Source organism: Prionailurus bengalensis, chromosome F2 (assembly GCF_016509475.1).
Source record: "Prionailurus bengalensis isolate Pbe53 chromosome F2, Fcat_Pben_1.1_paternal_pri, whole genome shotgun sequence".
Taxonomy (NCBI): Eukaryota; Metazoa; Chordata; class Mammalia; order Carnivora; family Felidae; genus Prionailurus; species Prionailurus bengalensis.
In genome coordinates, this window is record NC_057353.1 from 37,326,144 (window position 1) to 37,398,232 (window position 72,089).

Here is a 72,089-nt window from a genome sequence, read left to right on the forward strand (position 1 = left end):
TCCCCCTCCTCCCCCTTCTCCCCTCTTCCTCCCCGCTCCCTACTGCCGCGGCCAGTGCCAGCCCGGCCCCGCCCCTCCGGCCCCGCCCCCGCCCCCCCCCTCCTTCTTCCCTCTCCGGTCCGCCCCATCCCCGCCCCCGCTCCAGCGCGCCCCGGCCCCGCCCCAACACCGCCGGTCCGCCCGTCCTCCTCCCCTCTCCGGTCCGCCCCGCCCCCGTTTGGCCCCACCCCGGCCCCACCCCCTCCTCCCCGCTCCGGCCCTCCCCCCCCGCCCCCCTCACCCCGGTCGACCCCGTTCCCCGCTCCCGCCCTCCGGGGGGCCCTGCACTCTCCTCCTCCCCGCTGAATTCCGCCCCCAGTGCCCGGGGCCCTCCAGTCCCAATCCGGGAGGTCCAAGATGGCGACACTAGGCCGAGTCTTCCTTACTCGGGGCCCAGGTCCTCGGAGGGTAAGACGACGGAGCGAAGATCCAGACCCGGCATGCGGGGAGCGAGGACGGGGGGTTCCGGGGCGCGGAGAAACGCGGGAGCAGTGGGAGCCGGGAGGCGGGGTTGGAGTTAAGGGTCAAAGCCACATTTGCTATCTGAGAAAGTGTGTGAGGGTCATGCTGTGATTCGCAAAGTTTTCATGTCCCTAAGAAGTTTCAAAGTTGTGTGGAAATAGGTGGAAAGACTGGAGACATTGCACACGTTGGCCCTTTGCGGAGGGAGAGGGACTGGGTCGGGGGGGAGGGGTCCAGAGGGGGCATTGGCCTTATAAGAGACATTTAAGGGGAAGAGCCATTCATGTGTTGTGCAACTTAAACATTAATACAAGCATATTTACATAAAGCTTTTTATGAAAAGGGAGAAACCCCCAGCTATCTAGACTCCATTTCCCAGAGGTAAAGCTGGGAGAGAAGCATCTAAGGCTGGCTTTTATCTATATCTCCACCATGCTTTGGGAAAGACAACTTGTTTGCTGGTTTGTCAACTTATGTATATCCGTTGGACTCATAGTCCAAATAAAAAAAATGCGAGTGAAGGGGCGCCTGGGTGGCTTAGTCAGTTAAGTCTGACTTGGGCTCAGGTCATGATGTCAAGACTCCTGGGTTCCAGCCCAGCATTGGGCTCCACACTGACAGCAGGGAGCCTGGTTGGGATTCTTTCTCTGTCTCCCTCTCTTTCTCTCTCTCTCTCTCTGTCTCTCTCTGTCTCTCTCTCTCTTTCTGCCCCTCCCCCACTTGTGCTTGCTCTCTCAAAATAAATAAACTTGGGGGGGAGGAAATTCAAGTGAAGACAGGATAAGGAGGAGAAAGGAAGACGAAAACAAAGCAATAGTGGGGGTGCCTGGCTGCCTCAGCTGGTTGTGTCAGGCTCTTGGTTTTAGCTCAGATCATGATCTCAGGTTTGTGAGTTAGAGCCATGGTGAGTTCCAGCTTGCCACAGGCTGTGTACTGGCAGCTGCAGAGCCTGCTTGGGATTCTCTGTCTCCCTCTCTTAGTGTCCCTCCTGCTCATGCTCTCTTTCTCTCAAAATAAATAAATAAACAAACAAACAAACAAACAAACAAACAAACATTAAAAACAAAACAAAACACCAGTAGTATCCAAGACAGCCTCTTCCACAACCGAAGTCAAAAATCTTAATAAATTAAACCAAAAAGTTCAATTTCCTTAGCTAGGTTGAAAAATTATTTTGCCAGCTGTGAAAAAAACCTTTTTAAATCAAATAGAATGGGCAGTCATGGAAGTTTTTAAAATTTTATTTATTTGTTTGTTTATTAAACATTTAAATATATATACATATATATATATTTTTTTTTTTTTTTGAAAAAGAGAGCACAAGCGGGGGCGGGGCAGAGACAGAGAGGGAGACAAAGAATCTGAAGGGGACTCCAGGCTGTGAGCTGTCAGCACAGAGCCTGATGCGGGGCCTGAACTCTGGAAGGGTGAGATCATGACCTGAGTCATGACCTGAGTTGAAGTCGGATGCCCAACTGTCTGAGCCACGCAGGAACCCCTTTAATTTTTTTTTTTTTTTAAAGGAGAGACAGTAGTTTCAAATGTGAACACAAGGAAATAATAGTATGCTAAATCTCTCAAGTAAGAAAACTTTTCTTTTAAAAAGTGATACTTGTTCAACCCCAAAGTTTTGTTGATACTGTTTTCCTTTAAAGGTTTTGGATACAGATCATTGTAGAAGAAGCTTGTGTTTTCTGGACTCTTCTCAACTTTCTCTTCCTACAACTCCGCGAGGCAGAAAAGTCTCCAGAGATTTTTTTTTTCCCCACAAATCATTAGGCCTGTAGTAATAAGGTCACACAGACTGTATCCCAGCTCTTCTGACACCCTTAGACAATGAACTCATTTAAAAAGTAATTGTAATCTGACAATTTTGAAATTCTTTTGCTTAAGAAAAATAGAAGTTTTGAGGATTGGGGCTCAGGGCCCGGAGAAGCCTGTTCTGGTGTGGTTGGTTTTCTTGGCACAAGCAGGCTTGGGCTTAAATTCCTAGGAGAAGAGACTTTACATCTATGAAGCGGGTTGTTCCAGGGAACATCAGATTTTTGTTAGCAAATACCAGTTGTTACAATTAAAACCTAATTTGAGTAATTTTGTTACCAAGAACAAAGAGAAAAGTTTCATTTGTTGAGTTCTATTTATGAAGTGTTACCTTAAATTGTTCTGTTTAACTAGTAGGCCTAAGTTCAATGCAACAAACATTTACTGAGAACTGGCTCTGTGCCTGGCCCTGGGTTGGGAAGATAAAAAAAAAAATGACCTTTGCTCTCATGCCGATTTCAGTTCTACTCAGGAAAACAGTCACATGTTCAGCTGTTTATCAGGAAATGCTCATTAAGTGCCTATTAAGTGTTAGGCATTCTTTAGAGATAGTTGGTTGAAAAACTATCTGTACCATCATTAAGTTTCATGTATATTTTTCAAGCTAAGAGATAATCATGACTGGACATTGAAATCGGTTTTGTGGAACAAGATGAGTTTAAGAAAAATGAATTGAAATAGAATAGGAAATATCAGAATTCATCTCGGTTAGTAAGGTTAAGTTTACTTTGTGAAAAAAAATTTTTTTTAATTTTACCATTCTTCCTTTTATAGATTAATTCTTAGATCTCTGAGATGCACACTGCCAAGCTTCCTTTCTTTTTGTTGTGCTTAAAAAAATTTTTTTGTTTAAGTATATTTGTTAGTTTTAGACAGAGAAGAGCCAGTGGGGTAGGGGCGGAGAGAGAGAGAGAGAGAGAGAATCGCAAGCAGGCTCCGCACTACCAGCAAGGAACCTGATGTGGGGCTTGGACCCATGAACCGCGAAATCATGACCTCAGCCACAATCAAGAGTCAGATGATTGAGACTGAGCCACCCAGGTGTCCCCCTTTCCTTTTGTTTTTATCAAGAGCAATAACTTTAGGATCTTTAGGATCTAACTCTTGCTACTGCCTGAAAGAACTGTGGCACTCATTTCCTCACCTTTTTTAGGTCTTTGCTCAAATTCACCTCAGTGAGATCTCCACCCCTATTCTATGCCTTATTTTTTCCCATAGTATGTATTAGCTTATAATATACTATATATATTATTTAATTTACTTCTCCTCCTCCCTCCAAAAAGAAATCTCTCAAGGTAGAGTATTGTATCTGTTTTTGTTCACTGCTGTGTTAACATTTCCTAGAACAGTGCCTAGGGCATAGGAGATGCTCCATAAAAACTTGCTAAAAATAAGTAAATGAGTTAAATCTATACCAGCTCATAACATCATGTTTATCTCTAATATATTTTTTTCATATAAGCAAATTCCCATGTAAAAAACCTTTTGAAGAATCGGGGTTCTATTTTTTGTCCCCAAAAAAGATTGCCGAGATGTGTGGGTGGCTAAGTTGGTTAAGCATCTGACTTTTGATTTTGGCTCAGGTCATGATATCACTGTCGTAAGATGAAGCCCCATGTTGGGCTCTGTGCTGGGCTTGGAGCCTGCATAAGATTTTCTCTCTCCCTCTCCTTCGGCCCCTTCCCTGCTTGTGCACTGGAGCTTTCTCTCTCCTCTCTCTCTCTCTCTCTCTCTTTCAAGAAAAAGAAAGGAAAGAAAGAAAGAAAGAAAGAAAGAAAGAAAGAAAGAAAGAAAGAAAGAAAGAAAGAAAGAAAAAGAAAAGAAAGAAAGAAAAAGAAAGAAGTCAGGTAGTCATGTTAGTTTTGGCTAATGTGATGGGGATCAATGAGATTACTCAATGAGAGGTTAGCCAGAGTGAAGATCCCAGTTGAAAATATCAAATTGCCTGCTCATTTATCTCCTTGATTTCATCTCCCTTTATTGTGTGGTATTGGCGAAGCATCTGTTTCGTCCACATCTAACTGCCAACAGGTAAGAACCGTAATAAAAATGGGAAGCACACCCTGGAGCACACAGCAGCTACTTTTTCAAGGACTCATGTTCATTGCTATGAGATGTATCCTTACTTAAAAATGTAATTTCTGTCTTGCTACTGGCAACAACTACATAATTCAGCCTAGCCACTGTAGCTAGGAGTCCTAACTTTCTTTTATATTTGCTCAGCCTTACCTTCAAGTTGCTGTGGCAACGAGATCTGTGTTCTGCAGTTGCTTAGAAGAGCCTCTATGCAGTGCTCTGCTTTCAGTTAAGGAGAAGGTAGAGGTACTCAAGCAATCCACACACGCACAGAGCTCGAGAGTAACATGGCCTGTAGCAAGCCATGGGTATGGGTAGAGTTTGGGTTCTTCAATTCTTTTATGGTTTATAGGGTTGGTTTTGGATTAGTGGGTGGGACAATTCTTCATTCTGCAGGACTATCTGTTTGTACAGGAGCATCAAGTAGAGCATCCTGCCCAGTCTCCTCTTGTATTTCCAGATGTTTCCAGCTAAGAGCCATGTCCACTGTGCTTAAGTGGCAGTGGTCTGGACATTAAAAATAACGCATGCAAGGCACAGATATGTGCCCTCTAGCAACTGGACAAAATAGATGGGGAAGTAGTTACTGGAGGTTTAGCTGTGCACAGACTATTGAGTTGTGTTGGGAATGCAGAATTACGCATTTTTCAAAGCATCCTTTGAAAAATAAAATTGTCAGGTCTTTACCAAGCTGACATCTTAATGTGACAGTCAAGGCCCAGTCTGCAGAGCTCTTTTTTTGTGAATTTGGGTCAGGATCAATTTGTTTTTAAAAAAATATTCGTGTTGACCTAAATCAGCAGTACCTCATGTTGTACTTAGAAAATCCAAAAAAAAAAAATTAGGGTGATGTTTCATTGTCTTTATAACTCACACTTCAGTGTGGAATATACAGTACACTTTATTAAAAAAATTTTTTTTTCATGTTTATTTATTTTGAGAGAGGGAGAGAGCATGAGCAAGGGATGGGGCAGACAGAGAGGGAAAGAGAGAGTCCCAAGCTCCGTGCTGTCAGTGCAAAGCCCGATGCAGGAACTGTGAGATCATGACCTGAGACAAAATCGAGAGTCGGACACTTAACTGTGTACACTTTAAATAGCACTGATCGTATGCCAGTGTTCTTCTTGCTGACACTTTGTTTTCCTCTATACCCTTTTTATATTGTGTCTTTGCATATATGATCTGATATTATGTTAACCATTTCTAATCAAAAATTAATTTACGAACATACCAAACACTCAACAGTACAAAAGGATGCAATGACCATACAAACAGTCCCTCTCCAAGAGATTAATGCTGTGAATAGTTTCTTGTGAACTATTCTTCTTGCTGTGAATAGTTTCCAACAATTTTTGTTTATGTGTCAACATATATATGGAGATATTTTCATTAAAAGAAACCACACAAATGGGAGCATTTTATATATATTTCCCTACCTTGGATTTTTCCCTTAACACTTTTTTTTTTTTAATTTCAAAATCGATTTTATTGCAGCCAAAACAGTGGAATTAACTGTACATAATAAACTATTATATATATATACACATTTTAAGTTATAGGGAATAAAGTTTATTTTGGCAGATAGTGTTAAACAAAATTAAAGTTGCATACATTAGTAACATAACTCAACATCCTTAATTTGGTATAAGTGTGACACATTTTCCTGCTTTCCTGTGTTCTGCTAAATCACCATAACCTAAACTGCTTTATAAAACTGATATGTTGAAATTTAGCTTTACTGTTTTCGCTTACGCTCTGATTCCAAACAAAACTTTTCATAAGCTTCTTCTATCTCTGGGTCCATCTCATCGTCAATATCATCCAAGTATGATGCTTCATGTTGTTGGTACTCAATAAATTTGTTGAGCGATTGAATAACAACATATTGTTATTAGAATAGAATATATTCTATTAAAAGATATACAGTATTGTGTTATATGGATGTGCCCTAATTAATTGAGCATCCCTTTGGAAATGCAGATAGATTGTTTTTTGGTCTTTTTTGATTGCAAACAATGCTTTAGTAAATATGTTTGTTTGGCTCATCTGAGTGCCCTGTATTTCTGAGTCCCTAAGAGTGAATTTTGAGATATGCTTGTCAACTTTTGCAAAAAGCCACCTGGTGTTTTGATAGGAATTGCATTGAATCTGTAGATCAATTTGGGGAATACTGCCATCTTAACAAAATTAAGTTTTTCAGTCCATGAACACAGGATGTCTTTTTTATTTACTTAGGTCCTCTTTAATTTCTTAATGGTGTATAAAGTTTTTAATTTATAAATCTTGTACTTTTATTAAATTTATTAGTAAGCATTTTATTCTTTTTGATGTGATTGTAAATAGAATTGTTAAGTTCATTTTGATCTTCGTGCCTTTCTTTGAACATAGCTTCTTCCTCCCACCCAAAAGAGTGAGTTTATCTGTTGGATTAATTCCTAAATGTTGAGTTGCTGGGTCAAAGGATATGTGTAGTTTAGTCAACATTTTGATATGTGTTGCCAAATTGGCCTCCAAAGAAGTTGGCCCAGTTCATTTCAACAGATTGTAAGAGTGACTTTAATCAGATATTTTTTAGTATTCCCAATCTTTTGTGAGAAAAATGATACCTTCTTTGTCTAATTACATCACTTGGTTGAAAGTATGGTTGTATATATTTTTTGCATGTGGGCTATCTTTTAAGGTCTTTGCCCAGTTTTTCGATTTGCAAATGATCTGTTCATACTCATACATCAATAGATTTGGATTAATATTTAACATGGCATAATTTAGAGTCTTTGGAAGTGACTATTTCAACTTCATGAAACACGTGGCAGAGACCTGGGTTGTATCCATTGCTGCGTAAGATTCTACTTGTCTTCTCTCATGTACTTTGGATGGCATCTGACCCTGGCTGATCACCATTACAGAAAATAAAACAAGCATTTACTAAATGCCCAACTGGTGTTAGAAATCCTATTATAAAGGGGAGGCTGGCTGGCTCAGTTGGTTAAGTGTCTGACTCTTGGTTTCAGCTCCGGACATGATCTCATGGTTCCTGAGATGGAGCCCTGCATCAAGTAGGGCTCTGCCCTGACAGAGCAGAGCCTGCTTGGGATTGTCTTTGCCCCTCCCCCCTCACTCTCTCCCTCTCTCTCCCTCTCTCCCTCCCTCTCCCTCTCTCTCTCTCTGCCCCTCTCCTGCTGATGCCCTCCCTCCCTCCCCCCTCTCTCTCTCAAATAAATAAACACAAAAAAAAAATTATTCCTTAAAAAAACAAGACACCCTATTACAGTTATGAATGGAGACTGTTCTGTCTTCCTGGGTGCTCACAGTCTGGTGCGGAAGGCTAAGAAAGACTAAGATCCTGATGGAGGGAGGGATTCATTTGGCCCATTTTTAACAGACACACATGTTTAAAAGTGTCAACAGTTTTTGACACTTTGGCTTGGTTTTGAAGGCTGATCAAGAAAGAAAGTGGCTAGTTTAGGCAAGTGAGAAATCAGCAAAGACCCGAGCAAAGACCAGAAGGTGAAAGTTCTTGGCAAGTTTCAGGAATGCTGAGGGGTTGGTGAGCATAGAATAAACCTCTAAGTGGTGAAACTGATAAGTAGGTCTAGGAAGGTAGGTTGAGGCTGTATTGTCCAGCTTGAATGCCAGTAAAGAGTTTAATTTTTGTATTTTCAACTCTAGAGGACATCTGTGCTTTTGAGGTATGCAATTTTAATGTGGGAGCCCTGTCAATTAGTAATGGTGACAATGATAGTGAGATAACTAAGCTAAGAGCTATTTAAATATGACCTTTAGCCCACAACTTCTGTGTGAGTGTCTGTTATTATAGGATTTTTACAGATTTGGAACTGGATTTTCTTAATAGTATACCTCGATCATTAAACAATTACTTTTACAGAAAATTGTTTTATATGAAACTTCAGAAACTTTTCTGTGGTACAAAAAAGAACAAGAAAAAAGAGAAATCATATTCCCCTTTTCTATTTTGTATTAGTTTCTTGTGTTTTATCTAGATTAGGAGTCATGCACTCAAATGCCTCAAGTTCTGAGAGGCTCTATAAATGACAGTGATTGCCCACTGAAAAGAGTTTACTTTGCCTGCGTGAGTGAGGATTGGGCAGAGCTTAGGTCTTGTCTCAAGTGGGCATTAACTCAGCCTTATTGGAAGCTGGACCTCAGTGTCAGTAGAGCTTCTGATTTTTATCTGAATTCACTCAGTATCTAAATATTGGCTCAAAAGTTTTAAGACATTGGGGGTGCCTGGGTGGCTTAGTTGGTTGAGTGTCCAACTTCAGCTCAGGTCATGATCTCGCGGTTCATGAGTTCGAACCCCATGTAGGGCTCTATTCTGACAGCTCAGAGCCTGGAGCCCACTTTGCTTTGGATTCTGTCTCCCTCTCTCTGCCCCTCCCCCACTCATACTCTGTCTCTCTCTCTCTCTCTTAAAAAATAAATGAACTTAAAATTTTTTTTTTTTTAAACATTGGGCAGGCCTAATAAAACATTGGTCCTAGGATCACCAATCTGCCTTTATTGTAGGTGTTTATTCTAGACATTTGAGACTAGCCAAAATACTTAGGTAATTTAAGAATAAATCTCATTGCTATACAGTCCTCATTCTCCGGGGAGAAGACAGTCAAGACTCTTAAAGAATTGCCATTCTGAGGATTAAAAGTACAATCACTTTTCATGAGTTTAGATGATATTGTTTAGGACCACATGAAGGAGATAGATATTGTTTATATGATGTGGGGGAGTCGTGCGTATGGAGGCAGATGATAACTGATTTTCTTTTTCTGGGAGATTGTAGAACTTCTAATTCTAAAAGTGAATTTGTTTGCCAAAATGGAAGATGAGAGAGGGTTGTAAGAATTTTAGGGTTTAAAGATATCCAGAGAACTCAATCTTGATATGCAAGGTATTATTTCTATTTTCAAAAGACAACTAATTTCTAGAAAAAGCACAGAGCAAGATTTGAAAACTTAAAAGTCTATTTTGAATCTACTTTTTATGACTCAAAAAGAAATGGCAAGGGCACCTGGGTGGCTCAGTTGGTTAAGCATCCGACTTCGGCTCAGGTCATGATGGCATGGTTTATGAGTTTGAGCCTGGCATCGAGCTCTTTGTGGATAGCTCGGAGCCTGGAGCCTGCTTCAGATTCTGTTTCCCTTTCTCTCTGCACCCCCCCCCCCCCCCCGTCTCTCAAAAATAAATAAATAGTAAAACAATTAAAAAAAAAAACAAAAAGAAATAGCCAAAATGCTATTTCAGGTTGCTCAGAATTCTTTGTAGAAATAGGAGACCGAATACAACAAGATTCTATGAGGTCTGTTCACCTCAATGGGTCTTAATGTTGAAATGAACAAGTTGTTTGTAGACAAATAGATGGCTTGAATTTAATATTCAACAGCATATATGCTATGAATTATCAGACGGTAATGTGAATTAAAATAGCATATCAATTTCTTCACTTTTGGTTTGGTGGGAAAGATCAGTGTTGATTAGATCAAATAAAATACAACAGGTAAGCCTGTGCTAAGTAGTAACCTAATACGTTATAGACACTTATTAGGAACTGTTAATCAAACTGATTATTTTTACCTGTATATTCTTCTACCATTTGGGAGGTTGAGACAATGTTTTAGGATAAGTAAAAAAAGTTTATATGCAAATATTTTGCATAATTTATCTTTTGTAAAGCACCACATCACATTCCCTGTACAAAGCAACACTAAATAAATAAAAATTCATTTTAGAGTCTTTGGAAAATTGGAACACAGTTTTTTCATCATTAGTGAGTAATGACAGACTCCCTAAGCTACTTGTGCAAATTTCCTGTTCTATCATCTTAATGTAATATTCTCAGAGGCGGTGGCAGCCTTAGGTAAAACTGCTATTTATGTAGAGAAAGATTATTGTAGGTTGCTTGGATTATTCTGCTTTGGCAGAGGATACAAAAAGAAAATGCTTTGTCAACCCGAAGCCAAAGGATGTACAATGACCAGCCTGGAGCATAATCAGATTTACAAATTTATCTTCACCAATTATTTTATACATGCTTTCAGATTTTGTCTTTCAGTAACATGTTTTTCCTGATTGTAAAAGCAAGTCATACATATTGAAAAGATAAAAATGCTAAAACCCAACAAAAGGCAAAAGTAATCATCCATAATCTCATCACCTAGAGATAGTAATTGTGTAAGGAAGATATGGGTGGACTCTGAAGTCAGACACATCTTGGATTTGAATCAAGTCTTTTCTACTTATTATTTGTCTTTAAAAGTTAGTTACTGGGGCGCCTGGGTGGCTCAGTCGGTTGAGCATCCAACTTCGGCTCAGGTCATGATCTCGCGGTCCGTGAGTTCGAGCCCCGCGTCGGGGTCTGTGCTGACAGCTTGGAGCCTGGAGCCTGCTTCGGATTCTTTGTCTCCCTCTCTTTCTGTCCCTCCCCTGCTCATGCTCTGTCTCTGTCTCAAAAATAAATAAAACATTAAAAAATTTTTAAAAAAAAGTTTGTTACTTGATCTTCCTGTGTTTCACCTTTTTCATCTATAAATTGAGGATAGCAATAGAATTTACCTTATAGGATTGTTGTGAGATAATGCATTTAAAGTTTTTAGTAGACCTTGGCACATGATTAATGGTGAATCTACTACTTACTGTTATTTCATTAGTCTTTTTCCCAAGCATATATTTTTATTTACAGTTAACATATTGTATACTTCTTTTTTCACGTAACATCATATCATAAGCATTTTCTTGTGTAATTTCCAATTGATAAACAGCCTTATCCTAAATCATTGACCACATTTCCAATTATTTCCTTAGGAGAAATTTCTAGATACCCGAGACCAACTGATAGCAGCTCACTTATTCTAGCAGGAATGCAGGAATGCAGGAATATTCTAGCAGGAAATGATAATTTTGGAGTTGTAGTCTTGCAACCATGACCTGATGGGGAACATCACATGCCTTTTTGGTGTGATCATTAAGCTCTGTAGGAGTTCAGTGAGTAGAGAGAGGAAATATACAAGGTAATGATGAGGGAGGGCTTTGGAGCCTATCAGACCACATTTGAATCTTGGTTCTGGGACTTGGGCAATATATTTAAAATATATTTAACATAACTGTCCCCCCCCTCCCCCCCCACACCTCCACAGCACAGTGAGGTTAAAATAATACCTGTTTCATGGGCTGGTGAAGATATCGAGTCTTGACACATGATAAGCACTTAATGAAATTAGCTCCTTATTGTTATTATGTTCAACACTTAAAGTTTGTTTTTATAATTAAATGTGAGAAAATGGCAGTGATTTTCACAAGTAATGTGAGAGTATAAGTTGTAAGGGATAAGATAGGGCAATGCAAATGTTTTCAGTGTAAAATGTTTTAATTTTTCCCCTATTTTAAATATAACAAATAATTATCTGTTCTAAATTTATTATCCAGAAGACAACATGGGATGAGATATTTGATTTAATAAACTTATAAGGACTTGTAATAATTTTCTTCAGTGATTCAAAGATGGAATGTGATTTTTATCCAAGTTATTCTTATTGAAAGATGAATATGCTTTATGTCAGTTCTTTTTATATAAATTTAAGCAAAACCCCTGTAAATAATAATGCTAGCATTTATAGAACATTTAGTATATGCTAAACAATGTTCTAGGTATTTTACTTATGTTAATTCATGTAATGCTTACAATGTCTCAAGAGTAAGGTTCTTTTATTGTCTTCATTTATGGAAGAAACTGAGGCACAAAGAGGTTAAATCACTTGCTGAAGTTTATACAACTAAAGAGAAAATATGTCCTATGTGGTCTTTGTCCAAAGCCCATGCTTTTACCCATTCCACTGTGTTACTTAACATTCCAGTGGGGAAAAAAGTAATAATTGGTTAAATACAATACCAGTACGTTTACAGTGAGTTTGTTAATCCAAGAGTTTGATTAATAGTGAATTCAAGAGTAAGTGTTTTGAAATTCATCTATTTTGTGGAAATGCACGTGTGAAAATTTCAATTAATCTTTTTTCCCTTTCAGTTTTTCAGTTATGGAACAAAAATATTGTATCAAAACCTTGAAGCGTTTCAGTCTAAATTCTTCCCGCCCCTTCGAAAACCGATGCTACCACCTAATAGTTTTCAAGGAAAAGTGGCGTTTATTACCGGGGGAGGTACTGGCCTTGGTAAAGGAATGACAGCTCTTCTGTCCAGCCTAGGTGCTCAGTGTGTGATAGCCAGCCGGTAAGTCACGCTCACCAGTTGCCTGGCAAGAGTCTAGTATAAAACATTTCTGTGCCACAGTATTGAAAACACTATATGCCAGAGTTTTGTGATTTTCATCATCATTTTCTGTGAATATCCTTTAGATTATTTAAGTAAATCTCCTTGGAAAAATCAGTTATACTTGTAATGATAGAAATGCAGATGGGATCCTGATTTGCATTGGTTCAGTTTAGGATTTTTCGACTTTACAATGGTGTGAAAGTAATACACATTCAGTAGAAACTGTACTTGAAGTTTTGAATTTGGAACCTTTCCCAGGCTAATAATATGTGACGAGATACTCTGATGATGCTGGCAGTGAATTGTAGCTCTCAGTCAGCCACTCAGTCATGAGGGTAAATAACCGATACACTTCCGACCATCTTGTGCCCAGATAAACTTTCTGTTTTTCACTTTCAGTACAGTATACAGTAAGCTTCTGTGAGATATTCAACACTTTATGATAAAAAGGCTTTGCATCAGGTGATTTTGCCTAACTATAGGCTAATGCGTTTAAGGTAGGCTAGGTTAAGCTATGGTGTGCAGTAGGTTAGGTGTATTAAATGCATTTTCAACTTATGGTGTTTTGAATTTATGGTGGGTTTATTGGGTGTAACCACATCATTAACTTGAGGAAGATCAGTAATGATTGATAATGGATAAGTTAAAAACTACTGTATTGAGGCTGCTTTTTTTTTTTTTTTTTCAGTGAGAGTGATTATAGTTACTGCTTCAAAGGCTAGTTAGCCTTGTACCTGGGTAATGGATATAATCCTTCCATTTTCTATAAGATGGGTAGATATTTCAAAACATCTCTTGTAATAAATGTGGGAAGGATAAGGCCATGTAGATGGAATTTCTTATTTAGGCCCTATAACTATGACTATTTTTAGGACTCTATGCCTATGTAAGTGTAGAACTTTAAAGACTGGTTAAAAAATCTTCACCTTCCTCCTATTTTGAATAGTGTAAAATTTTTAGATAGGCTGAATAATAATCTGAATGACAAGTCACAATGTAGTTTACAAAGGGCCAAAGGAATCTCTTTCAGATGTTTCCTTTCATGCAAATTGGCCAGAACATTTTTTTATATTGTAACATTTTTGCAAGTATTAAAATCTTATTTTCTTTGTAACACTACATAATTTATGCTTATGGTTTATTTTTCATGTTTCTTTTGAGAGTATGAAACTAAATGCATATAATGCTTTTATAGCCATAAATTTGGTCTAAAATCTACTAACAAATTTTATACGTAACAGATTTCATATAGTATAATATAAGCTTACATTATATCATAAATGTATTTTCTTTCTAAAGCAGGCTTGGGCAAGGGAACAGAAATTATTGTAATTAAGAAAATTTATTTACTTTTTTTCATATTTTAAGTTTTTATTTAAATTTTAGTTAACATAGTATAATATTGGTTTCAAGAGTAGAATTTAGTGATTCATCACTTACATATAACACCAATGCTCATCACGAGGGCCCTTCTTAATATCCATCACCCAGCTAGCCCATCCCCCTGCCCACCTCCCCTCCAACAACCCTCTATTGGTTCTCTATTATTGTTAAGAGTCTTTTATTTGCCTCCCTCTTTTTTTTTTCCCCCCATTCTCTGTGTTTATCTGTTTGGGTTTTTAAATTTCACACGAGTGATATCACGTGGTATTTGTCTTTCTCTGATTCACTTATTTCACTTAGCATAATTTTCTCTAGCTCTATCCACATTGTTGCAGGTGGCAAGATTTCATTCTTTTTGATGCCTGGGTAATATTCCATTGTCCATTTTGTGTGTGTGTGTACACACACACACACACACACACACACATACACACACACACACCACATCTTCCTTATCCATTCATTAGTCGGTGGACATTTGACATTTGGGCTCTTTCCATAATTTGGCTATTGTTGATAATGCTGCTATAAATGTTAGGGTGCATGTACCCCTTTGAATCAGCATTTTTGTATTAAGGAAATAATTTTAAACTATGAGTAGATATAAAGCAACTAGTTTAAAAGTAAATAATTCAATAATTGAGTATCAAGTATACAAAAATTATACTAAATTAACTTGTGGAAAGTAAATTCATTCAAACTGATTTGTTTATAGATACAGCTTTTGTATTTTGTCAAAAATGCATGTGTTTAAGCTATAGATTCTCTTTGTTTTTAATTTATGGAATTCAGTTTATGGAATTAAAAAGAAAAATATAATATGAAGTCATTTCAGAATTCATGCAAAGTATCATATTTTTATTTCTAGAAAGATTGATGTTTTGAAAGATACGGCAGAACAAATTTCTTCTCAGACTGGAAATAAGGTACATTAAAAAGAGTTATTCGGATTTAGAAATAAAACATGCTTAAGTAACTTTTTCATGCTTTTGGTTTAAGAAGTCTGGAAATTGTTGGATTTCTTTTTCTCTGTGTTATTTTTCAGGTTCATGCAATTCAGTGTGATGTGAGGGATCCTGAAATGGTGCAAAACACTGTGTCGGAACTGATCAAAGTTGCGGGACATCCCGACGTAAGTTCAGTGCTGATAAGCCAGAACAGGATGTTGATAACACCCACAAGAGTACTAAGGATGCACTCAGGAAATAAAATATGTATGTGAGCAAGTGCTGTGTTGAGAAGCTATTTTCTTTCTTAAGGGAAGAGCCAGCTCTGCTCAGAGCAGGGAACAGTTTAGGTGAACTGCTAGACCATTTCCTTTCAGAAATACTTAAAAAATGCATTTATAGTCATATAGAACAAACTTGATTTCACTTTATTTAATAAGATTATGAAATAAGAGCAATTATCCAACAACACAATATCTAGTTTAAATGATTCATGCTCTTTGCTTTTCCTAATAACTTTTGATTATCTCCATCAGTAGAGGAGAATAATACAAGTAAAGAAATCAATAAAATACTCCAGGTTTTTCCTTTTAAGACCCGAGTTGTGTATGAGTATTTGGTTGTTGTTTGGTTCTCATATGGGCAAGAAGCAATTTCCTCCAGTAGTCTCAGAGAGCGCTCTTCTGAGTTAAAGATATTTTCAGACAGACCAGTAATATTGAGTCTGCTAATAGAGCTGGGTAGAATCTTTACTGATAGTGAAGAAACATGTTATCAAGCAAGAATTTCATTGGGTAAAGTAAGCCAAAATGTCACCAGAAATTAAAAGGCATTTTGAGATTCCTTGAAATACAGTGTAGATAAGTGGTAGACATGCTTAATCTGTATTTGTTTTCTTAATGATAGATTCTACCCTAATTTTGAGACAGGCAATAGGATTCTGAAATGTGGTAAATAACACAGGGGATTTTTACAGGCTCAAAAAAAGTAAAACTGAACCAAATCTTGTGGTTTTATTTCATAGCAGACTATCAATTTTACCTTAATGGTATTTGGATTAGTATGTTTTAGAAGTAAAAACTCTGGAGGGAAAATGTTCTTCCTTATCTAAAAATTTCTATAACTTGCCTTATTGCTTTATTAGATTGTGATAAACAATGCAGCAGGGAATTTTATTTCTCCCACTGAAAGACTCTCTCCTAATGCTTGGAAGACCATAACTGACATAGTTCTAAATGGTACTGCCTATGTGATTCTAGAAATTGGAAAGCAACTAATTAAAGCACAGAAAGGTATGTTTATTAATTCTTCATATATTGATTGAGTCCCTACTGCACACAGGTTCTGTGATAAGTCCTGGGATATTTACAGAAGTCAATAAGACATTGCTGGTATCTGTGCAACTCATAGGCTAATGGAGCAGAAAGATAACCTAAATAATTACTGGATGTTATGATATGAGCTGTAATAAATATACATTTCATGTATGTTGGAAACCCAGAGATAGGAATGACTAACTCTCCCTAGGATGATTGAAGATCATCCTAGGATAGGTTGAGGAACAAGACACAATTTGAGCTGAATTTTCCAAGATCCTGATGTGGAGAAGTTGGGGTGAAAGGAGGGTGGCAAGTAAATGAAAATGTCCCAGGAAAGAGACCTGATAGACGTTTAGGGATTGATGAGAAATTTGATGTGGTTAGAGATAAGGAGGCAGAATGGTGGGAAATGAGTGGGGATGTGGATTGGGTGTAATTGGGAAAGTTCTCAATATCGAAATAGAAAATTTGATGTTGGGGTACCTGAGGGCTCAGTCAGTTAAGTGTCTGACTCTTGGTTTTGGCTTGGGTCATGATCTCATGGTTTTGTGAGTTCGAGGCCCACATTGGGCTCTGCTCTGGCAGCAAGGAGCCTGCTTGGGATCCTCTTGTCTCCCTCTCTCTGTGCCCTTCTCCCACTTGCACTGTCTCTGTCTCTCTCAAAATAAATAAATAAACTTAAAAAAAAGAATAAAAAAAGAAAATTTGATGTTACTTGTGAAGGAAATGGGAGTTGTTTTCTTAGGGATATCTCTTGAAGGTGTCTCCTTCAAGTCATGTCTTGGACTTGATTGGAAAGGATACTGACAACAATGTGGGGGGTGGAAAAAATTAGGGAGACCATTCCGAAGGGTTTGTCTTTTCTTTTGGTATGTGGCCACATGACATGAGGGGTAAATTAGGAGACATTTAGCAGATAAAATCAATAGGCCTTACTGATTACATGAGAGAATTTGTGCTGGGTGAGTAGTTTGGATGATGATGACATCGCTGTGATTGAGAACACTGGGGAAAATAGATCTGCAGGGAAGTTACTAGAACATTTCTGTTTAGTACTATGAACAAACTCTATTCATGAAATATAAGTAGTAAATATATGTGTAATTTATGTATGTGTGTAACGTGTGTACATACTTATATGCCTAGAATCAGAGTATATTTGTTCATTTAATGGACACTTACTGATGACTTTTGTGTAACAGGTCCTGTACTATATGCACAAATGACAGAGGTGGATGAGACTCTGTCCCTGAACAAGGTGGGGGGAGGGTGCAGTGGGACTTGAAAGGGGTATTTCTTAGGGTAGAGAGCATTCTGAACAAGGAAAAGGGGGAAGAGTCCTTGAGGCTTGTGGGGAGAAGGGAAGGCATGGAGTTGGCCAGGTTCCTTCTGGTTCGGAAGCCTTTGCCTCATTAGATTCCATTTCTTCTGTACAGTGTGGATAATTCTCAAGCCAGCTTGAGAAAAAATGTAGGAACAGACAGAAGGATGCTGGAGAGGTGCTGCCTGTTTTTGTATGTGTACAACTGCCATCTTTTGTCCCTGAGCTCATTGAAATAGAAACTTCAGGTCACTTACGCCAGTTCCATTTGGAGCTTCCAAGATTTTTTTTTTTATCTTTTTCTTTCTCTGTCCTAGGATCCTTGACCTGTGTGCCTTTTGTCTCTCCTGTCTCCGGTTTTTTTCTCCTTATCTCTTACTCATTTCTCTATTTCTTTCTCTGTCTCTGTCAGTTCTTCATTCTTGGTTCCCTATTTTGTTCTTCATCTTGGTCTCTCTCACCTTTGTGTTTCTCTGCTCCATTGTCTCTTTTATTCCTTCCGCTGCCCATCTCTGTGACTCTTGATTTTTGTCTGACTCCCCCTTCTTTTCTCATTATTGTCGTTCATTTTAACAGACTATGATCTATTTTTACTCATCACATTGGATTAAAATTCTATGGGCTTCATTAAAAATATATGAGCTAAGACTTTTAAAAGATGGAAGCCAGTTTTTATTCTTCCAAGATTCCTGTCAGTTATTGATGCCATAACCTGACAGAGTTTGAAGGACTTGTACCACTGGGCTGTGGAGTACAGTGCACAGGGCCTATTCTGGTATTGGAGCGACAGTCAAGGAACTTAGGTGCTGATGATCTCTGAAGTGTGTCAAAGTGGAAGTCAGTTCAGAAGGCAGGCAGTCTTTGGTAATTTGTGGTCAGAAGTACGTTAGGTGGTCTGGAATCTAGGAAATTAGTTAAGGTTCTATATCCAGGGAACTCAGACTAGAGAAAGGAAGGGAACTTGAAGGCAGACATTGGCTGGCAGGAATTGGTGATGACATATGCCCTTGGAGAGGGGATAGCAGATGACTGAGGATCACGAGAGAGGTGACCTTAGCAGAGACAGAGAAGCTAGAACTAGGACATTATTAAAGTATGTTTCTAAGTAGCATTGAAGCAAAGTTAATAATTATGAACAAATAAAAGATTTAGGAAACTCCTGGGGTGTCCAGGTGGCTCAGTTGGTGGAGCGTCCGACTTCAGCTCAGGTCCTATCTCACGGTTCGTGAGTTCGAGCCCCGTGTTGGGCTCTGTGCTGACAGCTCAGAGCCTGGAGCCTGCTTTAGATTCTGTGTCTCCCTCTCTCTCTTTCCCTCCCCCACTTGTGCTCTGTCTCTGTCTCTCTCTCTCTCTCAAAAATAAATAATGAACATTAAAAAAAAAGATTTAGGGGCGCCTGGGTGGCGCAGTCGGTTAAGCGTCCGACTTCAGCCAGGTCACGATCTCGCGGTCCATGAGTTCGAGCGTCAGGCTCTGGGCTGATGGCTCGGAGCCTGGAGCCTGTTTCCGATTCTGTGTCTGCCTCTCTCTGTGCCCCTCCCCCGTTCATGCTCTGTCTCTCTCTGTCCCAAAAATAAATAAAAAATGTTGAAAAAAAAAAAAAAAGATTTAGGAAACTCCTAAAGACGTTAGCCCAATGTACTCTTATAACCACAAAGGTTGGTAAATACATAGCTGATCCTTATTGGGAAGAATATTGAAAATATTATGCTGAGATCCATTAGTCTCTAAGGTATCACGTATCAATGTAAAAATTAGTGAACAGTGTGGAAAAGGATACCTAATTTTATTAAAGAATTGAGAGAACTTGCAATGAAGAGAGACTAAAAAAGACACTAATAGAGGGTTTTATTTAAATGTAGTTGAGGAGACTACCTGTTGGGATGAGCACTGGGTGTTGTGTGGAAACCAATTTGACAATAAATTTCATACTAAAAAAACTAAATAAATGTAGTCACAAAGGACATGCATAGGATAAATACTGAATTTTTACATGAAACCCTAGATCACTAGAAACAAGAGATACCTCCTGAAACTCAAAAGAGGTGATTTAAGGACGTGTAAAAAGTATTTTATTGAGGTAACACTAATAATACTTTATACCACTGTGGTACTATTTAATTTACAATGTACTTTTATATATCAGTGTGGAAATAGAATGAAACCAAGACTATTATAAGCTTATTAAAAAAGAATAAATAAATGCAAAACATAACTCAAATGTATTAACTTTAGCTTGTTAAAATTGAGGTAAAATTTGTATATAGTGAGACCCACAGATTTTTTGTGTTCAAATTGAACTTTTAATAAGCTTATGCACTTAGGTAACCATCGCGCCAGGCAAGACATCTAACATTTTTACTGCTCCCAAGGGTTCCCTCTTCCATCTTCCACTTACTCCTCACTATCTTAGTTTTTAATATATTTTTATTTGGTTGTTTGTCTTTTCATTATTGATTTATAGAAATTCTTTGTTTAATCTGGACTGAGGACTTTGTCAGATATAGTATGTCTTTAGAATATTTTCTCCCAATCTGTCGCTTGTCTTTTCATTTCCTTATCAGTGTCTTTTGATGAGTTGAGGAAACTAAATTTTGATAGTAAGTCCACTGAACGGTTTTGCAAATTGGCTCTAGGAGGTTGCTTTCCCAACAGCAATTTATATGCATTTGTGCCACATTCTGGCCCACACTGGATTGGTTATATTACATTTTAGCCGTCCTCTATAGTTGTCCCTCATTTGTGGTGTTAACTTACATTTCGTGACTAATGAAGTTGTGCATCTTTTCCTGTGGTCTTTGCATATATTCTTTGATGAAGTGTCTGTTCTAATCTTTTGTCCGTTTATTTATTAGGTATTTGTCTTAGTATTGATTGAAAAGTTATTTTACATATTTTGAGTATAAATCTTTTATTAGATACATGCTTCGCAAATATTTTTTTCTCAGTCTGTGATCTGTCTTGTTCTTAACAATGTCTTCTGAAGATAAAAGGTTTTTAATTTTGATGTTGTTCAGTTTAATGAGGCTTTTCTTTTATGACTCATGCTTTTTGAGTTGTATCTAAGAGATCTTTCCTTCACCCAGGGTCACAATTAATTTCTCCATTGTTTTCTTCTGGAACTTTTATAATTTTCACTGTTACAATTAGGTCATGATCCATTTTGAGTTAATGTTTGCATGTGGTATGAGATAACAGGATTAATGTTTTGCATATATCTGTCCATCCTTTCCTCATTGAAATACTTTGGTACTTTGGTGGAAAATCAGTTGATATAAATGTAGGTCAATTTCTGACCTGTCTATTCTGTTCAGTTGATACATCTATCATTATTTGATTACTTAGCTTTATAATGTATACATATATATAGATTAGCTTTATATTAATTTGACATCAGGTATTGTGAGTCCTCCAACTTTATTCTTTTTTCAAAATTGTTTTCACTATTCTATGTCCTTAGCATTTTCATATAAATTTTAGAATTCAATAATTTTTACGAAAGAGTCTCCTGAAATTTTGACCAGGAGTCAAAATTTACAGTTTTATACATTATAGATTATAGATTTATAGATTATATTGAGGAGAAGTGATATTTTGACAATATCATCTTTCAGTCAGTCTGCATGCAGTATCTTTCTATTTGTTTAGGTCTTTAATCTCTGTCAGCAATGTTTTGCTCTTTTCAGTGTGTAGGTCTTATTTCTGCCAAAGAATTTTATATTTTTGGTGTTATGTTAAAGGATATTGTTTTCTAAATTTTATTTTATAATTGTTTGCTTCTAGTATTTAAAAATATGGTGGACTTGTTTTTGTACATCGACCTTTTTTCTGTGAGCTTGCTAAAATTAATTAATAGTTCTTACAGCTTTTTTGGTAGATTCCTTAGGATTTTCTATATTCTTGATAATTAAAAAAAATTTTTAATGTTTATTTATTTTTAGAGAGAGAGAGAGAGAGAGAGAGAGAGTGGGGGAGGGGCAGAGAGAGAGAAGGAGACACAGAATCTGAATCAGGCTCCAGTCTCTGAGCTGTCAGCACAGAGCCCAATGTGGGGCTCGCACCCACAAACTGTGAGATCATGACCTGAGCTAAAGTCAGATGCTTAACTGACTGAGCCACCCAGGCGCCCCTATTGATAATTGTTTGTGAAAAAAGTCAATCTTTATACCTTCCTTTCTAATCTGTATTTAGTTTCCTTGCCTTATTTTACCAGCTGGGACCTCCAGTACGATGTTGAGTAGCAGTGGTGAAAGTAAATGTTTTATCTTGATATCAGGAGGAAACCACTCAGTCATCATTAATTATGAGTTTACCTATAGGTTTCCCTAAGTGTTCCTTATCAGTTGAGGAAATTTGCTTCTGTATCTAGTTTGCTGATTTTTTTCTTTTAAATCATGAATAGGCATTTGTCAAATCTTCTATGTTTATTGACATGCCCAGCTTTAAAAACCTGTTAGTATGGTGAATTCCATTGATTAATTTCTTAATTTTTTTTTAAAATTTACATTCAAGTTAGTTATCATATAGTGCAACAATGATTTCAGGAATAGATTCCTTAATGCCCCTTACCCATTTAGCCCATCCCCCCTCCCACAACCCCTCCAGCAACCCTCTGTTTGTTCTCCATATTTAAGAGTCTCATGTTTTGTCCCCCTCCCTGTTTTTATATTATTTTTGCTTTGCTTCCCTTATGTTCATCTGTTTTGTCTCTTAAAGTCCTCATATGAGTGAAGTCATATGATATTTGTCTTTCTCTGACTAATTTCACGTAGCATAATACCCTCCGGTTCCATCCGCATAGTTGCAAATGGCAAGATGTCATTCTTTTTGATTGCCAAGTAATACTCCATTGTTTGTATGTATGTGTATGTATGTATATGTGTATATATACATATACACACACCACGTCTTCTTCATCCATTCATCCATCGATGGACATTTGTGCTCTTTCCATACTTTGGGTGTTGATAGTGCTGCTATAAACATTGGGGTGCATGTGCCCCTTTGAAACAGCACACCTGTATCCCTTGGATAAATACCTAGTAGTGCAATTGCTGGGTCATCGGGTAGTTCTATTTTTAACTTTTTGAGGAACCTCCATACTGTTTTCCAGAGTGGCTGCACCAGTTTGCATTCCCACCAGCAGTGCAAAAGAGACCCTCTTTCTCCACATCCTCACCAACATCTGCTGTTGACTGAGTTGTTAATGTTAGCCATTCTGACAGCTGTGAGGTGGTATCTCATTGTGGTTTTGATTTGTATTTCCCTGATGATGAGTGATGTTGAGCATTTTTTCATGTGTCAGTTGGCCATCTGGATGTCTTACCTGGAGAAGTGCCTATTCATGTCTTTTGTCTTTTCATTTCTTCACTGGATTATTTGTTTTTTAGGTGTTAAGTTGGTAAGTTCTTTATAGATTTTGGATACTAACCCTTTATCAGATATGTGGTTTGCAAATATCTTCTCCCATTCCATCGGTTACCTTTTAGTTTTGCTGATTGTTTCCTTCACTGTGCAGAAAGAAGCTTTTTATTTTGATGATGCCCAATAGTTCATTTTTACTTTTGTTTCCCTTGCCTCCAGAGATGTGTTGAGTAAGAAGTTGCTGTGGCCAAGGTCAAAGAGGTTTTCGCTTGCTTTCTCAAGGATTTTGATGGCTTCCTGTCTTACGTTTAGGTCTTTCATCCATTTTGAGTTTATTTTTGTGTATAGTGTAAGAAAGTGGTCCAGGTTCATATCTCTGCATGTCGTTGTCCATTTTTCCCAGCACCACTTGCTGAAGAGACTGTCTTTATTCCATTGGATATTCTTTCCTGCTTCATCAAAGATTAGTTGGCCATAGGTTTGTTGGTCCATTTCTGGGTTCTCTCTTCTGTCCCATTGATCTGAGTGTCTGTTTTTGTGCCAGTACCATGCTGTCGTGATGATTACAGCTTTGTAATACAGCTTGAAGTCCATAATTTTTGAATTTTTAAACCAACATTGCATTCTGAATCTAAATCCTGCTTGGTTATGATATATTATCCTATTTGTATATTGGTAGATTTGTTTCATTAAAATTTTCTCAAGGCTCACTTTTTCAGCTTCCAGCTATTACTTTTAACTGAGGTTCTTAGAGCTGTAACAGTGCTTTTTCAGTTTAGGGATCAGCCAATTATTTGAGGGCAATTTGTATGCAAATGTTGCTTCCTCTTTTCACCTGCTCTGGCAGTCCTTACCTCTGTTTTTTGTGAACAGATGATGTGTTGGCTATAGCCCTGCTTTTTGAAATTGATTATCATGTTTAAGCTATGTCCAAAACATGTCTCCTTCATGTACCACTGTCAAAAACATAGTACATGAGTGTTCAAAACAGCCTGATAAATGTCATTTTTGGCTGCTTATCAGAATTTTAAATTACTTGTTTTGGCACCTTGGCGGCTCTGTCAGCTGAGTGTCCGATTTCAACTCAGGTCATGATCTCAGGTTCGTGAGTTCGAGCCCATGTTGGGAGCCTGGAGCCTGGAGCCTGCTTCAGGTTCTGTGTTTCCCTCTCTCTCTCTGTGCCCCTCCCCCTCTTGTGTGTGTGCTCTCTTTCTCTCTCTCAAAAATAAATATTTAACGTTAAAAACATTAAAAAATTACTTGACATTGAAGTTAAAATATTGGCCACATACCCATTATTGTCTTTTAAAAATGTGTTTGTCTGGAGGCACCTGAATGGCTCAGTCAGTTAAGTGTCCAACTTTGGCTCGGGTCATGATCTCACAGCTCATGAGTTCAAGCCCCTTGTTGGGCTCTGTGCTGACAGCTTAGAGCCTGGAGCTTTGGGATTCTGTATTTCCCTCGCTCTCTGCCCCTCCCCTACTTGCACTCTGTCTCTGTCTCTCTTTCTCTCTCAAAAGTAAATGAATTAAAAAAAAATTATTTAAAAAATATTTGTTTGGATTTTATTCAAATAAAACATTTTTTCTTAAATCCTATTATAGGTTAGCCTACCCAGATATTGTACTTGATTTTGGACTAACTTTGGTAATTGAGTCACATGGATTACTTTATACCAAGAAGCTAGAATTCCTTCCACATAGGACCATTTGAGAATTCTGTAGTCATCACTGCCACTTATATAATTACTAAATAAAGGTAGAATACCCAACAGGTGTTAGAATATGGAACAAGCAAAAAGCAAAATATTATTTGTAAGGAAATGTTTTAACTTTAGCCGTATTTTCTTCCTCTCTCCCTTCCTTCTTCCTCCTTCCTTCTTGCCTTTCATCTTTCCTTTTTTTAAAACACCAAACAGGGGCGCCTGGGTGGCTCAGTCGGTTAAGTGTCCGACTTCAGCTCAGGTCACGATCTCGCGGTCCGTGAGTTCGAGCCCAGCGTTGGGCTCTGGGCTGATGGCTCAGAGCCTGGAGCCTGCTTCCGATTCTGTGTCTCCCTCTCTCTCTGCCCCTCCTCCATTCATACTCTGTCTCTCTCTGTCTCAAAAATAAAAATAATCATAAAAAAAAACCCACCAAACATTTATTGTTTATTCTGTATCAGATTTTGTTCTAAATGCTAAACATTTATTAGCTCATTTAATACTTGCAGTGACTGTAAAGTGTGTACTATTTTATTCCCTTATAGTTACACGTGGCTCAGAATTAGTCTTTTTTATATATGAGGTAGATGCTTTAAATTCTCAATTCTCCATTCCTGTCGCCACGAGTTCCTAACTTACCACCAAGCACGAAAGGTGATGCTTTGTATATGAAACATTTCTGAGAGCCACAAAAACAAGAGGAATCGAGGACGTATTTAACAGCTCTTTCGGTTATGTCTGTCAGCTTCACTACTGGAATAAAACAAGATGACCAGTCATTTGGCAAAGTCACTGGTATGGAAGCAAGTGCACCTTGTTGCACAAGCAAGGAAGAGTAGACCAGGAGTAGAGTGTGGCCTTCTTATTTTTCAGTAGTATGAGTGCAAGCTAAATGCTGTCTAGATTTTAAAGAATATTAGGACCATATGGGCACATTTCTGTGTATTGTGTCCAGTCCTTCCTTAGAATACTGGGTGCATTTAAAGAATGTTTAAAAGTACGTTTCTACTCATCATTCAGAATTTATTAGGACAGCATCAGTATCATTTTCAAAAATCACTTTTTGCCAGAGTTATCTCACTTAGTTTGATGGAACATTTCAAATTCATTTGTTTAAAAATTTTTTTTAAAAACTTATTTATTTTTGAGAGAGAGAGACAGAGAGAGAGGGAGACACAATCCGAAGCAGGCTCCAGGCTGTCAGCACAGAGACCGACATGGGGCTCGCACTCGTGAACCGGGAGATCATGACCTGAGCTGAAGTTGGGTGCTTAACCGAATGAGCCATCCAGGCGCCCCTCAAATTCATTTGTTAAAATTTCTTGTAGCAACCATGTACCTTACTTTGGTGTATTATGAAGATAATATAAAGGTAAAGTGATTTGGAAATTTTGAAGGGAATCTTTTTTTTCTTTTAAACTATGTAATTGGAAGTTTCTTAGGCAGTTTTAGTAGTGGTTAAGGGTGTAGGCTCTAGAATCACACTGCCTGTTCCCATCCTGCTTACATCACTTGATAGTACTGTGAATTTGGGCAAGTTACTTTTCTGTGCCTCAGTCTTTTCTTCTGTAAATTGGGGATAATATAGAACCTCCTTCCTAGGATTGCTGTGATGGTTAAATGAACTAGTGCGTGTAAAGTGTTAAGAACAGTGCCTGGCCCAGGCTAGTGCTCAGTTAAGTGTTAGCTATTAAAGAAAACGTTATGTTCCACCAAGATAAGTGTATGTTTACTACCTCAGTTACAAGGGTGCCATGAAATGCCTAAAGTTGAGACCAGGACCAATAATTAAAGTAGACTAGAAAAACCAGAGTCCTGATACTACTTACTATAATTAAACTTTCAAGTTTCAATCTATGTGAATACTGTGTTTATATTAAATGTTCAACTGAGATAATTCTTTACTTAGTAGATAATATTTTTTTAGAAGAGTTATTCTGTTTTTTTAAGTTATATAATCCTCCTTTGAATAACTTTTAGAGCAATGATGATTTTTAGATTTAAATTTAATCTGAGCTTCTATTGAAAAATGGCTAAGAGATGAGGTCTTCTGTGCCCTAATCAAAAAGGCAGAGCAGTGCAGTATTTTCTCTTTTTGCCATGATTGTCAGTAAAATTAATTGCTGGCAATAATGGAAGAGGAAAGCCACAAACAATAGCTCAATTGTGTGTTTAGGAAGTATAAGGAGTTCAGTGTTACGTATGTGTAACATATAATGCCTGGAGAGGCAAGAAATGAGGGTAAGGGGTTTGGAGTTTACCCTCTGGAGATTAGTAAAGTTTAATTGAAGGATCTTAAGAAGAGATACGTTCTGACTGGAGATTGAAACATGATTTATGATTGAGGGGAGAGCCCAGTGAAGAGAAGTGTTAAAGGAGAAAGAAACAAGAACCAATGAAAGGATGGTCTAGTCCCTGGAGCTGTGAATTAGAAACACAGGTGTAGGGTCTTACTCTGGATAATGAAAGAGCTGATGAGCAGTGTTGAGAGCCAGGTGAAATTGCGGATGTATCTTTCCAGTGACATTCACTCACAGTTGTAACAGTGTAACAGTCCCTTCTAAGAGTGGAGAAGGCAGTTCTGGTATTGAGGAGTTGAGGATTGAGGTCTTCAGACAACATGGTAGCTAGGCATTAAGTGATTAATTCAGTAATTGTCTACGTGGCAAATAGGCAAGTTAGACCGGGAGTGAATTATAAGCCTAAGGAATATGAGAGGAAAAGCACCCGGAATTTATAATGAGGTCCTAAGGAACACATATAGTATGAGGGTGTGAGAGTGCTGGAAGGGCAGGATCCAGAGAGTGAGGGAGGCACTGTAGGAATATTTTGGCATGTGATGGAAGAGCTCAGGTTGTGGCAGGGTAGCAGGGAAGCTTGTTGGGGATGAGGAGATCGTAGAGCTGTGAGATTTCTAATCTTGTCCTCCTGGTGTTTGAAATCTACCAAGATGATGACAGAGGTTGAGTTTGAGATGTGGCTACAGATCCTTGTATAGGTATAAGGCCAGGAGTCAAATTTCAGTGAAATTGGCAGAGTAGCTAGGAAGTCAGTTGAAGTTACAGTTAGTAATTAAAAAGCTGGATATTATCAGTTTCAAAATGGTGCACTTTTTTTTGCATGAGGGTAAAAGATTGATAGGTAGCAACGATTAATGAGCAATCCTTAGAATGTTTCTTTATTTTTGAGACAGAGACAGAGAGAGAGAGAGAGAGAGCGAGCGAGCAGGGGCAGAGAGAGAGGGAGACACAGAATCAAAGCCCGCTCCAGGCTCTGAGCTGTCAGCACAGAGCCCGAGACGGGGCTTGAACTCACGGACCTCGAGATCATGACCTGAGCTGAAGTCAGATGCTTAACAAACTGAGCCACCCAGGTGCCTCTAACAATCTTTATTTTGACCTTTTAGCACTATTTTTCATTCTTTAAAGTCCTGCTGTATTTTTCCACTGTGCAGCATTAACCCTATTGGAATTGTATAGTTTCCAAATTTTACCTCCTTTTTACACTCATAGAATTAAAAGAAGCACTGTCGTCTCATTGCAGGCAGTGGGTGACCCAGATCTTCTAGGTTGAGAAAATAAAACCTAAAAGGAGAAAGAAGAGGACAACATCTTTTATATAAAATGGCTTAACTCCTCTTCTCCCAGACCTTAATAAACATTTGTTTAATGTGAATCAGAACTTATAGCACTTTCTTTTTTTAATTAAAATATTTTTTAATGTTTATTTATTTTGAGAGAGCGAGCAAGAGTGGGGGAGGGACAGAGAGAGAGGGAGACAGAGGATCTGAAGTGGTCTCTGTGCTGACAGCAGAGAGCCTGATGCAGGTCTTGGACCATGAGCTCATGACCTGAATCGAAGTTGGACGCTTGGCCAACTGAACCACCCAGGCACCCTTGGAGCACTTTCTACTGGAGCATTTGCTTTGTATAAGCAAAAGTAGCTTTTATGATTTTGCTGTAAGAGTGATGCGGTTAGCCTCTGTTGTCAGTGTAGTGTGATTGTGTACATGAATGTTCGACATCCTTCCTTTTGCACAGAGTGATTTTGGAAGGAAAATAATTTTCACAGCACTAAAAGAGGCTGAGTTTGATATACAAAAGGAGTTACCATAATGACTATCTTCTCATGTCCTCAAAATGGTACTCCTGCCCCCTTCTCCACCCCCGTATTGTCCAGGATGTGCTGAGTTTTGTTGCTACTTTGGAAAATGCAGAGGGGAAGAGAAGCTAGATATTTTTGGAGGAGGAATAAAACTTATCTGAATATTCTTCAAATTATTTTTATTGTAGTCTTTCACACTTATTGTCCTTTAAATTTCTTAAAGCATATGTTGTTTTATAAGATATATATATATATGTACACGATATATTACACTTGGAGTATTATCTAGTTTAGTGGCTAAAAAAATAGAAAATCAGTGATTTCTTAGCAGTTAAAGATTATTATTTTGAACTTTCATTCATTTAGTCAATTTATGGAGAATGTATTATGTCCCAAGCACTGTTGATTACTGTATGTTTTGTGTCACTTTCTAATACAGCTTTATACTGTCAGTTATTTTCAAAAGACATTTGGAAAACAAAAACTGTAAATATTGACTGATTTACTGTTTCTGACATTCATCATTCCATCTGAAGATTTGAGTTTCTATTTAGTATCATTTTCATTTTGCTTGAAGAACTTTTTCAATATTTCTTTTAGTATGCGTCTGCTGGCATTGAATTCTTTCAGATTTTTTTTGTCAGAAAATATCACTTTCATTTTTTAAAAAAAATTTTTAATGTTTATTTTTTGAGAGAGAGAGAGGGAGAGAGACAGCATGAATGGGGGAGGAGCAGAGAGAGAGGGAGACACAGAATCTGAAGCAGGCTCCAGGCTCTGAGCAGTCAGCACAAAGCCTGACTCAGGGCTTGAACTCATAGACTGTGAGATCATGACCTGAGCTAACTTTGTTTCTGATGATGTCAGTGAATAGTTTTTTTTTTTTTTTTTTTTTTTTTTTTTTTTTGAGAGAGAATGCCAGCTTGAGCAGGGAAGGGGCAGAGGGAGAGGGACAGAGAGAATCTTAAGCAGGCTCCACATCCAGCACAGGGGCTTGGTCTCACTATCATGAGATCATGACCTAAGCCAAAATGAAGAGTTGGAGGCATAACTGACTGAGCCACCCAGGTACTACTGTTAGTGAATATTTTTAATATCTGTTCCCTTGTTTATGTTTTTTACTGTTTCCTCTGGTTCTATTAAGATTTTCTCTTTGGGGAACCTGGTTGGCTCAGTAGGTGGAGCATGCGACTCTTGATCTCAGGGTTGTAAATTTGCGCTCCACATTGGGTATGGAGATTACTTAAAAATAAAATCTTAAAGAAAAAAAAAGATTTTCTCTTTATCACTGGTTTTGAGTGACTGATATGATATGCCTTGGTATGGTTTGCTTTGTATTCATCTTACCTAGGATTTGTTTAGCTCCCTGGATCGATATAGATGTTACCAAATATGAAAAGCTTTCAGTCTTTATTTCTCCAAGTGACTTTTCTTCCCCTTCCTTCTGGGACACCAATTGTACATATGCTAGCATGCTAGATACTGTTCTACAGCTCACTGAAGCTCTGGTTATTTTTTTCCCTTCCCAACTATTTTCCTTTCACTGTCCTCCATTTTCGCTGATTGCTGATGCTATGTCTTCAAGACAGTGGATCTTTTCTTCTACAAATAAGCCCATTCATGTAATTTTTCATTTCAGATATTGTATTTTTTTTTTTTGCTTTAGAATTCCTATTTGGTTTATTTTTGTATTTTTATTGATTTTTTATTATACTCATTTTCCTTGAAATCTTTTAGCATATTTATAATATCATTTTAAAGGTCTTTGTCTGCCAATTCTATCTTTTGTAGCATTTCTGAGACTCTATTAACTGATTTTTCTCCTGGTTATGTTTGTGTCTTTTTTGTGTAGCGAATTTTGACTGCATGCTATGAATGTTATGTTGTTGAATGTGTGTGTGTTTATTAAAATTTTCCTTTGAAATGTGTTGAGTTTTATTTTAGCAAATAGTTCAGTTACTTGTGGATCAGCTTGGTCATTTCGGTATTCATTTTTAAGCTTTATTTGCATCCGTGTAGGGTAGTCTTTACTTTTGAGCTAATTTAACACTCCTAGTAAGGCATGGCCTTTCTGAATTCTCCACTGAAAGTCCTGGATGTTCAGTGAGGCTAGTTTGAACTCCCTTCTCTCCCAGCCCTATGTGAAGTCTGGGACTTGTTCAGCTTCCAGCTCCCTGGCACTTGTTCTTCAGCTGGCCTCGTGAAGTCTCCTCCTAGACACGGACAGCTTGCTGTTTGACCAAAGACTCAAAGAGACACTGTGCAGATTTCTAGAGTTCTCTATCTGCATACTTCTCTCCTTGGGGGATCTCTCCTCACAAATTACAGCTTCCTCAGTCTCCCCAAACTCTGATCTCTGTCTCCTCAACTCAGTGAGAATGCCATATTTCACTTGTATTTCTCTTCCTTATCTCACAGTCTGTATAGTATATGTGTACGGTGTGTGTGTGTGTGTGTAGTATTGTATGTTTGTGGTATATATTACATCGTAGAGTATATAGTATATGTATCGTACCTTTAGACAAAAATCTGGGGTGGCCTTAGGGCTCATTTCACGTGCTTTTCCTTCTCTCAGGGGTCACTGTCTTTCCCTGCCTGCTGTATGGTATCTGAAAATAGTTGTATCATGTAGTTGTATGTGTTATGCAGACGTTTACAGGAGGAGGGCAAGTCCATCGTGGCTGGAAGCAGAAGTCCCTGCTAATATAGTTGTGATTCTAATTTATTCTTACTTAAGTGGGTGCTTGGTTAGTTGAAATCCCATCCAGCTGACTATGCAGGGGGTTATATAGGGCCATGCCTCTGAGGTTTGGGCCTCGATATTGACTCACCTGGTATAGAATGTTGAGTAAGCACAGACTAGGCCGCCTTGATGGACAGCAAGATTACTAGCAAGATGTAGCAGTTTTAGAGATTACTCTTTCATTAATTTAGGGCTACTGAAGTTTTACAAAATGCTACATTTTTGTTATATCCTCTTGAATCAGATCCCATTCTTATAAGCCATGTTTTCCTGATGTGCGTAGATTTGGCCATATTGTTAATTACTATATCCTTTTCCAATTTCAGGAGCAGCATTTCTTGCTATTACAACCATCTATGCTGAAAGTGGGTCGGGTTTTGTAGTACCAAGTGCTTCTGCCAAAGCGGGTGTGGAGGCCATGAACAAGTGAGTACTCCTATGTTAATCCCATCACTGAAGATAAACAGTGTACTTTGGTGGTTCATGGAGCTAAATTTCTTCATTCTAGTCTCCATCCAGAGAAAAGTAAACAAAGATTAATTTGGATTTACTTGAAAACATACTTTCTGTTTCTTGGATGAGTCCTATTTGTCAAGGTCAGCACTGCCTGATAGAACTTTCTGCAGCAATGGAAGCGTTTTATAACTCGGCACTATCCAACAGCCACATATGAACCTTTGAATTGTGGCTACAGTGACTAAGAACCTAAATTTTATTTAATTTTAATTACTTTAAAATGAAAATTAAGATTAGATAGCTACATGTAGCTAGTGGCTATCATATTAGATAGCACAGGAGTACAGCCTTTTTGTTCTCCCATATACCTTTATCTTTAGTCTGTTTCTGATCTCTATTAAACATACCTTCATCCTTTTATTGTACCTGCTGTGTGAGATTCATAGGACTAACATAAACCAGTCACCACTGCCAGATCTTGTGGCCTTTTCTCAGCAGCATATGATAGCTCTTTGAATCTGTTCCCCATCAACCTTTGCCAGTGTTTTTGTGGTAATGTCAGTTGTCATCATGGCTTACTATAATAGCCCTCTAATGTGTTTCTCTGCTACCAGTCTTTTCCCTCTTTATTTTTTATGCAGAATCATCTCTCTAAAAATACAGGTATGCCTATGATACTCCCTAGCTAAAATCTTAGATCATTTTTCCATGACTCTTTAGAATAAAAGCCAAAACTCACTATGGCATTCTAAATAAACTGGTCCCTGACCTTTGTTTATTCACTGATTAATTGGATAAATATTTATTTTGTGCCTTTTGTGTGCCTGACACTATGCTGGGTACCAGGGATACGATACGATAGTGATAGAATAGTCCTCACGCCCACCTGAGTGTATAGTCTTATGCCATTTTTCTTGTGTTTTAATTTCCATTGAACTGTTCTGTATTTCCTTAAATATGCCGTGCATTTTCATCTCTCTGTGCTTGGGCTATGCTGCTGTTGGAATTTGCTGTGATATTTTCCCTACTTTCAAGGCTGTCATCATATCACTTCCTCTGTGATGTTTTCTCTCATTTCTTTAGAACAGAATGAATTATTCTCTACTCTGTGCACCCTTAAAACTTTATTTTAGTCTAGTGAGAAGACTAACACACCAATAAATAAATGCCACCCATTGTTATAGATTCTAAAATGAAGGTAGTGTACCAATGAGGGGCACAGGGAAGGACACGCAAGACTCCTTTTTAACATCCTGTCCAAGCTGTCTGACTTCCCCACTAGAATGTGAGTTCTGTGAGGGAGAAGCCTTATTCATCTCTATATACTTATTTCTTGGCAAGGTCTGATGTGTAGCTCTTGCTCCTTGCTGGCTGAACTGCACAATTATTCTCTTTCCCAAGTAGTCTCAAAATTCTTTTTAACGTTTAAATCAGTAACATATATTTATTTGAGATACAAAGACATATTACTATACTTATAAGTCGAGTCTTAGTGTGAATAGAGATAATTACCTTTTTTTTAAGGTCAGATGGTATTAGAAATAAGGAATTAGAACTTGACTATTTTGGCATCATTTGTATAGTATCACTATTTGTCTTGGGTGCCTGGGTGGCTCAGTCGGTTAAGTGTCCAACTTCTCTTGATTTCGTTCGGCTCAGGTCATCAACTCATTCGGGAGATGGAGCCCTCCATCGGGCTCCGTGCTGAGCATGGAGCCTGCTTAAGATTCTCTCTCTGTCCCTCTCTCCGTGCCCCCCCACCCCCATCACATGTGCATGCTCTCTCAAAAAATATTTTTGTCTTGTTAGGACCTTTGATCTTGTTAGAAGTTTCAGTTTCATGTCCTTTAAGGTCTATGATTCTGTGCTGCTTGTTCTTTTGTTTTGTTTTGTTTTATTACTGCATAGTGTATTGCATGAAATAGATACTCAGTAAATGTGTACTTCCTCTCCAGCCTGCATTCCCATCAGTTCTCTTCTCATACTTTATGGTACATGGTCCTACTGAATAAGGCCTTATAAGTCCCCAAATACTGCATGTTGTTTGTGCCTTTGTCCTTCACTCATTCTGGCCCATATGCCTGGGCTATCTTTTGTTTTCCATCCTATGCTCTGGTATCTCCCATCCTGTTTTCCTCCCCCTTGCCTCTCACCATAAACTCCTACTCCTTCAAGTGTTAACTCAAATATCACCTCCTCCAGGAAGCCTTCCTTCTCTCTCTCAGTAGACTGAAGTACTTCTTCCTTTAAGCAGTTATGGCACACCTTACATAATTCCCAGAAGAGTAACTACTTTGTGATATAACTGAGCTGGCTTCTTTTGAGAGAATAAGACTGCTCTCTTGAGAGCAGGGACTGCCTTTCTTTGACGGTAAGTAACACTTATAAAGTGTTATCAGCTCACAGTAAGTACACGATAAACATCTGTTGATTTAACAACAATAATGGCTAACACATAATGAGTATATTATGCTTAGCATCTTGTCACGCAAAATGAGCTAATGAGGTGGATTTCTTATCATGTTATCAGAATATAAACTAGTTTAATGAGAGTTAGGACTGGAAAAAGTGTATCTGTTGCACCTCTCAGCAGAGATTGGATGGCTTTTCCTCTAGGCATGTTTCCTTAATAGGTTGCTCAGTTTTTCACAGGAAGCCATAAACTCTGCTTGGCTCGGTAATTCTGTTAGGACATGAAGTTACTACTTTCCTAGCAATTTGGAGCAGATGCACTACAAGTACATGCCAAGGGTAGGTATGGTCATGAATTCTGTCAAAAGTATCACTCAGGGAAGCAATCTTTATGTATGATTTGCCCCAAAGAGATGCAATCCACCCATTCTCTAAAATGCACCCAAGGATTAAGACAGATTAACAGACTGTGTTTGGAGCACCTGCCCTCCCATCCCCACCCCAATAGAATGAATTTTGCTGAATTGCTGTTTGTGGGTTTTTTTTTTTTTTTAATGTTTATTTATTCATTTTGAGAGACAGAGAGAGCACACATAGGAGGGGCAGAGACAGGCAGAGACGGAATCCTAAGCAGGCTCCATACGCTATCAGCCCAGAACCTGTCTCAGGGCTCAATCTCATGAATGGAACCATGAAATCATGACCTGAGCCAAAATCAAGAGTGAGCCACCCAGGCACCCTCTGATTTGGCCTTTGAATTGATCTTGTTGGGTCATGTTAATTGATTTCTTGTAGTTCCATAAGACTTATCTCTTTGTATCTATTGCAAGTACGCAGTATTGTATTATTACATTACACAATTTTCATTTTAGAAGTCTTCTTGAAAGAAGTGTTTTTCTGATCTTTTTTTTTTTTTTTTTTTTTAATCAGGAACAGTTGTGCTTTTCCTGAGATATTAGCTTGCTTTTTCCTTATGGGCACTGCAAAGTGTGTAACTGATTAGGTTTCATTTTTGCATAGTGTCATGGAAAGAATGGATGCAAATTTGTGACCCACGTATTGTGATTATATGGAATGCCATAGAACATTTAGGTATTAGCTCCATTCTTGGTTCCTTTGTGTTTCCTTATCCTTTTTTTATCTTCGTTCCTTCTTTCCTGCCTTCCTTCTTCTCTCTATTTCTTTCCTTCAAATGATTTCATCTTCCTTATTTGCATTATTTATATATTTTTCAATGGTTACCCTAAGTCATTTTTTAAAACTAGATTAAGTATATATAGACACAAATGTACATATGAATATAAATTCCTAAAATGAGACAATAAAAGTTAAGACCTGTCTATCAAGTAGGGTTTTAAAACAGATTGCTTCAAGTTTCCATGTTTTCTATTATTGTTATATTTTGTGTCATACCATTTAGTAAGATTTTGTTAGGTTCCTATTTCCTTTTGAGTGCAGTTCAACAATTATATTAAAGCCTCATTAAACATGGATATAGATAGTATTTTATATCTTTGTAATTCATCTCTTACTTAAAAGCACTTGTGATGCTGTAAACATTGTAATCCAATGGACTATATATAAGTCAAGCTATTTTGGACTTTGTACATGTAGGACTGAACTCCAGAAGATGTGGGGGAGGGCATGATTCTCTCACTCTTCATGCTAAATTGTGATACTTACTCTAATAATGTATTTTGATATTGGACTTGGTTTGGCAGTATAAATGGTGGGTGGTAGAGCATAGTGATTATGGAAGGACACTAAAATGTAAATGTGGTAGGGTCCCCTCCCTAAGGAAAGAAAAGAAAAAAGAAAAAAAAAACCTCAAGGCAATCCGGTTGTGTACGCATACATGACAACATCCTTCATGACCTTGTAACATGGGACACTTAATCAGACTACATGTCTGTATGTTACCATATGTGGGAGACAAAGAAGTAAAAAATGTGTAAAAAACTATGCCACGTGGTGTTCGGGGCTCAGTTCTTCAGAAATGAACCCAACTGAGTGATGCTGGCACAAATAAAGTTGCTTCCTGGAAAGAAAAGCCTTGGTGTCAGGACTCTGTGTGAGAATCCTGCTACATAAATAGTAGATATTAAAACAGAGTGATTAAAGGTACAAATTCTGGAGCTAGACCACTTAAAGTTGATTTACTGGCTGTGTGACCCAGAGCAAGTGATTTAACCTCTCTGTGTCTCAGTTTCCTTGTCTATAATATGGGGAATAATAATAGTACGTACTTCGGGGTTGTAGTCCCTGGAATGTAGTGAGCATGCTGTGAGTCTTGGTTGTTAGCATTTTTAGCATATAGTGTGATATTTCAGAATCTATGTTTTTTAATTTTTAGGTCTCTTGCAGCTGAATGGGGTAGATACGGACTACGATTCAATGTGATTCAACCGGGGCCTATAAAAACGAAAGTAAGGTTTAGTTTGCCTAGTATCTCATTGTGAATGATTAAGGAATGAAATATTGGTAGAAATATTCTGATTGTTGTGTGCAGGACTTGTCAGAGATGTCTGAGCTTGGAGCCCTAGTGGTAGAGAAGAGGGTTTTGCCATTATCCACTATAAGTAAGGAGGTGGACAGGAATACAGCAGCTATATAATTTCTTGGTAAGATCTATTTCAGTGTCGTAATCTTCTGGGATCTTTTGTGCTATCAATTTTGGTATTTTGTCTGATTTGCTTCAGTGATCTGTTATTACCCTATATTTCTTAATCTTCACCGTATTTTAAGGATTCTTTCTTTGATTGACATCCTTTTTTTTTTTTAGTTCCTGGAAATGGAAGTATATTTTTATTTTAAGAGATGTTCTAGAAGGTTCTCTGCTCTTGCGATAGGTAGCGTTTTCTTTGCTCATGTCTCTTTCACTTTCAGACACTCAATTATGCATGCCATTTGACTCCCATGTCTCTGATTACAAATCTTTCTGATGGCGTGCATTTCACCTATAATTAATAATCATTACAGATACTTACTGCAACTTATAATGATCACTAGTGCTGTTACGGTTGCTGCTCAGAATGTCCACAGGTTCTGTGTTCTCTCACACTGCCCCAGATAACTTCCCTCTCACTTTCTGTTTTCATGTGAAGCAAGAATTTACAACACTAACTGGCATATAGCTCTGAAGGCTTCAGTGAAGTGTGATCACTTGATCTAGTTGTATCAATAAATACTTTAGAAAATAATGCTAGGGAGCATTTGGATTGTAGGCAGTTCTGGGTATTAAATATCAATGAGGAAATGGCTGTATTAGTTTCTTTAGCAGCTTGAAGGGGGGGAAATGGAAAGGAGAACTACCTGAGTGACTGAAACTTGGCTATCTTATTTGACACTTCAATAATAAAGAGTCTAATACAATTAATGGAAAAATAACTCAAAAGCATGTATTAACACACGTGATTCAGGGCAGCACCGTGCTGAGCGCTATCCGAAGAAAACCCTGGAGTCACAGAGCTTCTTTTTAAGCCCTCACTAACTGGGAAAGATCGCCTGCATTTTATTTACTTATTTAACATATATTGAGTGTCTGCTGTATACAAAGGTGCTGAGAAAATACAAAAACATTTGTGACAGAGTCCTTGCTGTCAAGGAGCTTACAAGGTAGCAGTAGAGGTATAAGTCCTTGTGATCAAAGGAGCTTGCAGCGTAGCAGTAGAGGTATAAGTTGTACACAGATAACACGCATGTAGCTTTAAAGAGTTTGAAAGAAAACTGAAGTCTAGAAACTCTGAAGCAAGCACTGGTAGAGCCAGGTAGCCCGTTGCTACCCTTTGTCTCCACTGGTTGATTCGTGCGCAGGGAGAGCTGGAGGACCCCCCCAAGGAGCCTCCTGAGGGCTTGCTCTGTCTCATACCTGTTTTATTGAAGACAGCTGTCACCTCGGCTCCCAGGCGTTGATACAGAGAAACCCAGTCTTTTATGTATTTATTTTTTGATCCGTGCACATACGTACCTCATCTTGGTCCGCACCTTCATATCATTAACAGAAGGCAGACATTGTTTGGCAAATTTAGTTTTTTGGTTTTTTTTTTTTTTCTTTAAGACCTACTTGAATTTAGTATTCCTCCCTACTTGTTTTCCTCCTTTCCAATTATTTTGAGAAGAAAGGAGGAGAAAAGGAATTTCCCCTGAAAGGTTTCCCCCTTGAGGTACTTTTCTGATTTCTAAATCAAATGACAATTTCACTACTACATCCAGCACACTGGGCTTGTAGGTATTTCCGAGTACTTTCATATACCTTTTCTCCTTTGATGCTTATAACAGTCTTGTGAGGTGGCTAATGACAGGTATCCTTATTTTATGGATGAAGAAAACAAAGGTAAAAAGGTCATATTTTCTGGTAATTTTTTTTTATGTCAGTATAAGATAAAATGTCCTGTTTTGAGCTAAAATGAATATGGAAGAATTTGGCAATCTCCTCTGTTGTTTACAAGGCCTGAGGTATGAACAGGCTGCCATAGTAATATTCCATTTCTTACAAACTTGTTTCTTAGATAGGAAAGGAATTGCGTTAACAAAAAACGCGACCTAACTATTTTCTTAATATCTAAGGGTGCCTTTAGCCGTCTTGACCCAACTGGAGAATTTGAGAAAGAAATGATTGACAGAATCCCCTGTGGTCGGCTGGGAACTACAGAAGAACTCGCAAATCTTGCTGCTTTTCTTTGTAGTGACTATGCTTCTTGGATTAATGGGGCAGTAAGCATTGTTTCTCTTAACTTTTGGGGGACGTGGATTTGGGGTGGAAAGGCATGTTGTGGAACCAGTCCTGACAATATTGAATATAAATGTGATTTAAAATATTTATTTAGCTGCAAACAATATAAAATGTTAATGTAGATTGTTTAGCCTATGGAACTTTTTCATGGATAAATTAGTTTTATTAAATGCAAATTACCTTGGAAGACATGCCTTTAAGATGATTTTTAATATCGGGTAGAATTTGAAATTGTGGAGATGGGGGGGAAAAGGATTCTAAAATGAGTTAATCAGATTAGGTTTAATCATCACTTTTGTCTTCAGAATTTGGGCTTTGATTGAAAGTGCCGAGGAGATGTTCCATCCAATCAAGATGAGAGAATGTCTAATGGTTCAGAACCGTTTTAAAAGGCGTTAGTTTCAGAAATTTTGCTTTTTTTTTTTTTTTTTTTTCCTTCAGGTCATTAGATTTGATGGTGGAGAGGAAGCATTTATTTCAGGGGAATTCAACAGTCTGAGGAAGGTAATGCCGTTTTGTGAATATAATATAATATTAGCAGCTAAGATACTAAGCTTTAAAAATATGCAAGAACCACATTAAGTTGGCTTTCTGTTTGTGTTAGGTCACTAAGGAGCAGTGGGACACAATAGAAGGACTCATCAGGAAGACAAAAGGCTCCTAAGATCACTCTGGCCTTCATCTTGGTTACAGTGGAAATGATACAGTCTATGATCTTTTGAATATTTTCAAGTCTAATAAATTGTTAACGAACAAACACGGCCTGGGTGTGTATTGTGCTGGGCCAGCTGTAGGTATACATTTTAGATTTAAAGATCTGTAAGATGGGAAATTATCCCTTCAAAAGTTTTTTTAAAAATAAAAAAGGCTAGTGAGTAAAGGCTTTGGTGGAGGTAAAATGCTTGGAAATGCAGAGAAGGAAACAGATATTATAACTTGAAAAAGTCAGGAGAATCTTAATGGTCAAAGTAGCATTTGAGTTACATATTAAACCATGCCTATGGGAATGGGGCCTAAAAAAACAAAAGTAGAGGGTATACAGTAGATTTAATGGACTCTGCCTTTTCATTATATTTCCTTTTTTTAAATGTTTATTTGTTTATTTTTGAAAGAGAGAGCATGCATGCTAGCGGGAAGAGGGGCAGAGAGAGAGCAAGAGAGACAGTCCCAAGCAGGCTCCACGCTCAGCACGGAGCCCCACCTGGGGCTTGATCTCATGACCCTGAGATCATGACCTGAGTTGAAATCAAGAGTCAGATGCTTAACCAACTGAGACACCCAGGCACCCCTCCATTATATTTCCTTTTCACTGGACTCGTGAATTATCTTCTTTAGATAGCTCAATATTAATTCAAAGAAAATTTTACCGGGACCTATTTTATAGCCTGGCATTTTATATGGTACTGGGTATACAACATGAACAATCTACAGCCTTGCCTTCTTGAAATATTATCTAGCAGGATAGAGAGACCTATAAATAATTATTTTTGATGCATTGTGATAATTACTATTCCAGCAGTGTTGAAGTGTGGAAGAGGAAGTAATTCATTCTGACTCTAGAGTTTAGAGAAAGTGACACCTAGGAAATAGTATTCCATCTCAGCTTTAAAAGAAGAGTAGATTTCTCTAGGTAGAGAGATGAACAAGCTTATAAAATATTTTTGTGTGTAATTTCATTTCATTTCATATTGGGTTTGACTAATTTGTCATCCTGAGGATCAAGTAATAAAGCCATAGTCTCTAGTCTATGTAGCTATAATTTTGAGCTTATATTAAAAAAAAGGTCTGTTTGGCTGTCACAGGCATCTCTCATAAACATGCTCACTGGACTATCCCCATTGCCCAAATTACCAAGAGAGGGGACCAACTTCCATCATACCTCCTCTGAACAGATCTGCAAAGGAATCTAGTGTTCCTGTTTGAATATCTATGTTGTAAGCCCCACACGGACACTCTTACTACGTTCACAGTTAATTGTGCACATAAATTATATTAAATTGTGTACATAAATGGGTAATGTTATAGTTTTGGAATAAATGGCCTTGACATTCTCAATTATACTGGGCCTTTTAGGATGTCACATGTCTTCACGCTCTCGCAATGCAGGTACCCAGTTTGTGTTTTACCTTTAATGCTAACCCTCATTTTCCTCTTGTGTGCCTACATCTTTGTTTTCAAATTATCAGTACCTCTTATGGTGTAGGAAAAAATAAAAAGGTGCCAGTAGTTATATAAATGAACTTGTATAAGTTTCATCACTTCTTCTTTTCCTTGTTATAAAGTTCAGGATTATAATACCTGTTTGGCAGGGTTCTTATGAGGATCAAGTGAAAGAAAATACTGTAAAATGTAAAATAAACAAATGAATGGTGGGCCCTCCTGTCATTTGACCCTTTCATTTTTAAGGCTTGTTTATCATAGAAAACATGAGAATACAAATGAATAGGAAGCATTAAAAACTAACTTTCTAGGGGCGCCTGAGTGGCTCAGTCGGTTAAGCGTCAGACTTTGGCTCCAGTCATGATCTCACGGTTTGTGAGTTCCCGCCCCTGTCGGGCTCTGGGCTGACATCTCAGAGCCTGGAGTCCGCCTCAGATTATGTGTCTCTCTTTGTCCGCCCCTCCACTGCTTGCAATCTGTCTCTTGCATTGTCTCAAAAATGAATAAACATTAAAAAAAAAAATTAAAAAAAAACTAACTTTCTAAAGAAAATACCTGTTAATACTTTGGTATATTTGTTTTTGGTCTTTTGCCTTTTAATTTAATTTTATATTTTATGGAAGTAATTTGTTTATATAATTTGCACAGAAAGAGAACTACCACAGTCCATAGTAAGCTCCTCAGCTTTTTAAACTTTTTTTCCTGTAATATACACTCTTTCCCTCCACTAAATCTACCAAGAAAACCATATTTCTAATTTTGCTTAAATTAGTATTCAGTGTTTACATTTTTTATAACTTCATAACTATCGTTTTTTTCCAGTGTTTTTTCAACTTTCCTCTTTTTTTTTAATAGTTGAGAGTGTATGATAAATCAGATACTGTTTTTTTAAACAAATCTGATTTTTTTGTATTTCATGGTTTATATATATCATACTTGATTTGATTCTTTATTCTCAGAATTGGTTATTTTTATTTCCAGTATAGTATAGAAAACTATGATGAGCATCTTTGTGCATGAAAAACCTTTCAGAATTTGGAATTTTTTCCTCCTGACAGATTTCTGGAAGTCATATCATTAATCAAAGGTTATGGAGCTTTTAAAGACCCTGGATACACATTTTAAAATTGTTATTCCTAAGATTTGTATGGGTTAAGAGCACCCTGAGCTGTGTGTGATTGTGCCAGTTTCCACAAATACCTGCCAACATGGGGTAGTCTGATTTTCAAACTATTTCCTCATTTCATAAGTAAAGGATAAAGCTTCTCTTCAAGTATGTGTTTATTTGTTAGTGATATTGAATACTTTTCTACACGATTGAATGTCCCGTTTGTGTTTTTTACCTGTTGGTATCTTCACTGGGTATCATAAAAACTTTGTTTTGTCCAAGTTTTTAGACACATTTTTCTTCTATTAATCATCTCTTAGAGTTTGCTTCTTTATTATATTCTATTGCAAATGATGAGTGAGGAAGAAGAGCTTGCAAGCATGGAAGAGAAGGCCAGAAAAGAGAGATTACAAGGCTATCAATTCATTGAAATTTCTTGCTAGGAAAGAAACATTTTCAGGAAGCCTGCAAGACACATTATTGATGAGTAGTCACTGTATGTAATGACATACCACCTTGGGGCTGTAACCACATCAATGTTTCATCTTAAGAATTATTAGTTTGTCACTCTACTTAGTACCTTTTCAAAGGGTCCTGCTTCCAACACACTAACGGAAGAGTTAATACTCAGTACATTAAAATAAGGATTGTTGGTAATAATATCACCGATCTTATCATTAATATATGAAAGCACCTTCAGGAAACGTGTCATGTATGGAATAACAGTTGTCATATTGTTCTTATGGAAAAAACTAAAGCAGCAAGAATTTAGGTGACTTTGAACAATAGAATTTTAGAGCCGGAAAACCTTAGAAGATACTTCTTAACCCCTTCATTTTATATCTGAGGGAACTGAGAACTCAGGGAAGTTATGATATGCCTAAGGTCACTCCATCAGTCAAGGTCGTTTTCTTCCCAATTAGACCATTTCTTGGGATCCTAATTTAAAACCAAGAGGCAATAACAGGGTCTTTATGACTTACAGTTCTATTGCAAAAGCCTTCAAGGGGAAAAAGTTTATAAAATTTTTTGTTCTTGATCAATTTTATTATTTTGTTCATTGAACATAAAACTATTTATTAGGCTTTCGTGAATTCATTCTCAACTTCAATCCCTTTAACTTGAATTTTCTTCTAAAGTCTTCTTTTTTTTAATATTTGTTTATTTTTGAGAGAGAGGGAGAGAGAGACAGAGCAGGTGAGGGGTAGATAGAGAGGGAGACACAGAATCCGAAGCAGGCTCCAGGCTCTGAGCTGTCAGCACAGAACCGTACGCGGGGCTCAAACTCATGAACTGTGAGATCGTGATCTGAGCCCAAGCCCAAGTCAGACGCTTAACCGACTGAGCTACCCGGGCGCCCCTCTTCTAAAGTCTTATATTTCTCAACTGTGAGGTAAAATAATCCTTGTGTTTGGAGACAGGATAAATGGCACTTAGCATAAAATCAACTAATTCTGGCAGAGGAGATCTTGCCTGCTCTGCCTCACACTCTGCCCTCTACCCAGGCTCTGCCGCAGCAGCTTTCCTTCTGTTCCTAGGGGTTCTTCGACCTACAACCTTTGCACTAGCTGCTCCTTTGTCCTAGGAATGTGCTTCTCTAAATCCCTGCTCACGCACCATTAATTTCTTGAACCTTTTTGTTCGATGTATGATTTCTTAAGGTACACAAACCGAATTATCGCAAAATGAATACACGTGTGTCAACACAACCCAGGTGAAAAACAACATCACCAGGAGTCCCGAAGCCTTGCTTGTGTCTCTCATCATGACTTAACCTGCTGTAAAACGGGTCACTCTCTTGACTTCTACCACCATAGCTAAGCTACTTTTGAAGCTTATATAAAGTAGAATCCTATGCCTTGTATTACCCTGTTTCCGGTTTTTATCTGTGTCTCAATTCTTTATGCATTCTCATTGCTACATAACAATGTGGTATGAATACACCACAATTCATATGTTAGTCCTGCTATTGGTGGGCATTGGGGTTTCTAGTTTGGGGTTAGGCCAAATACAACGCGACTGTAAGCATTCTTTTGGTGGCGATGCAGACCTTTCTCTGTTAGGTTGATAAAACCTAGCAGTGAAGTTGCTGGGATATAAGGCGTGTATACATTCACACTTACTAGACACTGCCACAGTGCTTTCCAAAATCATCCCAGTTTAACCTCCCACCCGGCAGTAAGAATTTCCACTGTGCCACGCCCTCACCAATACTTAGCATTTAAGATCTCTTTATTTTTTTTTTTAAGTTTATTTCTTTATTTTGAGAGAGAAAAAGAGTGCGATCGGGGGAGGGGCAGAGAGAGAGAATCCCAAGCAGCCTCTGCAGAGTCAGAGCAGACCCCGACATGGGGCTCGACCTCACAAACCCCAAGATCGTGACCTGAACCGGAACCGAGAGCTGGACGCTCAACTGACGGAGCCAGCAAAGAGCCCCTCAGCATCCCTTTAATTTTAACCTTTCTGATAAGTGTGTGGCAGTATCTCATTTGTTTTAATTTGCATTTCTCATTACTAATAAAGTTGATTACTTTTATTTATTTTGGCTGTTTGGAGAACTTTTTTATTTGTAAAATGCGTGTTCAACTTTCTTACATATTTTTTCTACCGGGTTATGCTTTTAAAATTAATTTTTGGAGTAACGTTTATATATCTCTGGATAAGTACCTTTGCCAATTATATGTGCTACAAATTGTTGGAGGAGGTCATCAGGAGGACGTGACCGCTGGTTGACCCGAGAGCTGCACCTGGGCAATCAGAGGGTTCTCATCCCCTTGGAATGTTGGTTCCACGTACCCACTGTTTCCTGGCTGGAGCGGTTTTCAAGCATGAAGCCTCGAGTCAGCAATGTGTTGTTGAAACTACCTGCACTCTCTGTTCGTGCTCTTTCTCCCTCAAAAATGAATAAACGTTAAAAAAAAAAAAAAGATTCCGGTGGGTGAGTATGAAGATTTATCCGTCCTGGGGTTATTCAAGACAAGCCTCCTGAGTAAGTTCCCTTGTTTATTACTCTGCCACCTATAATTTGGAATCCTGTTTCTTTCTTCAGTCTCTCCCTGCCCTCCGTGTATGGGGAGGAATTTCAGATTTCACCTGGAAAGCTCCCAAGGTTTTAAGCCAACCCAAATATCTTCTCACACTCTGATGTTGGATTCTTTTACTTTCTTAACAGTGACTTTTTTTTTGAGGGGGGGCAAACCTTAAGGTTAATAGGGTCCAATTACTCAATGTTTTTTCATAATTGGTTGTTAAGGAATCTTTCCATGCATGAGGGATGGAAGGTATTCTAACACATCGTCGTCTGTATACCTTTTGCACATGGGTTGATAATGTACCTGGAATGAATTTTGTTTGTAATCTGAGGTAGGTGTGCATAAGCTACCTTACATCTGCCCTGTCAGATTCCTTTACTCTCTTCTGTTTTCTGCTCCAGGAGGCAGGCCCATCACTTAGAAGGAAGTGTGACTGATTTAGCTGAGCTATAAGAATTTCTTTCCCTGATAGAGCTCAGGAGTTCAAGTTCACCATGATAGGCCAAGTGCTAGACTCATGACCACTATTCCTATGGGCTTTCTAGGAAGTGACCCCAGATATCAGACTTTTATCGCTGTTGTTTTCCTTTTAAAAAAAATTATATGGGGGCGCCTGGGTGGCGCAGTCGGTTGGGCGTCCGACTTCAGCCAGGTCACGATCTCGCGGTCCGGGAGTTCGAGCCCCGCGGCAGGCTCTGGGCTGATGGCTCAGAGCCTGGAGCCTGTTTCCGATTCTGTGTCTCCCTCTCTCTCTGCCCCTCCCCCGTTCATGCTCTGTCTCTCTCTGTCCCAAAAATAAATAAACGTTGAAAAAAAAAATTTTAAAAATTATATGTATTTATTTTTTGAGAGAGAGGAAGAGAAAGAGCGTGAGTAGGGGAGGGGCAGAGAGAGAGGGGGACACAGAATCCAAAGCAGGCTCCAGACTCTGAGCTGTCAGCACAGAGCCTGATGTGGGTCTCGAACTCACAAACAGTGAGATCATGACCTGAGCTGAAGTCTGACGCTTAACCGACTGAGCCACCCAGGCACCCCTTATTTTCTTTTTCAATGCTACAATGGTAAGAGTGCCAAGCCTGCCCTCATTTTGGTGTATACTTTGTAATTAACAGCTATTTTCATCTGTCATGAACAGATGAATGTAAGAAATTCTGTATATTCCTATTCCTTTGGAAAAAATCTTTCACAAAGAACTATTTGATTATGTCAGTTGGGCAAAAAACTTCAAATATTTGGATTTTTTGGGATTTCTTTGTTTGTAAATCTTATTGTTGGAGGCTTCTCTTCATAAGACATACAATGATTCACTGACGCAGGCAGATCTACATTTATTTAGATTTCTTAGGCCATAATAACTTGAGCATCCTACATTTCCACCTGGATTGATTACCAGTTACATGTCCACTGACTTTTTGAGGAAGAAGCAAAAATACAAGCAATGAGTTATTTTCCTCTTTATTCTTAGTCGTTAAATTCAACCTAAGGTCAGTGCTTCCATTTACACACTAGAAGCAAAGTCAATCTAATACATCATTTTGATAAATTTTATTTTTTGACAGATCTATTTTCTGTTCATCCTTGAGGGAAAGAGATACCTCACTTTTATTTTGTCGTGATTTCTATGAATTGAGAAAAGTAGTGCTGAATTTATAGAATTGGGGACATTTAAACTGATCTAGAACCATTAATTCTTTGGCGGTAACTTTGTAAATTTCATAAAGACACATAACTCTTAGCTCTCTGCTTCACAATCAAAGAATCCGAAGTCACCAACCATTACATGTCAGGTGTAACCAGTATAGGATATTCTAGCTACAAATATATGAAACTGACTTGGATGTAGGTCAAAAGAACGTTTTAGAATCTCCCTTGCTAAGTATGATAAATGATTACATTAGTATTTCTCTTCAGATGTTATTTTTAACTCATTTGAAACTATTTGCAGATAGAAATAGAACTATTTTGAATGCTGATCTCAATATGAAATATATAGGATTCACAGAATACACAAAATTTTTGATGATATAACATTCAACAATCAGGGTGCTATGAATTTAACATTAAAAGTTAATTATGTAGTAAAAAATAGAGTTGTTATAGCTAGAAAAAAATATTTTCAGAGGCAGCAGATACCCTTGGTGGAAATGGACAGTCCTACATGGAAAGAAAATCCAGGAAGTATGCAAAGTAGACACCAGGATACTCGGCATATATAATTTAATCAGAGATCACACAATATGACATAAAAACAGCAGTTGACTAGAATAATTATAATTTGCAACACGTGAAAACAGTTTAGAAAATGGATTAAGGTCATACTCTCTGACAGTAGGCTTGTTGGAAATACAGATGTAGAATCAGACAGATTTATGTTTCATCTGGTGCTACTCTTCCTTGTCATCAAATTAACTTGAACCAATAGCTTGGTATGGATTCAAGCAGTAGACGTGTTGTTGATTAATTAACTAAGTCTTGTCTAGTGAGACTGTTAACCTCATAGAGCCACAAATAACTAACTATTGATTGATATTTTGGTGTTTTAGATGCAAAAGCACATTCCTCCTAATAATTGGAAATACAGCTTAAGACTATCTTGTGGGACAGACCTATGATTGTCTGAAGCGGTAACTTGTTAGGTATAATTCTATTCAGTGACAAATGTGCATTTACACATCAGAGACTAGAATTTTAGAGATTAATCCTAGTGGAATTTTTAGGGAAATCATGTCCAACTATATTTGTGACAGCAAGAATGTGTTCGGTTATTTTTTGTTCCCAGTTGGGTGTATTGGCTGGCCTGAGCCTAAGACGTTCTTTTCCAATCATGTAGTTACAAAAACTGTACATTACAAACAGTGTAGAAACAAGCTGAAAAGAAAGTGCCACACATCCTGGGTAATTAGCTATATGCAGTTAAATTTACAGATACAAAAGAAAATACAGCCTACTCCCTTATAGTGCACAGTTATTTTTTAGATACAATGTATCGCTAGTAAGTGGTCATGGTCATTAACTCTAGTTGTCTCCAGCACAGAGAATGAGAGCAAGATCCGTTCGGTACAGCTTTCCTCCATCTGATAAAGCCATTATGCTCTTCTTGTATGTTGGAATATTATTAATATCCAGGTCCTGTATAGAACATAGATGGCATTGTTATCCAGTTAAATATGGGAGTTAATTAACCACTGTCAAGTGATAAAACATAGGATGAAACCTGCTTGCTACATCAATCCATTAAGAGCTGGATTGAAATCTTACACTAAAGTGAATAATCACAAGGTTGTTTTAAAATATATTTATCACAGTTACGCTGATTTAGGCCAGTGCCAAATCAGGTTAAGAATTGAATTCTACTGCTGCTGCTGTATAAATCTTTAAAGTAGACTTCCAAAAATGGATGTGTGGTGGATGGATCCTTATAGTCTGCCTAAAAAGCAAGTGGCATGGTAACAAAATTACCTGTTTATTCTTCTCACACAGATCCTTCAGTAGAGCATCCAGTTCATTTTCATCTATGTACCCATTGCCGTCCTGAGGGAGCAGAAAAAAACCAGTATGCAACCAACTGAACAATAATGGGGGATGTAATAAACAGAAACAATCGAAATCCTCAGAAATCTCACTGGCAGATATTCCAATGTCTTCATGTCCGACCCTCAAGATGCTTAATTGCTCCCGAGGTCCAAAATACATGTGAATTGCCTCTCATTCAACACCTTACATTTATAAAACGCTTTGAACTTTTCAAAGCACTTTCAGATTTAATATTTCATCTTATGTTAACAATATCACCTCCTGTTGAAGTAATTAAGTGGTCATAAATACGTTCGTGTGAATGAGGACCCTGAGGCCTGGGGAGGCTATGTGACTAGCCTGATGTCATACCAGGTAGTGGCAGAGCTATGCTAGAGCCCAAGAGGTCATATTTGGTCCAGAAGTAGAGAAATTAGAAGAAAATAAAGGACGTCAACTATTGACATTACTAACAAACTTTCCTCAAGTGCATGATGTTACCATCTATCACATGGTGGGGAGGATTTTGCTAGATGTTTTCAACTAACTTACTCCTCATTCCACCCTGTAAAGTGGCTATTATTATCTCCTGTTTACAAATGAGGAAACTGAGGTTCAGAGGAGTTTGTTGTCTTATTTAAAGCCGCAAAATAGATAAATTACAGCATGGGATTGGAATCAAGATTCGTCTGATTGGGACATACCATAATACATTTCCTGTGACAAGAATGAATTGGCTGAGTAATTTTAATGGCTTCTGTTACTTTTAATATGGACCTTTAGTTTGAGAGATTTTTTTTTTCACTGAAGTGAGCATTTTCCAAACTCTCCTAAACAATCAAATTATAGATAAAAATGAACTTTTACCTGATCATATAACTCAAAAGCTTTATTGAACTCTTTCCCACACATTTTGACTCCCTGGGTGATAGAGAAGAGAGAAAAGGTTAAAATGCTACTATTGTATTTCATTGTGTTTCCCTTGGCAAATCTCCCACAGTCTAACTTTCCAAGGAAAATAATATTTACAGTAGGGAAAAGAGAAATACCTGAAATTTCAGAAGAAAATTCTCCTGTACTGGTAGTAACCTTTTGAGAGAGAAATATTAATAGATGAGATTTTCCGGACAAGGATCAACTTATTATAATATCCATGTATTTCCTAAACTCACCTGGCCATCTCAGTTAATTCCAGCTTCCCATCATTATTCGAATCAAATAATTTCAGCTGAAAGACAGAATATTATTGTGGTAGCCATTGAAGAATGATTTATTGCAGGAAGGAGAAGAAAATTAAAAGTAAAGCACTGTGAGTTATCAGTTACTTATACAGGCAGCAAAATTCTAGAAATTAGCTTTTATTAAGCTTTGAGTGTAAATTTTTAGTTCTGTAAGTTGGGTCAATTGCCAGAGTATCTCAGGACAATGTAGAATAGTCAAACAGAGCAATCGTGATCTTAGCTAGATTCTAGAATACCATCATTTATTTTTCTTGCAAGTATGTGTATGTATCAAGATGTGAGAGAGAATGTGTCTGGCAATATATAGCACACCCTCGAACTCTCCAAAGAATGATATGAGAATAAATATTTGTTTCCTTCTTTTAGAGCATAAGCTTACAGACAGAAGCAATAGACTTCTATTGAAGAAGAATGAATACATTCTTAGAGAATAGAGTTTTTGCATCATTCTCAATTGTTTTATTTACCCTCGGATACTAGCTACCTCCTCATTGCACTTACATGTACATCATACACCAAGACACGTCCAGATATATAAATACACTCCTACCCTTATTCAGGAAACATTCATGTTTTTAGAAAGTAGCAACTACTGCTGTACTATGTTACATGGAAGGATTATAGATGAAATGTGTTAAAATATATAAAGTTTGCACATTACACATGTGAAAAAGCAACACTATTTTGTTTTTAAAGAAAGGAATGTTATCAGGGTCATAATGGATATAGGTTTAGTGAAGTCTCTTTAGGGAGAAAAAGAAGAGTCTATGGTTTCAGATGTTCTAACATGCCTTGTAGGAGGCAGATTTTTTTTTTTCAGGGTCTGATACTGACACATTTTACACTCTATTGACCATGAGTCCTAATATTGTCAAACTGTCTACCAAGACATTGGACTTGATCACACAATTTAGTGTCCATAGGGGAATATTTCTCAACATATATATTTAAATTTTAATTAGTTCTTGATTAATTTGCCTCTCAGATTTGAACTGGTTTATGACATTGAATCAGATACGCCAGGCCAATCCAACAGGGGGGAAACTCCCATCTGAGTGGTTTTTAAAAGACTGCTTCAAATTTCCACCTGGAAGGAGTCTTTACTTTAAATAGACATCCCATAAGACTGGCACAAAACAGAAAACTGATAAATGTAGGTTATTGTCCATTTCCAGAAGTTATTCAGATCTGTCCACTGTGACACATTTGTATGCTAATGCTATGACAAGTAGATAGAAAAGGATACTTCCTTGCAATGAAAATTTTTAATCGTTTTGAAATTAAAGATTAGTCTCACTCCATAATCTCACTGTATAGTGAATAAGACAACAGTAAAGTTCTAGTGTTTTTCTTTTCCCTACATCAAAGTAGGTGGATGGGCTGAAAGTAAGCCTCCGTTACATCAAATATAATCAAACCTTTTATAAGATGACTTTCCAGGATAACTAAAAAGTCTAACCCCTTTATCAACCTAATATAACATAATTTTTATAATATACACTTATATTTTATGGGTTTTTATTTTAAACCTGTAAGAATTTACCATACGTTTACAGTGCTTAAAGCACATATATGTACTGATATGGATAATTTAAAATTTTGCCTGAATTTCAAAAACTAATTAAAATGTTTCCAAAATAGTGGTCCATAGTTTAATCAGTTTGGCAAAGAATTTTCTTCATAGTCTTAATTCTGTGAGTCAAAATGAAGAAACTACCCACTTGAAATTAATGACCTTCATGGGCACTGGATTATTCTACCTAGAACTTCATAAATCTGTTCATTCCTAAATCATTAAGGGCTTATGTGTAAGGCAATTTTCTTGGCTCTATTATCAATATTCTATAAGAGGTCTTGGTTATACTATTTATCATAGCATCAGGCTCAGGGTACATTTGGAATGCCTCACTCAAAGCACCAAGAGAGTATCCCAAAATGACAGTCAAAACAAGCAAGGAGAAAATACCCATTTTTTAAGTTGCTCAATGAATAACGTTGCTAGAAGTTCTGTTTAAACTCTAACAAAATTCATGATTTCATGAGTCACGATAAAAATTGACTAGAACCTCTATAATAAGTGTTTTATTAATCCAATTTATATATCTGCAATATAATGTGCATATGTATAAATTACATAATTTGGTGATATAGTTACACTGGCTTTGTAAGAAAAATGATGTTTTATAGATAAAAATTACCCAGCTCCACAAGAAAAGAAATACTCGTGTTGATTACTTATGTTAAAGCCAATGATAACAGCTCTCACTCAGCCTCACAAGGTGTAAACATCCTGAAGTATTTCACTTTTCAAGTGAAATGATACCTGTGTGCAAGTGATGCCCATACCATGGTTTATTTCATGTATCCTCCATAGCCTTGGGAATTAACAAGAACATAGTAATATTTCATAGGCCCTGGGCTACAGTCTCTCCAAGATCAGTCTTACCATCAGGTCTGTATACTCAGCTAGTTTTGTATCATCAACAGTCTTGTTTGCTTTTTCCAGCAGGTCCTTTAGAAAGTTCTGTTAAGACAAAGAACGCTCAGATAAATGTCATCAGTAACCTACAGTCTGCTTTCACTTCAGGCTGCCCTGAAACGGAACATCCCAAGAATGCAAAGAAGGCCTCTTTTTGAGGGTAGAACTGGGCGAGGAGAAGACCTTAGAAGGGACATTATTCTACACGGTTCACGTGGCATTCCAATGATGCCGCTGCCTTTGACAGGTATATCTGCCTTATGTGTTATAGTCTGTGTTGCACTGCTTTTGTGACTTCAGTTAAATGAGTATCTGGGTTGTGCACTGTGTAGGAATCTGAGTACAAGCTTGTACACCAACCAGCCCAATGGATGCATTTCTACATAATGTTATCTTCACAAAGGCGCGTATGACTTTTCTAAGAAACACAAGGTCCCCTCTCTATGCCTTTGTAACATGAGTGAAAATTCTTAGTGAGCCAGATGGAGAACTACCCCTAATTTCTAGTGGATTTTCTTCCCTTGCAAGCTGTATTTTCACATCAGCTTTTGACCACTAGGAAGCTTGTTTCACTGAAGGGCCAGTCAGTTAACTTTTAGGCTTGATGCTGTCCCAAGCACCTTGGAGAGAATGCTTCAGCTGGCTGTTCAGACTAAAACAGCCGGCCACAGATGATATTATCTAATCCTTGAAGGATATATGAAACATATTAAAATAGAGATTATTGTGGGAAGGATGAAAAAAGATGATTATTAATTTGACAGTTGGAGTTTAGGAGTGAGTTTACTTTAAAAAAAAAAAAGAAATAAAAAGCTTTATGAAAGCCACATAAAAGTGTTAGCACTCAGGCATATGATAATCATTTTGTCTAGTGCTGTTCATTTGCAACTTCTTTATTATTTTCAGAAAATGAATTAAAGCAGTTATGGAAAACTGAGCAAATACTATGCTTGGATGTTATTGAAGGATTGGGTATCTTTGGTTCTGTAGTGGTTTTTCTGTTTCCCAAATGTACCAGTTCTGCTGGGCTGATTTAACTTCATTCTTTCTGAGAAAGGAGACCTTTTTCTTTGTTTGATTAAATTTATTTTCATTTCAAGCATTGCGCTTCAAAGCCAAAGTGAAGCATGGAAAATTCAAAGTTATCTATTGGGGGTGAATTTTATTTTTGAGCCTTATGAGCCTTTTGTCAGAGATTAATTGGGTTAAAAAGCCTCATCAGAGACTAAAATGGTGGTCACAAAAATAGCCTGGGAGAAACCTCGGGACGCTGAGATTCAAAGTCGTGTCTGAGAGCAAGTGATGTTTTACTCTATTATGGATCTTAAAATTAGCTTTCTTGAAAGATCCATTAAAAAAGAACGCCAACTTATCTTTAAAATTCCCCAGAGAGGAGGACTTCTATTTAGAATCTCTTTCTGAGAATAAAATGTAGAACAAAGAAGGTCAGTATTGGAAATGAGCTAAGGTTTTCATTATGAACTTGAAAACGATTATTTTTTTTGGTCCTGTAGAATAAAAACACAAGTTTAACTGTCACCTTGTGAGCTCTAGGTTGTTGTGTTGCAAGTTTGTGTAAAAGACCTTGTTTTCACATTTAAAATGTTTATATTTCCAAGAAGCTGCTGTTGAGTGTGTTTTAGCAATTTTACAGTGGTACAAACATCCTAGTTCCATCTCTAAAACTGTATGTGAATGGGGCCTCTGGGTGGCTCAGTCAGTTAAGCGTCTCTTGATTTTGGCTCAGGTCATGGTCTCACGGTTTGTGAGTTCGAGCCCCATGTCGGGCTCTGTGCTGTCCTTGTGGAACCTGCTTGGAATTCTCTCTCTCTGCCCCTCCTCCCATCTCAGAATAAACAAAAATAAAAAACTTAAAAAAAAAGAACTGTATGTGACTTAAACCGTGTTAAACCATGATGAGGAAATGGTATTTGATATTCCTATCTCCACACAGGACGACAGGAGAGGTAGCTCTTGACGCCTGAAGCTTGGAAGTATGTGGTGTTGTGGGGGAAAAAAAACATCATTAACATTGTCAGATCGTCTAGATTCTTTTCATAAGCAGCTAGGTAACTTTGAATATTATCCAATCTCTGTAAATTTCACCTTCTCTGCGTGGTGGGAATGATAATACCTGCCTTGCAAGTTTTCTGTGAGGATTAAATGTCAAAATTCATTTCAAGTGCCTAGTACTCTACCAGCCACATAGTACTGAGCACCACATAGGTGCTCAGTAAGTATCAATTTGTCTCCCTTTTAGTTATTCTATTTCCTGCAGATAGACAAAATAGGGTTTTCTGGACTGAGAAGTCTTGGAGACAATTTGAGGAAATGAGAGAAAGATGTTGCCATACTTCTGAAAGACTAGTAAATTACTGAGTTCATGAATAAGGTAATTTATTGTGTCTTGTGAATGTCACAAAATCTTTCATGCACAGAATTTTACTTGAGCTTCATGATAAATCTGAGAAGAAGGTATTATTACCCCCATTTGAAAGATGAAAAGTCAGACAGAATAACTTGATTTCTAGACCACTTTGCCTTCTCCTTTGTATCTTCTTCCTCCCCCACCAGCTCCTCTGTACCTTTGTGAGAGGTAAGTTCCTAAATTCACTTTCAAAGTTGCAACTTTTCAGAAGTGGGATCGTGCGAGGACTCTGTCGTTCTTGTTGAGAGGCGGAAGGTGGTATGGAATGTCGAGGGAACTTGGAGGCAGAGGAGTCTGGGTTTGAACACTGCAGCCCCGTGTCTTCATTCAGTGTCGCCTTAGCGCATCACTAAACTTCTCTTTATCTCTTTCCTCAGGAGCCTAGTACTAACTTCAGAACTCAGGTGGAGATTAGGTAAAAGAATGTGCAATACTCGTTTCTCTTTCTCTTGAGAGAGAAATCTCTTTATAGTAGCTGTTTAATTCGTAAAATAAAATGGCAAATTTCAATGAAAAGGAGTGTCTTCTTTGGCTTAGTATCCTGTTATATCTGTCTATCTAGTATAACAATTTGTTTGCACCACAGAAAATGCTAATTTCTTTTGCATTGCTGAATAGAACTGAAGACGTACTTGAAGTCTCTTGTTTCATCTGGTACTTCATTAACAACGTGGAAGAGTGGGGGAAAGTGTGCCGTTGCTCAACAGTTAGTTGCTTTCGTGGGAGGCTTTTTAAAATGTTACAGAGTTCATAACTGTATTTAAAAGGAGAAAGAAAGCCTAGCACACGTATTTATTTGCTTACCTTAAGCTCCTCCGTTTCTATGAAGCCACTGTGATCAGTATCATACTTTCTCCATGTCTGTAAGTAATTTGGGATAAGGAAAACCAAACACATTAAAAAAAAAAAAGCCACCATTTTCCTGCGTTAAGTAGCTTTCTGAAGACCTCCCTCATTGACAGGGCTCTGTTTTACCTTCATGAATTCCTCACAGGACTTCAGCTGCTGGCATCGGAAGAGCAGCAGGAAGTTCTCTTCTGTCGGTAACACGTGAGCCAACTGAAAAAGTTGTGAAAAGTTGTTGTAAAGAGAGCAAGCCTCTGTCATTACTTCCTGCTTAGTTCTTTTTGAACATATTTATTCGAAGCAGTTTTATTGCTTAGAAAGCCGGGAGAGGAAAAACGTTAGGAATGGCCTTCCCTTGCTGATACTTTTTTCCTACACAGAGCCGGTGTCTTTTCCAATGCTTGGGTGGCCTTGCCTGGCTGGCTGGCTGGCTGGTCTGCGTGCACCCAGAAAGCTCAGATAGGACTGGTTGGACCACTCCTCATCTGAGCAGATTTATCCCGGCCTTCACCTCTTCTGTGCCACAGAGCAGTCTTGTTCCTCTCAGGGTGCATATAATGTGGGGTACATACATGTCAATGTGGGGATGTACATGTCATGTAGAAGGAAAGAAACTATGAGAAATGTGAATGTAGTGGAAAGGAAGAAAGGGAAGCAATGAATTCCCGGGTCTGAGGAGAAAGCCTAGAGATGCGAGGAAGATACACTAAAGATACTTGTAAGGCAGTGGAGAGAGGTGGGAAGACAACTCAAGATGAACAGTGGAACTAAACAGAAAGAGGGAAAATCTGTTCTTAAACTGTTGGTTTCATCCAAGAGGGTGCCCACTGTTGGAATCCAGGGCCCGGGTTTATGATCTCCATTTCAACACTATGACCTGTCTCCTTAGATCTCATTTCATAACTTCAGTTCTCTTGCTCCCCTCCTTTTTTTTTGGAAGATAAAAGGGCTCCAGATCCCATTTTAAGATGAATGTAATCTATCTATTGCATGCAGGGAGGGTGGGAGCTGGATTGATGGCCTCACTGCAGGCATGGGTTCTATTCTTGGCTCAGCTGCTAATTAGCTGTGGTCCCCAGCAACTCCCTCAGCCACCTCTGGAACTTAGTACTCTCATCACTACAATAAGGAATTGAAGTAGAAACCAACACCTCTTAAATGTACTGGGTTCAAAAGGACTTTGAGAATCTTGTAGAATCACTACATCTTCACCATTAAAGAATGAACCTACACAAACTATATTTCATCTGATTTCCAGAAGTTGATGATTCACTTGAAATTCAGGCATGGACGCTCATCCCTGGATTTTAGCCCAAGAACCTGTGGTATGGATCAACTTAAGTTCAGTATAAGCTCCAAAATTTCTACTAAATTATAGGAAAGACTAGCTCCCCACCCCCTCCTTAAAAAAGTTTCATCCACTGAGGGGTATTAAAAAATAAAATTTAATAGAAAACGTATCATTCCAACTTATATGCAAGTAACCTCTGCTTTTTTATGCCCATATAATATGTCCTTTCACTTGTTTTTGGGTCTTTAAAATGATACCTCAAACCAGATCCATTCAGTTTGTAGACACTACATATGGAAGTGAAACTAAGAACAGACCCAAATATCTAACTAGAATATTAATATGACTCAGTCAGAAAACGTTTCTTATTTTGAAACAAAGGTCACTAGTATAGTTGTATATTAACATAAACATTCATTTAGGGAATAGGAAATAGCAAATAGCAATTCTTCTATTTATTGGTATGTAACTTGTCAGATGCCACTTTGTAGGTTGTCGGACCATCCATTTCAGGAGGGCAGAGGCCACTCTTCGTCTTCATCTGCTGAATGCCCAGTGTGTGCTCAGCCATGCTTTATGCCTGACATAAATGCTTGTGGATTGGTTGATCATTTCACTTCATTAAAAATGCCTACTTAACATGACTTATAGTATTCGTTTTTACTGTCTCCATTGTAATTTTCTATATTGCTTGTATTTTAATAACTTAGTATTTTGAACACAAAATAATTTTTCTGAAAAAATTACACTTATTAAAATCCTCCAAATTCATGAAAACAGAAAAAAATAAAAGAGTGAACTAGCAAGAGATTACAAAATGTAAAACAAGGGAGAATTTTAACCATCTTTGTTTGGAAAATTAAAGTTGATATAACTTGCATTAAGTTTAGACGTCTCTAGAATGTCAAATATAGAGATGGTAAAAATTGTTCTCCATATCTAGTATAAATGTATGTTTCTTTTGCCATGACATTTTGGTCCTACTTGGTTTCATTATTTAAAAAAATATAGATTGAAACTACATATGACATATTCAATCTATTAGTTTGAACTATTAATGTTAAACTGAATATAGAGCCATCCCATTTTATAGACATTAAAAAGGAGTCTTAAACATGTAAATGATTATAATAAGACATTACTATAAGCTAGCCATTAAAAGAGACACAATGAGGTGAGCCTGGGTAGCTCGATCAGTTAAGAGTCCGACTTCGGCTCAGGTCATGATCTTAAGGTGCATGGTTTGAACCCTACATCAGGCTCTGTGCTGACAGCTCAGAGCCTGGAGTCTGTTTTGGATTCTGTGTCTTCCTCTTTCTCTGTCCCTCCCCCACTTGTTCTCTCTCTCTCTCTCTCTCTCTCTCTCTCTCTCTCTCTCTCTCTCTCTCAAAAATAAACATTAAAAAAGTTATAAAACAGATTGACACCGGAATAAATGTGAATAGGATGTAGGTATAGTGAACACAAAGAAATCATCTTTTTTTAAAGGTGTGTTTCACAATGTAATGGTCCTGCTATTGATGTTTCCATCAACACACTGTGCATCAATGTTCAAATTTCAGAGCTGGGTGCAGTACCTCTCCAAGTCTGGTGTCTAAGAGCGTATCTGCAAAGTGTGAGAGGTCTTTTATTGAAGGTGTCAAGTAAGCTGCTTTTTTCTCAGATTTGCTAAGTCTTTGCGGTCTGTGCAAGTATTCGGTACTGCCTGTTCCAAGGTTTTTGCTAATTTCTTAATTCTTGGGCTACCTGCCTGCTTTTTTATGAACTCTCAAAACTCTGTTGTGGGTTGGAAAAGAGAGCAAAGAATAATTGCAGGGGAACGAATAGAAGGCAGACAGTTGTGACCAGAAACCCTCAGAGCTTCAGTTGTGAGAACTGGTTACTTGTCACTGAGAGTTGGGAAGGAAAAGTGTGTTTGCCTGTCTCTCCTAGATATAAATGCAGACTATATATGAGGATAGTGTCCGTGTCTTATTTACTGTTTCTCTGCCTAGAACCTGCAAACATTTCAGTAAATATCTTACTAAACCTATGAGTGAAGGCAATTGACTATGGTCTACTGTCAGCAAAGGCTATATATAAATAGAGATTTCCTTTAGAGATAATTCAAACAACTTATTACTGAATTATGGATAGAGATTGGGGTGGATATTGTGGTATTCCACCCAGAGCTCCCTTTAGGTCCTGACAGTGTTACTTTGAGAGAGCCTTTGGGGGTGACTTTGGGAGATTATCTAGGCTGAAGAGAACTGCCTTCCCAAGGAGACAGTGTCCCAAGAGTGATCCACGTGGAGATAAAAAACAAAACAGGGGGCGCCTGGGTGGCGCAGTCGGTTAAGCGTCCGACTTCAGCCAGGTCACGATCTCGCGGTCTGTGAGTTCGAGCCCCACGTCAGGCTCTGGGCTGATGGCTCGGAGCCTGGAGCCTGTTTCCGATTCTGTGTCTCCCTCTCTCTCTGCCCCTCCCCCATTCATGCTCTGTCTCTCTCTGTCCCAAAAATAAATTAAAAACGTTGAAAATAAATTTAAAAAACAAAACAAATAACAAAACAAAACAAAAACCACAGCCCTGTCATACAACTTGGGACTGGCCATCCCAGCTTTAGAGCCCACTGTAGCATCAGCTAAAGCCTCCGTTGAGACTGTATCACAGCCCCTAGTTTCTCTCTGCCCAGTCCTGTTCTTTTCATTTCCTTTCAGTAGGTATTGGTCCCAAGAGCATTTCTGAATAAACTTCCTTAAACTGCTAATTTTCAACTTAGATCTGCTTCCCAGAGAACTGAACATGTCCCAGGGTTTTTTTTTTTTTTTTTTTTTTTTGACATCTTTCTTTTATTCCTAGGTATTATGTAGAACTCCTGCCTTACATTTTGAAGTAGGTTGAAAGTCCTTGCTATAGCTCATGTAGCTGTGATTCAGAACCTATTAGGCACTGCACTGGATGCTGGGGATTCATAGTCACTGCTGGTAAGAACCTTACAGGGAGGCAGATAATTTCAAACATTTTCCCTACAATTTCAGAAAAGTAGATATAGTGATAAAGGTAAGTATTAGGTGCAAGGAGAGCACATACGAAGGGCAATTTTTACCAGAAACCTAATGCCCGAGCTAAATAAGTCAAAGCACATATGAGGCATAATTCTTAACTCTTGAAGACATTCATGGTACATGTTAACCTCCTTCAGCACATATTAACAAAGCATTCACTTCTTTCATTTGGGAACCAGAGAAGTATTTTTCCTAGGCAATTAAGTAACTCCAGGAAATTTGGAAGGCAAATAATCTCATATAAATTTAAGACAAGTTGAGTTTAACAATTAGAATATGAAAAATTATATAAGAAGTGGGAAAAAGGGTTGGCATTCAGAAGAATGGTGTCGATTTTTAGTTTTTTAAAAAAATATATTCTAGCAAATATATTTATTGAGCTTTTACAGTGTGCCAGGGTTGATCCATTTGTTTGACATGCTTTATCAAATTTGATGTCGGTCCTCCTATACCATCCCTGTTTACAGACAAGGAAACAGAGGCAGAATGGATAAATGAACTGCTATCAGACAGTTTATAGTTTGAGCCAGGTTTGAAATCAGATAGTCTGACTTTCTTCACTTTTAGGTCCTCGTCTGTAACCTTCATCACCCTCCATTAAAATCTTCAATCAAAAACGTTTTCCTAATCATTTAAAAACACGTAGCTAGAGGGAAGTTTTTAATCTGATTTCATTGTCCATCATTTCCCCAAATTCTGAGGTGGAAAAGTAGTCTGCCATGAAAAATTACATTCACTAGAGCTCAACTCATATGCTCAAATCCCACTGTGGAAGAAAAGAGGGAAAGTCTACAGAAGTGTCTGCTTCCCTCGGAGGGTTGTTACAGTTTTAGGATTAAAATAGCTTTTAGATCTATTTTTTTCAGTGGATGTACTGACCTGGACAAATAGATAGAATAAAACTGGAGAGGATGGTATATTCTCACATGTTGCCCAAGGGATCAGGTGAAAAGCTTACATATTTGATATCTATCTAAGGGAAATATCTATGCTTACTAGAAATTTCTTCTCTGGTGCTCACGTTATCTGCTGAATCATTCAGCCTTCCTGTTTTAATTATTTTAATCAGCCTTCTCTGAAATAGAGCTATTAGTCTGAATAAATTTAGAACAGTTTTTTGACTGTCATGGTATTTGTTAAGTTTTCTCAGAATTTCAGTGCTGCTGTTTTCAGTTCGTATTAGGAATCTCTTTATATTTGTGTGCATTTTAAAATCTATTTAAAGACATGAAATTTAAAAGTCCAGAGGAAAGATATCTATATATTACCCTTCATTTAAAATATTTTTAGATAGCACAAGTATGTTGTTGGCAAGGTCAGTGCACTTCAGGACAGAACTTTGAAAATTAATCACTATATTTTCTGATCTTTTGAGCAACATATTTCACTTAAAGCCAAATCACTTTCGCCCATTTCCAACAGGAAAGCAGACTACCACATGAATATCATTTGGCTTACATTGATTAGATTTTGATGAGCCCATGAATACACCTATTAAATATATAGGCAAATGTACTTTCTTTTCCGTTTGAACACCAAAGTTACAGTATCTTGATATGAGTAGGTAGATTATCACATATTTTGGAAAACATGGGGTTTCCCTTTCCCGGCTAGGATTTGTGTGTTTGTGTCCCATATTATATATAGGATTTCTTAGCAAGTGATATACGTCAAGTTGAAAAAAGAAAAGATGAACTCCATTTTATACAACTTCCTAGTGACACTAGAGGGCATGTTATAAATTCAGGCATTCCCTACCCTTCCCATCCCGGTTTTCTACATGTAATCTGCAACTTTCAACTTCTTTTTTCCAATGATTTTCAGAACCTCTCTTTACTTTCTTCACTCCTACTTAACCACCCTAGACCGAATCAACGTGCCTATGAACTCCTGCATTGAGTACTCTTTCTGTTCTCCATTCTATAATTCTCTTCTTTTCAACTAATGACCACTCCACCCCTCTTCTTACACCATGGCTGATAACTCAGATTAATGAAAAGAATTCTGAAATCCAAGTCCAATCTAGGCTTCTCTGCAGGTGTTGTCCTTCCTGCCAGTGGGACCTTGGACACATCATTTAACCTTTCTGGATTTCAGTTTCTTCATCCTTAAAATGAGGATTTTTGGCTAGTTATTCCCAGGAGTCCCATTCAGCAAAAAATTCTGTGTCCTGGAATGTTAAGTGAGACACATAAGAATTTATTAGAAAGTTTTCTCTTATTCTGCTTCAGCTGATCTGAAAGTTTTGTCCAAATCATGTTTCAAGTGCTTTGGTCTGGTAACTTCTCTATACTTTGCATCCTGTTCAATTGGGCTAAACATAAAGCCTTGCCATAAGAAACCAACCTACTGATGATTGAAACTATTTTCTTTTCATGCAGAAAATTCACAGATCATTTATTAATTAAAAAAAAAAGGCCAACCAGTTTAGAAGAAATTGGCTGGTTTCTGGCTGTTCCCCCATTTATTTCTTATTTTTTCCTTAACATTAGTCAAATTCTATTGAAGTCTCAGGTTCCCCAACTATAAAAATAGACCTTCATATTGTATTTAGGCTTACTTTATTTTGTTGTGAGGATCAAATGAGAGAATGTATTTATTTAGAAATTGTATATTGTCATGCTAATGTAAATTTTATTACTGTGACTGCTATAAAAGTTCCTCAATTCTTTATTTCAGCCTTCCTTAACTTTATCCTCTTCTGTTAACTATCTTTTCTCACACACGCAACCTTTACTTTCTACAACAGTTTCTTATCTCAAACTTTTTCTAGAGAAATTTCTTTCCTCATACCTCCAGGACAATGCATCTGCTAGTGACCCCTGGACACTCATTCAAATAGTACTTCAAATTATAATTCTTAAGTGATTGTATCATAAATAGTAAAACCTGGATTCAAAACAGATTCTTTTAGTCCTTTAAAAAGTATAAAATGCATGTGAATTGGATCCATGCTTTTTTATAATACTGTTGAATCTACTATAACTGAAGAAATTAAGTAAAATAAGTAGCTGAGACCATTGGAGTCTTTCAAGGTGAAATATGTTAAATATAAAATGATGGTCCTTCCTCTACTGGAATGATAAAGTGTACCAAACTCTGAGATAGGCACATCTATAATTTCACTGATTTTAGATTTTCCAACTAGTTTTAAATAGATTTGCCTCATATCATTTATGTTCACTTAAATGTTATTTTCTTGTCCTCAATGATTTCATACCTTGATTAGTTGGCCTCTATGTCAATCTGTAAGTCCCAGTACTGTTAATTTATCTATTTATATAGTAATGAGTTACACATAGGCAAAGGGGAATGTGTATACTCCAGGGAAATATTTTAATTACAAAGATAATAATAGTATGTCCTTCCTTAACTCCGTTTGTAGTAGCTGCTTGAAAATAAGTATTTCACATTGACATGAAAGATGTCCTATATGATCAAGTATTTGAAAACCAGGTTAATTCTCTGAATCAAAGGTAAATTATAACTACATGTTGTTGGCAGCCAGAGTACATCACAACCTAATCTATTAAGAATATTATAATAATATTATTATACTTTTGATATGGAATATTTTAAAATATGACCTTATTAATTTTTCTGGACAAAGCTGTCCACTCAATTTCTCTAAGAGGTTGCAGAGATAGAGTAGCTGGGACACCAGAGTTTCAAAAAGTGTAAGTAAGTGAAGCAACAGCTCTTGCACAAATCTGAGAATGCAGAAGAATCGAGGCATAATCAAAGTTTTGCTTCCCTGATTCATAAAAAATATTTGTCCCCCACAGAAATAGTCATTGTCAGAAGATAAGATTTGACACCCACAGCTATACTTTTAGAGACTCAAGGGAAATCCTTACCTATAACACATCATAAAATATTCACTAACTTTGTTTACCTCTTGTGTTTTTATTAAGGTCAATTGCCAATCTAGAATAGAATTTCAGGAACCAGCAGCTTTTGCCATCATCATAGGGATTACAAATATGTCACTTTATATTTTAATAGAAAATTCTACACTATTAAATAAAACTACCATTAAACAATGCACTTGGTGTTTTATCCAAGTGAAACAGGGTAACATAATGGCATAGGTACTCATACAGAAGTCTGGGACCTGGGCTTCTAACTATCGATGCCAGCAAATATGCCCATGACCGAAGGCAAATCATTTCACCTCTCCATGTCTTGGTTTCATAATGTATTAAATTTAGGCTCTGGATTAGGCAAACTCTAGGTTCTCTTTCATTTGTGAGCATTTAAACTTTTTTTTTTTTAATTTTTAGAGAGAGTATGAGTGGGGAAGGGGGGAAGGGGGAGAGGGAGAGAGAGAATCTCAAGTGAGCTCCATGCTGAGTGTGGCGCTTGATCCCACAACTGTGAGATCATGACCTGAGCCAAAATCAAGAGTCAGACACTTAATCAACTGAGGCACCCAGGTGCCCCACATTTCTGACGTTTTTTATTTCATAGTTTTGAACAGAAAAGAACATGTTACTTAGGCAAAATAACCCTCTCCAAATTGGTCTTGCCACATCATGTTTGAGTTGGTCGCAACTACAATAAGCTCACTTATTAAAAGTAGATCCGAAACATGCATAAGTTTCTTACCTCTACAATTCCTATTTTTCCATCCTCTCTCTGCCCATATTGATCCACAAAGGTTTTCATCTCCGGTGATAACTCCTAAAATTATATAAAAGTAGGTAAGAAATTTATTTAAATAAAATACCAATTATGCTTGTGATGGTGTTAATGATATATGCAAAAAAAACCACCTGGAATTGAAACCATTTATAATTATGCATACCAATTAACTATTCTCATGAAAATTAAAGACATAGCTGATACACAGTATTTACTGGTTTCAAATGAAAGGGTTACGATGATCACTTCTGATTCAATCACTGAGTTATCTTCTATTACTAGTTTTGAGAATATGCTATACTTTGAAAATATAGTCAGATTTATTCAGTTCATAACTGTTAGTGAATTCAAATATAATGATCACTGTTGATGTACTTTAAACATTGCTTGCTTCAAGAAACGTTCTTTTATATTGCTCCAACTAATTGCCCTATAACATTTCCCTTATTTTAACATGTTTTATCCATGGAAAGTAATAATAGGTATTTTCAGTTTGGACAAGCAAAAAATGTGAATGTTGAAGAGTGACTCACATTGTCACTCTTCAGTGTTTCCAGTGTCTTCTGTGTTTCCAACATAGAAGTGGCATTTATTGATTAAATAAATTGAAAAATTAAATAAAAAAATAAGTCAGATAAAAAAATGACTTGACCAATTTGTACTTTCATTAGAGACAGACAATACTGATGACCTTATTATAAACCATTGGTTATATGTTTTGGATCTTTGCCTCCAAGAATAACTTAGGGAGCATTTTCCAGGGTTTCCTTGTTTCCATTTTTTTCTGAGATGTTTTCTCTCCCATGTATTTTAGTATGAGAACACATGTTTAATAGTGACAAAGTGAATGCTTGGATCTCATTTGAAGTATTTTTTTCTAATCTATTGCTTACATAATCTCTTCACATATTGACAGATTAGAGGGCCGTGAACTGTAAACTAGTGATCTGAATATAGAACTAGTATTCAGGAAGTTGCATTTATACCCTTGGGTCTCCAACATAGCCCATTTTAAATAGCCCTGTTGCATTAACTGAAGCCTATTTAAAATAGGTCAGCCTTTACTAATGTCCTATTCTATGTCCTTGGGAAAGTATATTAAAGTCTCAGTTTTTGTTGTAACTAACAAAATGGTGGTATTATCTATCACATGAGTTTGCTTTAGGGATAGATAGGTTAATACAGTTTAAGAGTTATATTTAGGCTAAATATTATTACTATTAGTTGTTATAGAATCCTTTTTGAATTAAAGTGAATATCTTTAGTAGAACTGAGGTAGTAAATAGTAATCAAGCAACTTAATTATAATGTAGTCTTTAAAACAAAATTCTTCTGTGGATTAATTGTAACTTGCATTTATTAAATTTTATTATAGCAACAACTGTAAGAAAATGAAAGCATTTACCTCTTGGCAACAATGGGACTGTCAGTTATATTTTATGCACATACCTTAAGCAAAAACCAAAGCATTTGATTTTAAATCTTAAAATTGTATAGTACCACTAGTTTATCTAGTAGACTTTTTATTTTAATGTTTATTTATTTTTGAGAGAGAGAGAGAGACGGGGTGGGGGGGGGTGGAAGGAGAGAGAGAGAGACAGAGCATGAGCAGGGTAGGGGCAGAGAAAGAGGAAGAGACAGAATCCAAAGCAGGCTCCAGGCTCTGAGCTGTCAGCACAGAGCCTGATGCAGGGCTCAAACCCACGAACTGTGAGATCATGACCTGAGCTGAAGTTAGATGCTTAACCAATTGAGCCACCCAGGTGCCTCAGCTAGCAGACTTGGCATTTAGTTTGTGAACTTCTTGGGTTGTAACTATGTCAAAAATCTATGTTTTAAACAGTGCAAAATGTAATGATGATGACAATAAAATAAAGCTTTATAAAAATTAATGCAAATTTAAAGACTAAATACTGTGTTTAGTATAAAATGTAGTTTTCCAACATATTTTGGGTTGTTATATTTCATTAATGTTATATTCACTTATAGTTAATATTAGTGAAATTTTTAAAATTTCACATTATTAATCTGAGAAACCAAACAATGTTTCTATTAATACAATGAAATTTGTTATTCTGTGGCCAGAAATGAAAAGAAACCTGGTTTTTAAGTTTGGTTGTTATGTCCTAAAAAAAGAGAAGAAATATGTAAAGGTTTACTACAATGGGGTCAATAGTATAGTGAAATATTTGTCTAGTACATGAACCTTTCAACCTAGATCTCAATTTAGATTTTAACTATGCAAAGCCTGTATATATATATAACCCAGAAAAAATGCAATAATCAAAATATTAAGCAACTTGATATAATCTTGTACCTGTGCTCAAGTCTGTTATGTTTGGATTAATATCTAATATATAGAATTTCTAATATTCTATTAGAGACTGGACAGTAGAAAAAACTTTAAAATCTTTAGAACTCCAGCATGAAGTTATTTATTTACCAAAAAAGTGCAAATATTAAAATGAGAAGAGGAAAAGAAACATCTGAAAAACTATAGTTTCTAAGTATTTGAATTTCTAAATTGAAAATAAATCACAATGTTAAAATCAGATATGTTAAATCAGAATGTTAATCACAATGTTAAAATCAGAAAAATTAAAATACAATCATTTAGCTGCTGGGGGCATCTTACAATGCTTTAATTCAAAATTTTATGGCTAGGAACATTTTCCAATCAGATATTTTAAACATATATTTTTAAATGAGAGAAGGGATTGTTTTTGCTTTATTAGTCAAAGATATATAGAGCTGTGATAATATTACAGGAATCTATATGTGGTAATATATATAAGGAGGGGAGGGTGTGGAGAGAATATATAAAACATTTTCTATTTTATTTGATCTCATTCTATTATACTTTCAGTTTCATATAATATTAAATTGGGGTAAAACAATTCCCAGTGTGTTGATTTCGTTCATGCTTTAGCAATTGATAGTTCTGCAATACATTATAATATATTTTAGAGTCCTCTGTTAGTCTTTTGAATATGTTGTATAGAGCTGTGTATCACACAATTTTCAATTTAGATAGGAGAAAAAGGTAATTCTATTAGTTATTTATATATTTATAAGATATGTAAATAAGCATATATATATATATCAGTGCTTAAGGTGTTGATCTGCTAAAGAATCACATACACCTATGTTTTCCTCTAAAGACATAAAAGATGTATCTAATCTGTAATGTAAAATCTCTTTCTAACCGGTAGTTAAAAGCCAAAGATCATTAACATCTAACTAGCCCAAATCCAACAGTCTTTGGAAATGTAGTCTTACATAAACTCCAATACATTAGTAAAATTCTTATCCTATTTTCCTCTGCATAATCATCTCCTCTGTATTCTAAAGCTGGGTATATTTTAGTTTTATGCTGACAACATCTTTTCTTAACAGGTAAATTTATGCCCAAAAGTAAGTCATTCATAATTAGTAAGAACTGTCATTTACTTAATTACCTATTGCTTACATCACAAATATAGCTTGTTTTCAAGACCCCATTAATTGTTTCCCATCAGAATATAACTTTGCTTTTTAAAAATACATGAAATTCTTAAAATTGTTTTACTTGTTACATCTTTGACTTTTGGGTTTCTCCCTCTCAACACAAATCAATACCTTTCTTGTTAAATTATTGCTCATTATTAGGTTGCAAGTTGTTCAACTTTGCCCCAGTGAGAAAGGTCAAGACAGAACATTTTCTTATCTGTCCAACCACGTCAACAATAAGTGGCAATAGAAAAAGAGATCCATAATCTGCAGATCTGTTTCCTGACCACCAAGGGGCAGAAATGTGTTTTTACCCCCACCTCTCACGGAGTTAAGGAGAAGTTAAAAATGACCTAATAGAACTCAGTCGAAGAGGTGGTGATCTGCTAAAAGATGTAATTAGTGCACATTTTCCTTTTAAGCATTATTAAGGCACGTACAAGTATAGAATCTATATTTTAAAAGCTCTGATTTCAGATGTAAGGTTGTTGTTGTTGTTGTTGTTGTTGTTGTTGTTGTTGTTTTTCCCTTTAGGGGATTTCTTTTTCTCTCCCTCCAACACCCCCCACCCCCTAAGCCTGATCTCATCTTCCCCCCTACACAATTGGGAAAGGCGCTTTTTCTCTCCTTTCTCGGTCAATAAATCTACATCCCCCCTGTCTACATTCCCTGGAAACCACTTGATCTTGGTGGCTCATTATGAAAACTCTAGAATATTTATATATCAAAGGTTGAAGGTCTTTTTCCTCCGTTGCAAACTTAAACCTACCAATCCAGCCTTCTTCCGTGCTTGCTGGAGCTCCTGAATCAAGTTCTGCAGCTCCTTTCCTTCCAGATAGCCACTTCCTGCAAAGACAAAGAGGCACCCAGGTATCAGACATCTCATTCTGAGTTTCATCCCCTTTCAATTTCCATGACAGCTATTGTCTGGCCACCCGCAAGGCTCTCTCTTGCCTCTACATTGATTAACCCTGAAAGGGCGGCAGCCCTGCCCTCTGAGTGTCAAAGTTTAGACCCACTAAAGGCAAAGAAGGATGGTAAGGATGTTAAGTGTAGCCATAGAAACTTTGGGGTGCAGCGTCCCCCAATCTCTTCTCGCTCTCTCACTTTTCCTCCTCGTCCCCTCCCCCTCCCCCCCATTTTCTACTATTAACGTTCTTGGAGAGGAAAAAAAGTTTAAGGTTTGGGGATAACAGAAAAAAAAATATATAAACTTTCAAGTTGATGGTTTGGCAGCCAGCCGGAAAGACAAGATTAGGGAGGTAGGAGAAGAAGTAAAGAAACGAGGGATAATAGGATCAGGAGGCTTAGGGGAGGGGGAAAGGTGGAAAAGGGCAGGAACAAGGGGTCTTCAAACAGTTAAAAAGAGAAGATAATCACCATCTGCGTCGAAATGAAGCCAGATCTCGAAAAACTGTGAGGCTGTGATCAGGGATGATTGCAGGTGGGATTCTGCCATTGTACAGCCGAGTATGTGTCTGCGTGTATGCGTGTGTGTGTGTGTGTGTGCGTGTGTGCGTGTGAGTGTGTGTGTGTGTCCGTGCGAGTATGGGGTAAGCAAGAACCTCAGTGTGTGTGTGTGAAAGAGATCTGGGCTGCGGAGGAAGACGGGGGCAGGCGCTGCCGGGAGCTGTCCTCGGTGCTGCTCGGCTCAGGCGTTCCTCCGGAGTTCTCTCTCAACACCCGGCACCCAGTTCTGAGTATTTATCCTGACGGCCCGAGCTGGGCCACGCCTTCTCCTGCCTCCCATTCCTCATTCCCGCCTCTTGCTCACACAAACCTTCTTCCCCTCCCTTCCAGTTTTCTCCTCTCCTCCCAGAAAAGCTAGCTGGAGCAGGAGTTTGGGAGTGTAGGAAGCAGCAGGTGGTGGGAGATCCTTAGCTCAGAGACTGGAGGCTGAAAACAGACACATTTGCCCCCACATTCTCCTAATCCATAAAATATCTTTATTCCTGAATGTTACAGTGAAATAACAGAGAGGGGTTTTGATTTTCAGATGCAAAAGGAAAGCTGATAAAGAATACAAGCATATAAATGATGTGTGTGTGTATGTGTGTGTGTGTGAACGAGAGAGAGAGAGAGAGAGAGAGAGAGAGAGAGAGGAGAGAGATTTCTCCAAGACATTTTAGTATTTGTTTATTTTTTAGTATTTGTTTAAACAAAGTCAGGTGAAAGCTTGGCAAGTATTAAATTACTTTGATTAATGTGTACGATTAATTTATTAATATCAACCACCCTATTTTTTTGCTGGAAAGTCATCATAGGCATGTTTCTTAAAATGGTTTTTATGAGCAAGACTTGACAACATGATAAAGTAGGATTATGTGGGGTTTTTTTTAGCTTGAAGTAGACTTTTAATTGGAAAGTGATAGGTTTAAGTTATACAAATGTTAGAGAAAGTAAGGGTTACTTAAAACAACCAAGAATCTGGTCCAAGTTCATACTTAGGTGAGTTAGTGACCTGGCCAAGGCCCTATTCAGAGGCCTTAACGCATATACCTCTTCTCTCTATGTGAAGCAATCCTTGTTGCAGAGTTTTTCAGGACCTGGAAGTGACCATCAGAGTTGGAAAAAACTACCTAACTGAATACATGTTATGTAACAAATGTAGATAATTTATTATTTACATAAATGCTTCTGAAATGTTTAGTTTTGAATCTTTTGAGACCTTGAAGTCCTCTGAAGGTATATCTTAAGGGGTTTTTAATGGTAGAAAAGCAAAATGAAAGAACAAGAGAAAATCCAAATATAGCAAATATAGACTTCAAGTGAATTAAAGTGAATTCATCAAGCTCTATTTTTTAATCTTGTAATTATGAGAACCCTTAAATTTGTTTCTCAGATTATGACTCTACCCAGTAGTAGACTCATGGAATTTTTTTGTGTGTATCCGTTTCCCAGAGACCCATCATTTGAAAGCTTCTCAATAATCTTTCTCAATAAAGTTCTCTCTTCTGCAATACTTTGTAGTACACAAATTATTTTAATTTCAGTTACTTTACCTGATTTTCACTTTTAGTGACTGAGACTGTTATGCAGAGCAATACTATTATTCTTGTTTTACACAAGAGGCAAATAACTGTTCGTGGAGTAGACATTCATTAAATGTTTAGTTGTTTGTATTTGTATTCATCCAGAGAATATTTATTGATACTTATTACATAAAGCACTCTGCTAGACACTGGAAAGTAATGAGATAAAAAGACATAGTGGCTGCCTTCCTGAAACTTAGACTTATAGGGATACAGTCACATTCACACAGATGACGGTACATATGAATATAATAGAAGTATTATGCATAAGTTAATGTCTGCATAAGCCTCCTTGTTTTTCTGCCTGTGATAGTTGAAGCTTAATTTATCTAAATTTTCTTAGATAACAAGCACAGAGAAAACTTTGTTCCATGATGGGCACTTCTGGTTATAAGGCGAACCAGTCATGGGAGTGAAAGACCAATTAGCTGGTGCAAGCTCATCATAACTCCTGGAAAACGAATTCTAACAAATGTCCTGTTTGCCACTGGATTAGCGGCAGGGTCTTTGTATGAAAAATATGGTATGTGAACTTGGAAGGAAATACTAGAGGGTAAACTTTGAAAAGAGGGTGAGAAAGTATTTGCTATGGAATGATTTGAAGAGGCACCCTGACCCTT

At 37.4% G+C, this 72,089-nt stretch overlaps 2 protein-coding genes across 2 annotated transcripts; one reads left to right on the forward strand and one right to left on the reverse strand.

The window, feature by feature from the left end:
- Positions 1-267: 267 nt before the first annotated feature.
- On the forward strand, positions 268-39,918 carry DECR1 (2,4-dienoyl-CoA reductase 1). Its single transcript, XM_043601336.1, has 11 exons — positions 268-307; positions 372-447; positions 12,431-12,633; positions 14,927-14,984; positions 15,104-15,190; positions 16,150-16,297; positions 31,885-31,984; positions 36,780-36,852; positions 38,993-39,139; positions 39,600-39,662; positions 39,763-39,918. Exons 2-11 carry the CDS (start codon positions 397-399, stop codon positions 39,820-39,822), a joined length of 990 nt encoding a protein of 329 aa, XP_043457271.1. The 5' UTR covers positions 268-307; positions 372-396; the 3' UTR covers positions 39,823-39,918.
- A 6,979-nt stretch (positions 39,919-46,897) lies between these two features.
- CALB1 (calbindin 1) lies at positions 46,898-70,135 on the reverse strand. Its single transcript, XM_043601337.1, has 11 exons — positions 69,818-70,135; positions 69,207-69,283; positions 64,913-64,987; positions 56,095-56,178; positions 55,924-55,980; positions 52,659-52,736; positions 50,144-50,199; positions 50,021-50,060; positions 49,839-49,892; positions 48,918-48,989; positions 46,898-48,587 (listed from the first exon to the last, which is right to left on the reverse strand). Exons 1-11 carry the CDS (start codon positions 69,894-69,896, stop codon positions 48,474-48,476), a joined length of 786 nt encoding a protein of 261 aa, XP_043457272.1. The 5' UTR covers positions 69,897-70,135; the 3' UTR covers positions 46,898-48,473.
- Between the last annotated feature and the right edge of the window lie 1,954 nt (positions 70,136-72,089).

Coding starts and splice junctions, on each gene's coding strand:
- DECR1 (XM_043601336.1), top strand. CDS start 397: ATGGCGACACTAGGCCGAGTCTTCCTTACTCGGGGCCCAGGTCCTCGG. Junction 448..12,430: donor GGGGCCCAGGTCCTCGGAGG/GTAAGACGACGG, acceptor TTTCCCTTTCAG/TTTTTCAGTTATGGAACAAA. Junction 31,985..36,779: donor GGTGTGGAGGCCATGAACAA/GTGAGTACTCCT, acceptor TTTAATTTTTAG/GTCTCTTGCAGCTGAATGGG.
- CALB1 (XM_043601337.1), bottom strand. CDS start 69,896: ATGGCAGAATCCCACCTGCAATCATCCCTGATCACAGCCTCACAGTTT. Junction 49,893..50,020: donor ATTTTCTTCTGAAATTTCAG/GTATTTCTCTTT, acceptor TCTATCACCCAG/GGAGTCAAAATGTGTGGGAA. Junction 48,990..49,838: donor CTTTTGAGTTATATGATCAG/GTAAAAGTTCAT, acceptor CTGCTCCCTCAG/GACGGCAATGGGTACATAGA.